The following is a 64610-nucleotide window of genomic DNA, read 5'->3' as shown; positions in this document are numbered from 1 at the left end:
AGAGACAGGGCTTGTACGGTTGCCCGGTCTGATTTGGTGTTATACCCGGGCCGTCAACCGTAGCCCGATTTGCCCGGGCTTCGCGAGGTATTCGGGTTAATTTGAATGGTAGGCATAGTTGGTATTGATAATTTGAATAAGATATGGATCATGTTTTCTAACGGGGCGACGAGGGCCAGCGACGATCTCACCAACAGTACTTAGGACCCTGGAATGGGAGCATAGGCTACAATAAATGCTATTGATAGGTACTCGAGCATTCGGTACCTGAAAGTAGTAACATTGTAATACGTGTGAATGTTAGAATGATTGGTATTGACAAAGTGAAGAAGTAACGTGTCATCATGTCCGTTGTTGATGAGTGGGCGTACTCAAGTTTTCAGTACCTGAAAGAGTACAGTAGCCATGTACAAAATCTTAATTAATCTGTTTATGTGGAAGGTGCAACAGTTGTTAATAACAAAATGTAAAAGGAATAGGCTATAACATGTGTTATTAATAAGTACTCGAGTACTCGGTACCTGAAAGTTACAGGGCTTGTACGGTTGCCCGGTGTGTTTTGGTGTTATACCCGGGCCGTCAACCGGAGCCCGATGTGCCCGGGCTTCGCGAGGTATTCGGGTTAATTTGAATGGCAGGAATAGTTGGTATTGATAAATTGAATAAGATATGGGTCATGTTTTTTGTTATTAATAAGTGTGCTGTTGAGCTTTCTGTACCCGAAATAGTTTTCGTAGGCTATTGACAAAGTGGACGATATTTAGGTTATGGTATCTGATGTTGTTTAGCGGGCCATAGGCTATTGACAAAGTGGACGAAATTTTGGTTATGCTATTTGTTGTTTTTCAGCACCTGAGAGGACGTAAGGAAATTATAATAATTTAGTAGGCTAAAATTGGCGAAGTGAAAATAAGAAACATGTTATAATGCGTGATGATAACATGTACTTTCTAGTTGACCGAATTGGTAAAACTGAAATTATACTACTTATGTTATATTGAACCTCTTCTGTCTTATCTTCCTAAATTGTACTACTTTAAACACTTTTTACCATTGGCACTTTTTGGGGAAAACGTCTATTTCACCATGGAAATCGTGTTTGAAAAACTAATACTAATGATGGGAATCTGTGTAAAACCTGTTTTGGTACAATTTCTTACATGGACTAACTTATACTAGTGTCTATAGCAACTATCAAATTTAAAATATTGTTTAATAATCGATATATTTACCAGCTAGCCTATATAAGTTATAAAATACTATAATAACCAACTTAACCAACCAAATTTGCTAATAGTGGAATCGTCGAATGAATGTTTGCTAATAATCGGTATTATCATCGCTAAGTTAAGAAACTGTAGGTAGGGACCCAAGACCCAACTTGTTTTTACTACGTGTCGATAACTTAATAGGACTAACCTACCCTAGCATAACCAGGGTTTACCCAAAATCGGTCATTTCGGTACATTGTAAACCTAAGCATGGGTTGGGTTGGGTTGGGTTGGGTTAGGTTAGGTTACGTCAGTTTAGTATATACTCAATTTGGTTTTTCCAAAAAATGTGGTAGGCTACTCTAATTTTTAATACCTACTTCAATATTTTCCACAATTTTTGAACCTGGTTTCTTAGGTAAAAACGGAATTTGTCAAGTGTGTTTAAAATGGACTAGCCTAATAATAAAAAAAATCACCCTATGCACCTATGTTATCAAGCCCCAAAACTCATTGATTTCTAGCATTTTTCTTTACTCTCGAACGTGATTTTCAGGGTGAAATAGGCGCCCCCCCCCCCCAAAAGTGCCAATGGTAAAAAGTGCTTAAAACAGCCTAATCTAGGTAGATAAGGTAAAATAAGTTCAGTATAACATAAGTAGTATAAGTTAAGATTTACCAACGAATGCTTTCCTTGTCAGGTTGTACGAGAATTCCTGAAGAGTGAACATCCTAGAAATGGCCTCGATTTTGTCGTGGTACATACTCTGTTTGTATACACTATTAGTTGTCCACACAAACTTTTTCAAAAAGTGATTAATTACTATTTGGGGTGTCCGAATGTACAGGTCGCGTGTAGACTAGGTGATCGATTATAGGGGACTCGTGTGGCCCTGTTCCTCGATAAATATGGTACTTCAGAACGAGAAAATCTTTCCGACATCGTTAAGAACATAAAATGCTGTACCGGTGAAGAACCATTGTGCTTGTGTGCGAATGGTGAAACTGGTGTAAATTCTGTATGCTGTAGAACTCGGTGGCATCCATCTTGGCATCTTGTTGGTTGAAGGTGTAGACGACCGAGATGACGGATTGGAAGATTTGGGTCGGACTGAAGTGTTGATGGTGGGGGGTGGTAAAAAAGTAAATGTAATATAACGCGGATCGTGATTTTAACATGTAACACAGAAATTCCCTTCAACAGAGTGTCGGTGGCAGCGGCATATAGTTTTAATTTTCTTGTAGTGTGTTACTATCGTTAATTTTGGATGTTTTGAGTTTGTTATTAACACTATTAAACCGATCGACTCCGATAAGTAGTTGGTTATAATCAATACTCGGAAACGTACCATCGATTATAAGTGATCGTGTATGTTAAAAATTGATTTTCGTTGTACAGGGTGATTCTGCCGTTAGTAAACAGTGTTTTTTGATAATGCCAGTTACACGTTTTAGCGAATTACTTACTAATAAGGATATTAGGAGTATTCGTGGTAAGATCTGGGCCCGGGACCGATTTAGTTTTAAATTTCTTGTGTTATTGTTATGGAGAAAGAACAACTTTATTAGTTTACTTGTTTATGGATATATTTTGATAAAATCTGGCAAATTTATTTATTTCGTCCTATGTCATTGACGTATGGTCAATCGTATTATTAATCAATTTTCAATTGTTACAGGTTGTAACAAGTGTCTACATACCCTGCGCCTCGAAGATTGCGAAACCGTCATAAACAAATTTGAAGACATTTTTGAAATCTTCAAGTTTTACCTTGCTGGAGAATTGATGCCGTACATTTAGTTAACCCCTTCGTGGGCTCTCATTCTTATGGAGAAAATAAAAACTGTACTTGTTTATGGAAAAATGTTGAAAAAAATTTGGCAAATTTATTTATTTCATTCGTACTATTGACGTATGGCCAAAAAAATACTTTTCACCTCCCCCGTAGCAGCAAATCTAAGCACTCGTTGTATCTTGTTTTGTTTAAATAGGGAATATATATGTCTTATTTAAGGAAATAACAGGGCTTATTCCCTGGTCATGTCGTAACCCGTCTTGTTAGTGGTCTTTATTGGGTCGTTCGCGCTGGGTTATGTATGATCGTCCCGGGCTACCCGGTATTTGTGAACAATTTGTGGTTTTATGGACATCCCGTGTTTCTAGGTCTGTACGTGTATGTTGGCGAAGTAGGGCCAACCGGAGGTGCGGTTGTTTCGGGCTACCCGGTAATTGTGAACAGTTCGTCATTTGTTGGACAGCCCGTGTTTATCGGTCTGTACGTGTATGTCGGTGAAGTCGGGCCAACCGGGAGTACGGTTGTTTAGGGTTACCCGGTAATCGTGAACAGTTCGTCATTTGTTGGACAGCCCATGTTTATCGGTCTGTACGTGTATGTCGGTGAAGTCAGGCCAACCGAGAGTGCGGTTGTTTCGGGCTACCAGGTAATCATGGACAATTCGTCATTACTGAAGTCGGTTATACTGGGGACCCAGCTAAAGTGGGAAACAGATCTGAAATATTTGTGACAATGTTTATGGTATACACAACCTTGCAAACCTGTTTCCAGCTATAACCGAGGCTTGATATTCGCCACTCCGATATCCAGAGCATGATCGATACGAAGAGGATTTTCTACGCTTGAAAATATCGTATGTGGTATCTTTGAATGATAACACCCGAAATATACATTATTTAACATCGAACGCGTAAAGCTCCCCCCCTTACCGTTAATTTCGATTGCTTTAGCGGGTAACGAGTGTCTACGGACATTGCGCCTCGCAACGGTAAATATAGGAACTAATTGCATTGATGCCATCCCTAGCTCATAGGGTGCACCACTGCGCAGCGTCGATGCTCGGTTTCGACGGGTACGAGTTTGTTAACCGGCTATTTTGATAATCAGTAGGACTTAGCTCCTTGAACAAGAATTTAGGGAACGAACAATTTGTTTGTAAACAGAATAATCTCGAGTAACAAAAAGGTAACAGTTCGTATATAGGCCTAGTTATTTCATTTTAACCTAGGCCTAACTCAGTTGTATTATGATTTCTTTTCAATAGCTTTGTTACAAAATACTTTTGCCACCGTGGTATTTTTGAATGATAACCCCCATACTACCAAAATTGATTACAAACGTGTAAAAACCACTCATATAGAGGAACAACAGTTATTACTATTGAGCAAAGATTGCACTAAAAAATCATTAGTGGAATATAACCTCTATATAGCCTAGATGCTTTTACCGTAACTAAACGGTCGGGAGGCATCGGCCTAGGTGGTCTAATGGATAGCGTACTGGGCTGATATACCGAAGGTCCCGGGTTCGAATCCCGCTGGTAACATTCAGCCTTTTGTCCAAGATTTTTTTTATTAACAGTAAGTTTGGTTGGTTTGGTTTTGTTTTATTAAGTTTGGTTTTATTATTGACTTTTATTTAATAGACCTATTTATATTTCCGATTAATATATTTTTGTTATATGTTCTTTATCAGCAAGTCTGGTTTTTTACATGACGCGGGTCAATGATGTGACATAGGCCTAACCTAGGACATAGGATCGCCGATTTCTTCGGTCACGAAATAGCTAGAACAAATTCTCTTTCACACACAGTTGCAGGATACGTTTAGGGTGCTTTTCACCAAAAATTAAGAAAATCAGTCCGTGGGATCGCACTTTGAGATCACATTACATGACGCGGGTCAATGATGTGACATAGGCCTAACCTAGGACATAGGATCGCCGATTTCTTTGCTCACGAAATAGCTAGAACAAATTGTCTTTCACACACAGTTGCAGGATACGTTTAGGGTGCTTTTCACCAAAAATTAAGAAAATCAGTCCGTGGGATCGCACTTTGAGATCACATTACATGACGCGGGTCAATGATGTGACATAGGCCTAACCTAGGACATAGGATCGCCGATTTCTTTGCTCACGAAATAGCTAGAACAAATTCTCTTTCACACACAGTTGCAGGATACATTTAGGGTGCTTTTCATCAAAATTTAAGAAAATCGGTCCGTGGGATCGCACTTTGAGATCACCTTACATGACGCGGGTCAATGATGTGACATAGGCCTAACCTAGGACATAGGATCGCCGATATCTTCAGAAATAAAATAGCTAGATCAAATTTTCATACACACGAAGTTGGAGGACACTGTTATGGTGTTTTCAACAAAATTTAAAAAAACCGGTACGTGGGATCGCATCTTAAGGTAAATCTTTTGATTCATCTGAGAACATATCAGCTTTTTTAGGTTATTTGCGGTTAACGCCTCAACGAATTTTCTTACATTACCCATGGACGGTGGTGGGAGCTTCGTTACCGCCAGCCGCCGTGTTCGTGCTAATTAAGAAAATTAGTCCGTGGGATCGCACTTTGAGACCGCGGGTCAATGATGTGACATAGGCCTAACCTATGACATAGGATCGCCGATTTCTTCGCTCACGAAATAGTTAGAACAAATTCTCTTTCACACACCGTTGCAGGATACATAGGGTGCTTTTCACCAAAAATTAAGAAAATCAGCCCGTGGGATCGCACTTTGAGATCACCTTACATGACGCGGGTCAATGATGTGACATAGGCCTAACCTATGACATAGGATCGCCGATTTCTTCGGTCACGAAATAGCTAGAACAAATTCTCTTTCACACACAGTTGCAGGATACATTTAGGGTGCTTTTCGCCAAAAATTAAGAAAATCGGTCCGTGGGATCGCACTTTGAGATCACCTTACATGACGCGGGTCAATGATGTGACGTAGGCCTAACCTAGGACATAAGATCGCCGATATCTTCAGAAATAAAATAGCTAGATCAAATTTTCATACACACGAAGTTGCAGGACACTGTTATGGTGTTTTCAACAAAATTTAAAAAAAACCGGTACGTGGGATCGCACCTTAAGATAAATCTTTTGATTCCTCTGAGAACATATCAGCTTTTTTAGGTTATTTGCGGTTAACGCCTCGACGAATTTTCTTACATTACCCATTGACGGTGGTGGGAGCTTCGTGACCGCCAGCAGCCGTGTTCGTGCTAATTAAGAAAATCGGTCCGTGGGATCGCACTTTGAGATCACCTTACATGACGCGGGTCGATGATGTGACATAGGCCTAACCTAGGACATAGGATCGCCGATTTCTTCTAACCATCTCGCACTTTGGCACCCATTACTTGCTGTATTATAAGCCCTTTTTGAGAAGTGCTAACTTTGCCTCCTGGAGGGTCTAGCGCCACCGTGGCATTTCTTATTTCTCCACCCGTTCTCCTTAATTACGCTCGGAAAGTGTTACAAAATTGTTAAACACTCGCCTCTTTACCTAACTAGACCGTTTTGAAGATATAACAGTGATTGTTACAGAAATTATAAAATCTTAGGTAAAAGAAAACTACAGCAGGTCGATATCAATACTTCACCTGCATTTTTCCCCCGAATTCATGAAAAAGTTTTAAAAAATGGAAAATCCTTATTGCAACCTTCCGAACTGGCATTTTTTAGTTAAACTACGACCAATAACACATATTACCACCTTCTCACACTGCGGCAAACGTAGTTGGCTCTATTTTATGTTTTTTTTTTAAATGCCACCCTGGCCTTCAGTTCGTTTATTTCGTGTCACTGTGGCATTTTCGTATTTGTGCACTCTACACACCCATTAGCCTCGAAAAGTGTTACTGGATGTTTAAAAAATGACCACTTCACTTAATTAGTCAGTCTTGAAGATTTAAAAGCGATTATTACATAAATTACCAAATTGTAGTCAAATAACTCCTACCGCAGGTCTCTCGCAATGCCTCACCTGTATTTTTTCTGCAATTTCGGTATTTTCCTTACAACACCCTATCACACTGCGGCACACGTAATTTTCAGTATTATTTTTTTTTAATAAATGCTTTTTATGTGAAATGCCACCCTGGCCCCCAGGAGGTTATAGTGTCACCATGGTATCATCTAATTTCTATAGCATGTCATCCCATTACACCAGATAATTGCACCACGATGGCCTATTGTAGAATGCCCGATCTCTGATGTTCTCGCCATGTTTTATCGTGGCCTTTCGTGGGATGCCATGGTGGCATTGCTTTTGGCATAATGGCCTTTTGTGGTAGCCCACGGTTGCTTTAGCCACATTGGCCTTTGCAATATGTCATGGTGTCTTTTCCCACGATGGCCTTTTCTTGTATATCTAATTTATTTCATATTACGGTGGCCTTTTGTGGCATGCCGTGGTGGCTAATGGCATACACTGTCTTTTTTGAAATGCCAATTGATGCCAACTAACTGACCACCTTATACGGATCCTCTAACCACCCAATTCTACAAATAATGCAAGTTGGATCAATATCAGTCGTAACCACCAGCTTAAACTTTAGTGTCGTGTCTAAGCCAATCATGGGGTTCCGTGACGTCACCACAATCTCGGCTTTTCAAATAATCAAGGTTTACATTGATTCTCTATTTTTGTACTAGTTGATATGACATCATTCGATATGTAGTCTTTATTAATGTCATCCAAGATCAGTATGAGAGCTAACGAGTCCCACGTCTCACATGCAATCATTTGTGTTCAATTTACTCAATATATTTATATCCAAATCGAAATAAATTTATTAACGGTCACCTGGTCCATGTATACGGCATATAACAATCGTATTCAACATATATACAGCTTATATTCATTCCTACACCCGGTTACAAGTGTCTGCAGGCAATGCGCCTCGCAACGGCAAATAAATGAACTAACTGCACAGATTTCACCCGTAGTTCATAGAGCGCACCACTGTAAAAGTAGAGAACCACTCAGTTAAAATCGTTCCGTGGGATCGCACTTTGAGATCACCTTACATGACGCGGGTCAATGAAGTGACATAGTCAGGTATGTACCGACTGTCAGTAAAAACTGTGGTCAATTGTCAGTAGTGGTAGTATAATTTACTATCCAGATTATTATGACGGTGCCAAACGCGAGTTACGCAAACGTAGACACCGAGGTCTAGTACTAATTGGTGTTCGTACTCATCTTTTGCCCTAGACAAGCCCAGGCTGTTAGACCCAACCCGACAAGAACGGGTTTTTTATTAACCCGACCGTACCGGGCCTCTACATAAGCCCGGGTGAATCTGGACATCCCGGATAGGCCGGGTACTAGCATAGACCCGGTCTGTTAGTTTCAAACCGACAGAGTCGGGCTAATTTAGTGGCCCGACAAACCCAGACAAATACCACCAATTCAGACATGACGGAATTAACCATGACAACGTCAATTTTCAAAAAATTTTCGATTAGACACACACGCAAATTATTCTACTATTTTTAAATTTATTAATATATGAACATGGCATCCCGTCAGCTACCGTGTGTCCACAATGACTCGCTGGATCACTCTCAAAGGTCCAGGAAGTACCATCTTAAAACAACTAACAAAGTACGAATAATGGGAATACTTCGATGTCTGGTACCAGAGAGGATATTGGAAAGCTCGAGCCAGGCCACTGTGGCACGCCAAATCATGTCAACCCTCAGGGCCTCGATGACAACTCGATCACAAGCAGAAGCTAGGGAAGGGGTGCGACGAACAGTGTCGGCATACATCGCAGAAAACATAGGACGGCCGATAGAAGGAAGCGGAGTTATCTACTTCTGTCCTAACTGCTATGACGGCCAGCTGCTGTCGGAACTGTTCATAATGTACGGCCCACCTGGAGTGGAGTCTCTTCCAAGTCAACCGAGTCCGGTGTATAATGCACCGACAACTACTTCATGGACGGCGGGGTCCCAACAACCCTCAACATCTACAGGGACATACACAGGAACACCATTACAATCGATACCCACTCCACAATGGATGGCGGGTTCGTCGTGGCAATCCCCATCCGGAGTTCCACCTAGTACTCCCCCGACATACACGGCAGCCCGGTCATCACCACCGGTACAAATTGTACCGAGACTTCCACCACCCAGCCCGACTGTGACACCAACAACCCAACGACAACCAATGTGCCCACGTAGGTTGATGGGTACAGGTACGGGGCCTGCTGCAAGAAACCAGGAACAGCTACCCAGATCAATATTACTAAGGATGAGGGCGGTGTCGCAAAGGATTGCGGCACAACGGAGATACGCCACAAGTCGACGAGGGCCGGCGACTATATCACCAACAGTACTAAGGACCCTAGAAGGGGAACTCCAAAGTATAATGGCCTCCGTCCAAAGAAGATGCCGAAGACCAAACAGGGGTAGGCCAAGGAGAGGGGAGTAGGGTATCGTATTATTATACAATAAACCAATTTTGTTTCATTTAACCACTATTACGTTTGACTATTATTCCTCTACCACGAATCTATTATTTATTATCATAAAAATCTAAATTAATATACGCACGAAAAACCGATTTACTATAATATTGCTTAAATATAATTCGATAAAAATTGACATCAAGAATTCTTTAACCACAGATCTAATATTTCTCTTACTGCAATTACTGAAACAAGTATACATAAGAACGGTCAGTTTACTATAATATGAATTGAATATTGTTTGAAACGAATCAACATTTAGATTGACGTCACCTTTTAGCTGATGTATTCTAACGAAAGTCTAAATCAGAGCACACCGTAAGTACAAATATTCCAACAGACGAATTTCACTATCTGTTAATAAACAGTTTAACACTTGCCGCACAACATTATCAAACGTGAATTTACTTATTATCATCAGTGTAAATTGAGGCACACCAGTAAACGCCGGCATGCAAAATTCCACCAGACATGTCAAGTATCTAGAGCCAACTATTTAAATTCGACCACGTCCACATTCAATAACGGTATAAATTAATCAAAAGCACACAATAACTACAAATATTGCACTAATTATCATACTCACTGTACTTCCCACGCCAATTTCCCATCTTTACACAATTTCTGAAAGTCTGTATAACGAGAAGCAAATTCTCCGTACTTAATTGATGATGTTTTGGTCCATTCGCGCTCATATTTACACAGAATACAGTACAAAATTACCTTAACTGGCCATCACCGTGTTTTATCGCCGTCGCCGACAGAAACTGGTAAAATCATCAGATCTTTAGCGGTCAACCAACTTTTATTCTCTTTCAATACATGCATATAATTTAGCATTCACAATCTATATAGCATAATGTTCAACATATTATAATGTGAAGTAGGTAACAGGCCGGCAATTAGCACTACATGCAGGCACTACTACTATTAAACAACAAATAAAAAGAATAGTTAATAAAACTGAAAAAAACGACATTTAGTATAGGAGGTGGTGATTTTAATTGTTAATGGAAAATGGCAATAGAACACGATATAAATACGACAATAGAACAATATAAGTACGAGGGGCCATTAAGGGGTTAACTAAATGTACAGTGTTGCGATCTATGGGAAATGGATGGCATCACTCCAGTTAGTTCATACATTTGCCGGTGCGAGGCGCGGTGTATGTAGACACTTGTTACAATCTGTATCAATCAAACTTATTTAATAATACGATGTAATTTAACTTTTATTGGAGGTGTATTTGGAATAAGTATCTAATTGTGGAACGTTTACATGTAGGAACACAATTTAAGCGTGTTTAAAATCGGCTACATGACAGGTGTGAAATGGAACTAGTTAACTCTCGTACTGATTTTCGGCGCCAAGAATAAAGACTACCACTTGGATGTCGAAGAACACAACAAACCAAAACGACAATTATAAGCCTTTTTTTTGAAAAGCCGAGAATCTGGTGTCGCAAAAGACGCCGATGATTGGCTTATAAACGCCAGCAACATGTGTAACGAAGTTACAGTAAAGTGGACTGTTTCAAAACGTGTTGTAACACTTTTCTGGTGTAATTGGTTTTTCGGGTTGAAGAAATTAGAAAATGCTACGACGGCACAAAGTCCATCCTGTAGGGCCAAGGTACAAAATATCTCCTAACGTAGAAAATCCCTTTTGTATTGATTTGACTCTAGGTATTGGAGTGTTGAATGTAAAACAGTTGTTATGGCCGACCGTATAAAATTTGGATAAGTAACTATATATGTAACGAGTTGAAGTAGGACTTCAAATTAACGAGTGTATATAATCTGTTAGATTACATGTGTAAAGAGACCTTGCAAACCTGTTTCCCGCTATAACCGAGGCTTGATATTCGCCACTCCAATACCCAGAGCATAATCGATACGAAGAGGATTTTCTACGCTCGAAAATATCGTATTCTCCGTATGTGGTATTTTTGAATGATAACCCCCATAGTACTCAGTATTTAACAATAAACGTGTAAAACTCCTCTTCTTACCCTTTAGTTTGATTGCTTCAGAGGGTAACAAGTGACTACGGACATTGCGCCTCGCAACGGTAATTATAGGAACTAATTGTATTGATGCCATCCGTAGCTCATAGGGCGCACCACTGCGCTGTGTCGATGTCCGGTTTCGACGGGTACGGGTTTGTTAACGGGCTATCTTGAGAATCAGTAGGACTTAAAGATAACAAGTCGATAAACTAATACAAAACATGGAAATAAATTACTGGACATGGGTGTACATGGTTATTGGTCATAGCAAAATTTGATTTGATGTACTGCAGAGCCAATGAAATACAGAGCGTCGGTTAACAAAATAATTGAGTCTGTAGACTAGATTAATTTGTGGAATTCGGTAACAAAGATAAAAACTAACATCTGTACATATGCATAAATAAGCGGAATAGGTAACACAGAAAAAAACTAACATCTGAACATATACATAAATAAGTTGGAATAGGTAACAACATCTGTACATATACATAAATAAGTGGAATAGGTAACACAAAAACTGATTTCTGTACATTGGAATAAATTATTAAACTCGGTTATACGTGGTTGTTAACCAAAACAGAATTTGACTTGTCTTAACAACGCGTGTGTCGCTGGTATAACAATTTAAATATAACGACTTGATAAACCTATGGAACAGATAACATGAAAATCGAACGTCTGTACAGAGAAATAAATTACTAAAATTTGACTACTCAATCAACGACAATACATAGCGTCGGTCGACAAAAACGGTCTAAACAAATCGCATCGTAACAGCGGTAAACAAAGCAATCCGCTCGTCAAATGTTGCGATGGTGTCTCTGAGGTCTCGACACCTCAGCTTTTGTTGGCTTCATGATGGCGTTTAACTTCGTTAGGCGTTCGCTGTAAAAACGATTTACTGAACGTGGGTTATATACATATCAACCGGGGTTTACAAGTTCACATTTAACAACGGTCTAAACAAATCGCATCGTAAAAGCGGTTAACAAAGCAAGTGTTTGCTGTTGGTTTGTTGGGTGAGTTTTACTACTTATACTTGGTATATAATAATCTAAATAAATCACGTAATAACACTATTTACATACTAGGGAATTTGGCTTAATTTGTACTGAGTTAATAACGAGTCGGTGTACATAGATAATGTAAGAACGAGTAACAACGTGGGTTATATACATATCAACATTTATTATTTGATTCAAACACCGGGGTTTGGTCGCTTAGACAAGTTCACATTTAACAACGGTCTAAACAAATCGCATCGTAGAAGCAGACTGTATACATACTGGGTGTGTTGTTTGGTGTTAGGAGGGGTGTGTGTGTTATATTAACACTGAAAACCTTATCGGGTCTTCATATTGTAGGCTCGATGTAGTGGCTATTAGAGTTAACATTGGCCCCCCACTACTAACGGGCCAAGAGGTAAAGTGTGAATTTACAGATTAATGGCTAGCATGTGCTAGCCTAGATGGTGTTCCGGTTTTGGAAAAAAAATGGGTCATAGAACACCTGGTAATTAGTTTGGGCGAACACGAGGTATGAAAACGTACTACTACAACCCAGATCGCTGTGGCGGTGCTGTTTGTTAATTTAGTGCCACAGCTCCGCGTGGTCAGTATTCTGGATTATAGTGGTACGTTTTCTGTGTATAAGGCCCCAACCATCGCCTTGTACAGTGGTAGCCAAACCATTTGAGTGCTACCTCCTTTTTATCTTTATATTAACTGGGATCGATGTTGTCCTAGGTAAATAGCCGAGGTCCTGCGTATACGAAGACGTCTAGTGAAGTGACCGAAGACTCGAGGTCCCACCTATCATCCAAATGGAGTCTTCAGCCTCTTCGCCAGTACTCTCTAGTCAAGTGACCGAAGACCCGAGTGTCCCACCTATCGTCCAATTGGAGTCTCCAGCCACTTGACCGGTAGTTGACTTAATATAATGTCGATCGTCCTACCCGACCGCGTTTCTAACCAGACTTTTGAAACAAGTAGAATAGTGTTAACAAAAAAAAGGTGTTGACTTACATAGTAGGTTATTTGGCTAAGTTATACATTGGATATACTAAGTTATTTGACATAACAACAGATACAAAAATTACTTATAAAAGTGACATGTGTTCGGAATCAGAGGTGTGCACAAACGTTAACAGACTGACTACAAAAAAGTTTATGGTAGAAGGGGTGGGCTTGGTATGGAGACTCACTACATGTTTTGGTCCTTGCTCCTGGTCTGTACTGGGGTCCTTTTTGAAGAATTCTTCTTAACTTTCTTGTTGGGTGGGGGTTCAGGTGTACTGGGAGGCTGGGAATTGCACGAGGACTGGCTGGATTGGTTGGTGGTTGGATCAGTGACTTTGAATGGTTCGGTTTCGGTGGATTGTTTGGTGGTTGGATCGGTGACTTTGAATGGTTCGGTTTCGGTGGATTGTTTGGTGGTTGGAACGGTGACTTTGAATGGTTCGGTTTCGGTGGATTGTTTGGTGGTTGGAACGGTGACTTTGAATGGTTCGGTTTCGGTGGATTGTTTGGTGGTTGGAACGGTGACTTTGCCTGGGTCGGTTTCGGTGGATTGTTTGGTGGTTGGAACGGTGACTTTGCCTGGGTCGGTTTCGGTGGATTGTTTGGTGGTTGGATCGGTGACTTTGTATGGATTGGTTTTGGTGGGTGGGTGGGTGACTGTGACTGGGTTGGTTTTGGTGGGTGGGTGGGTGACTTTGTCGGTGGGCGGGCTGGTTTTTGGGACGGTGGGCGGGCGGGTTTTTGGGTCGGTGGATGTGAGGGTGGCTGGGCGGACGGGTTTTTTTTTTTAACTTGGTGGGCGGGTGGGTGGCTGGGTCGGCTACTGCGTGGGCGGCTGGATCGGCGGATGTGTGGGTGGCTGGGCGGGCGTGTTTCTTTTTTATCTTCTTCTCCTTCTTGTTTCTGTAACAGAACAATCAAACTGTTATCTACCTTGAGTGGACGTTCGTGAAACGTTTGTTCGTGGCTAAAGTTTTCTTGGACTTCTACATGTGCACCGGAGAAACTTTGGTTTGTGTGCTCTTCCTTTTTACTTGCGTTGTGGTGGTCTCGTTACCCGTCATTACCGGGCTTTGAAGTTAACTATGTCTTGGTCTACTAATTGGGACGCTTGGTCGGTGTTTCTGAATTTTTTGGACTTCTACTTGTTCACCGGGAAGATTGAGGTTGGTTGAATTTTGTTTTTCTTATTTAGATATTTTTATATTTCTGTTTGATGGTACTGATATTAGATCGCTTTAACATGTTATTTTGGGTCCAATGTTATTCTAGTCTATAATGTAAAATACTTAGTTATCGTTATTGGGGTTCATCATTGAATTGAGTGTGTGTGTGTATTGTGTGTCCATTTTGATATTGTCATTGGTCCTGGGTTTGTATTCGGGTATGTCGTGTTGGTACCGATTTAGTCTCGTCTTCCGTTGTTGGGAACTATGTCATGCATTTACTACTATGTGTTAGACTAGCCTAGACTAGGTTATGTTTAATATGGTGGTTGAGAGTACCTACTGGAGTGCGTCGGTTATTTCCGATAGGAAACCCAGTGTCAACAAGTCTTCGTTGTCCTGGATTCTGTAAGGGAACATAGAGTTTTGAATTAGTTGTTGGCGTTTTGCATTTGTCCATGTTAAGCATATTAGTTAAGAGGAAGTGGTGGCAAAACGCCATCCGTGATTCAACTGTTTATCATGAATTTACGGTGCCCCAGATAGCTGTAAACAGAGGCTTACAGGAGAAATACTAGTTTCTCTACGGCCGGATTGTAATTTGTCCGATGCACATTGGTGTGTCCATTTTTGGTAACTGTAATGTACAATCGCAATTTTTGAACCAGTTATCCACAGGTCTGTACTGCGTTCTTGTGTCACCACTGAGGTGATGTGACCTGTACCCTGGTATCCCAGACGCCTTCGTTGTGCTTTCCGTTGGTACATTAAAACAAAGCATTTTATACATTCTGACAGCATAACATTTATTAAATGGCTGGTCTCTGTACCTATATAAACGGGTGGGGTTTTGTATTACTTACTGTGGAAACTCAAAGACCGTCGCCGTCACACTGTTTGGTGGCTCGAAGAATCTTCCTAAGTCGCCTAAGCTGTCGGTGGATTTTGGGGGGTGTGTGGTGGTTGTATTGGACTGGGCTGTGGTGGAGGTTGATTGCGGTGTGGTGGTGGTGTTGGGAGTTGTTTCGGGTAGGCGGTTGTTAGGTGGGGTGGTGGTGGGTGATGTAGGCAGGGGTGTAAAATCCAACTCATCCTCCGTGCTCTCACTGGACCTCCGGCTCCTTTCTCTGTAACAAAAGTTCGTGCGTTATAATTGATCTCTTGTCGCATGTGTTGTTAATTAGGGGGGGGGGGGGGTGTTGTTGTGTTGTCTCTGAGCCTGTTATTCATCTCCTTACCTCTCGAGTGTAGTGTAGTTGTTCTGTGTGTTCGTGTTTGATGTGTTGCGCGCGTGTGTGTGTGTGTGTGTGTGTGTGACCACGTGTTGTCTGAGTCTTCCCTATGTGTTGTCTGAGTCTTGCCTATGTGTCATTGAGTCTTCGCCACTTACAGACGACTCCTCGCCGGATCGTTGGTATCTGTAACATGGATGTTCAAAAACCTTGTGTGTGTTGGTTTTGTAATATTGGTTTCAGTCATATGTGGTAACCAATTGAGTCTCCGTTAGTCACTAGTAGTTGTGTTGTAGAGTTTGTTATGCATTGGAAATTCGGTTTATTCGATGTAAACTCGTTTCTGGAAATTTGTAATTTTTACATAATTTGGTGGTGGGTACTTACTCTGTGATCCTACGTGTCATCTCTTCCAGCTCTCGCTCGTCTTCCTCGTCCCATCTGTCCGCAGTTGTAATTTTGAAGTATTTCTCCCTCCACATGTAGTCAGGTGTTTTTTGCCCACTGAAAATGAAATACAGAATTGTTTTAATTTAGTGTTTGTTGCAGAAAATACAAGTCTCCCAGGGCCTAAAATTGTATACCCCATGTTACTGTTTGTGTGAATTGTTGAGGACTTGTAGAAAGAATATCAAGCTGTATTAATTCCTATAGCCCTTGTTATAAATCTTTGTTTTATAGGTCAATCCTGTGACAACCTGATTCAAACGATCTGGACTAGTCGATTTCAAATAGCCTGTTCAACCGGGCCGTCATGTTCACCCCGGCTGCCACATCGACTCGCCAGGTTCAACCCTGGATGCCACAGATGACCAGGCCCACCGTGTTCAGCCCTGGATGCCACAGTTGACCTGGGTAGGCGTCAGTACACTTGTGTGCTCCGTCAAAAGTTTTGTTTCGTGGTAAAAAAACAAGAATTTAGTAAAAATCTGGACGGGCTTGGATTAGTAGCCCGGGCTTATGCAGGGGCCCGTCATGGCCGGGCTTCGTAATGTGTCCTGTATAGATGGGTTAGTGTGATAGCCCGGGCTAGACGGGCTTGGACCATAAGCCCTTGCTTCCGCAGGTCACTCATAACACCGCACCCCCATTTTTTGTCAAAGTTCGAACAAAAACTTTTAAATATACAAAAATCCGTATTGTAATCTTCCCAACCGGCATTTTCGAATCAAACCGAAACCAGTATTAATATTCGTTATATCGTATTCGTTAACTACTATTTGCAGGAACATTACGCTGTAGATATACCGTATGAATAGACGGGTGAATCTTGTTTGTATAAGTGATTTTGTATTTAATTTGTGTTTCAAGTTCGTATTGCCTACCTTATATTTTCAAACACCCTCCTTGCGACTCTGACGTACTCCTGAAGGCTCTCAGCCTCGAGCTTTTCCAGTTTGGCTATTCTCTCGTCGAGTGTCGCGACGGTGTCTCTTATGTTTCGGCACCTAAGCTTTTTTGGCTTCAGGATGGCGTTTAGCTTCGTTAGGCGTTCACTTTCTTTCATTTTCCTCTTCTTGAACACCAGCCCACCTTCGTCTTTCGCCCGCTGGACTACGTGCTCCAACTGGAACAGACATTAAGACATATTGGTAAAAGAATTGATTGTGTTAAAGAATCTGGATGTAATACGTCTTCTATGGCTTCTGGTACCTTGTTTACAAGAGACGTTAAAGCCTAAGTTGTGGTTTACTGGTGATACGAGTCTGTATGTATGTCTGTGATAATGTACAATTTGATGAAATAAAAGTGGCGGATCTATAGCAGTCCCAAGGGCGTGGTGAACCAGGGAGTCTGGGGAGGGGCGGTTTAGGGATCCGCTCCAAAAAATGTGTGTAAACTAAGTGAGTGTGAACAGGTCTTCGGTGTCCGGGATCAAATTTCTGTAAGCGTCCACTTTCACTGAGCTCCCTCTTTTTAAATATCGGCCCATAATGGCAGTCTTTTACCACTACTTTGTCCAACGCTTATTGCATTTCATATTGTTATAATCTTTTTATTTATTAGTATTTCATATCGTTTATTAGTATTTCATATCATCGTATTTCGTATTGTTTATTAGTATTTCATATTATTATATTTTATATTATTAATTAGTATTTCATATTTTTATATTTCATATTATTTATTAGTATTTCATATTCGTTTAAATATTTATAAAAGGCATTATGATAGTATAAGACCTTACCATTGCCACGTCAGCGTTAACCTCTTGTAGTATTGCATCTGTCACCAACTGATTTCCATCTGTAGATCCCAGTTTCTCGAGTACTTTTTGTAGACTTGTATGGAATGTTTTGAACTTGTTGGACAGGGATGTCTTTATCCTGTCAACAGTGGTGTTGCTTCTGCTCACTTCAATTAGTTCGTGTATGAACGTCCTGTTTATCTCGATCGACTCCCTCACGTGGCCGCTCTTTTGGGCGACTGCAGCCCCAATTATAAAAGTCACGTCGATTATCTCCATCTGTAACAAACCAATATGAGATAAATGGGGAAATTGTAGTCGTTCCTTTACCATACCTCTTCGCTGGGCATCCATCTTCCGAATCGAACGGCGATGCCCGTATACTTCATAGATATATTGTTATTTGGAAACGGTTAAGCATGATATAGAAAGTAAATTGTTTTATAGGACTGGCCATAAAATATCGATATTTGACAATTGCCTGACCTATTATAAACAAGCAAACTTTTATTGTGATGGTAATTGTATTTTGGTAAAAACTAATAAACAACGATTGTATTTGTAAATTGATAAAAAGTCATAATACGACTAAGTTAGGCCTAGATTTAAATAAAATAACTAGGCCTAGATATGACCTGATGCCTTTTTGTTACTGGGTCTTATTAGTAACCCGATTAAACACTGTCTGTCAGGTGGATATACATGTACCGGTGTTCACTGATGTCCCCGAGTTATAGTCTTGATAGTAAATAATCAGTTGTTCGAAACGTTTGTGTGGAAAAATAATAAAATTCGATATATGTCAGGTGTGTGAGTCATTGGAATTGTTCATGTGTCAAGTATGTGGATTATGCCCACACTAGAAGGCCTTTCGAGTTACTAATCTTTCCCGTGGGCTGTAGACCAATTCCTAATTGCCTAACCTATTGTAAACAAGTACTGTACCTATACCTTTACTGTGTTGGTATTTGTAATTTGGAAAAAGAAACTAAAAAACAACTAGGTTAAAATTAAAAAACTAGACCTAGTACCTCGGAGGTTTGACGTGTCTGCTGGATTTATACATTTGTAAATTGATAAAAAGTCATAATACGACTAAGTTAGGCCTAGATTTAAATGAAATAACTGGGCCTAGATATGACCTGATGCCTTTTTGTTACTGGGACTTAGTAGTAACCCGATTAAACACTGTCTGTCTGGTGGATATTTCACTGATGTCCCCGAGTTATAGTCTTGATAGTAAATAATCAGTTGTTCGAAACGTTTGTGTTGGAAAACAATAAAATTCGATATGTGTAAGATGTGTGAGTCATCGGAATTGTTCATATGTCAAGTATGTGGATTATGCCCACACTAGAAGGCCTTTCGAGTTACTAATCTTTCCCGTTGGCTGAAGACCAACTCCTAATTGCCTAACCTATTGTAAACAAGTACTGTACCTATACCTTTACTGTGATGGTATTTGTAATTTGGAAAAAGAAACTAAAAACAACTAGGTTAAAATAAAAAAACTAGACCTAGTTTTTCGGTGGTTTGACATGTCTGCTGGATTTATACATTGTCGAGTTTGTGTTGATTAAAAGAGCTTTCACTCACTGATTCTCAAAATAGCCCGTCAACAGACGTATACCCGCCTAGACCGGGGAAACGATTAAACTTAAAATAGGAAGTAAATTGTTTTATAGGACTGGCCATAAAATATCGATAACTTATAATTGCCTAACCCATTGTAAACAAGCAAACTTTTACTGTGATGGTAATTGTATTTTGGTAAAAAACTAATAAACAACAATTGTATTTGTAAATTGATAAAAAGTCATAATACGACTAAGTTAGGCCTAGATTTAAATGAAATAACTAGGCCTAGATATGACCTGATGCCCTTTTGTTACTGGGTCTTATTAGTAACCCGATTAAACACTGTCTGTCTGGTGGATATTCATGTACCGGTGTTCACTCATGTCCCCGAGTTATAGTCTTGATAGTAAATAATCAGTTGTTCGAAACGTTTATGTGGAAAAACAATAAAATTCGATATGTGTCAGATGTGTGAGTCATCGGAATTGTTCATATGTCAAGTATGTGGATTATGCCCACACTAGAAGGCCTTTCGAGTTACTAATCTTTCCCGTTGGCTGAAGACCAACTCTTAATTGCCTAACCTATTGTAAACAAGTACTGTACCTATACCTTTACTGTGATGGTATTTGTAATTTGGAAAAAGAAACTAAAAACAACTAGGTTAAAATAAAAAAACTAGACCTAGTTTTTCGGTGGTTTGACATGTCTGCTGGATTTATACATTGTCGAGTTTGTGTTGATTAAAAGAGCTTTCACTCACTGATTCTCAAAATAGCCCGTCAACAGACGTATACCCGCCTAGACCGGGGAAACGATTAAACTTAAAATAGGAAGTAAATTGTTTTATAGGACTGGCCATAAAATATCGATAACTTATAATTGCCTAACCCATTGTAAACAAGCAAACTTTTACTGTGATGGTAATTGTATTTTGGTAAAAAACTAATAAACAACAATTGTATTTGTAAATTGATAAAAAGTCATAATACGACTAAGTTAGGCCTAGATTTAAATGAAATAACTAGGCCTAGGTATGACCTGATGCCCTTTTGTTACTGGGTCTTATTAGTAACCCGATTAAACACTGTCTGTCTGGTGGATATTCATGTACCGGTGTTCACTCATGTCCCCGAGTTATAGTCTTGATAGTAAATAATCAGTTGTTCGAAACGTTTGTGTGGTAAAATAATTAAATTCGATATGTGTCAGATGTGTGAGTCATCGGAATTGTTCATATGTCAAGTATGTGGACTATGCCCACACTAGAAGGCCTTTCGAGTTACTAATCTTTCCCGTGGGCTGTAGACCAATTCCTAATTGCCTAACCTATTGTAAACAAGTACTGTACCTATACCTTTACTGTGATGGTATTTGTAATTCGGAAAAAGAAACTAAAAAACAACTAGGTTAAAATAAAAAAAAACTAGACCTACTACCTCGGTGGTTTGACGTGTCTGCTGGATTTATACATTGTCGAGTTTGTGTTCATCAAAAGAGCTTCCACTCACTGGTTCTCGAAATAGCCCGTCAAAAAACATATACCCGCCTAGACTGGGCACACGCGATAAAACCGGGCAAAACCCATACCCGCCGAGACCGGGTATACGAGAATATACCGGGTTAAGCCTTCGTCCAAATGCTTGTGTTAACCCTTGGGCTGTAGACCAAGTCCTGATTGCCTAACCTATTGTAATCAAGTATAATTTTAATGTGATGGTATTTGTAATTTCGTAAAAGAAACTAAAAAACCACTAGGTTAAAATTAAATAACTAGGCCTAGTACGTCAGCGGTTTGACGTGTCTGTTGGATTTATACATTGTCGAGTTTGTGTTGTTTAAAAGAGATATCTCTCACTGATTCTCAAAATAGCCCGTCATCAGACATACACCCGCCTAGACTGGGTATGTGTGAACAAACCGGGTCAAGCCTATATCCGCCGTGACCGGGTATATGAGAATAAACCTGGTTAAACCTTAGTCCAAATGCAGGCGTTAACCCGTGGGCTGTAGACCAATTCCTAACTGCCTAACATATTGTAAACAAGTAAATCTTTACTGTGTTAGTATTTGTAATCAGGCAAAAAACTTATAAACAACTAGGTTAAAATTAACTAGGCCTAGTAGTCGGTGGTGTAACGTGTCTGTTGGATTTTTACATACCTTTGTTTGGTTATGTCCAATAATCGGTAGATGTTCTGTTAAAAAGGTTAAAAAGGTTTGTTCAAAAGGTTTGTGTCTATAAATAATAAATCGTGTATATACAAAAAGAAAACTTGTACCCGATGCGATTTGTTTAGACCGTTGTTGAATGTGACATTTTGTTTAGTTCGTTTAGATCCTGTCGGTACAGCCATTTGGATCAGATTCAATGTGAGTGGTGTATTAATATACTGATCGTTGATTAAACTTTCGACACTGAGCGGGTATTGCGAAAAAAACGAGAAAAAAAACTATAAAACGACTTGGCTAAATTGTAATAACTAGGTCTAAATACGTCTGTGATTTAACGTGTCTGTCTGTCTGGTTGACTTTCATGTACCGGTGTTCACCGATGTAATAGTCTTGATAATAAATAAACAGTTGTTCAAACCCCTAATGATTCTCAGAATATCCTGTTGGGATTTATTATTCTGACCGTTGATTAAGCATTCGATGTTAATTAGCAACACTTGTTGTGTCGGTTAAGATTCATTGGATGGTGGGATCAGTATTGAAGAGACTAGGCCGAGTCTGTAACGTGCTTAAATTGTGATAATTGGGCCTAAATTTGTCGGTGATTGAACGTGTCTGTTTGTCTGGTTGACTTACGTGTACCGGTTGTCGCCGATGTACTTCAACCTTTAGTCTTGTTAATAATTAATCATTTGTTAAAACTCATCCTAATTCACAAAATATCCCGTGGGGATTAATTATACGAACCGTTGATTAAACTTTCAACACTGAGCGGTAATGGCGAATGGACCGGGAAAGAAACTATAAAACAACTTGGTTAAATTGAAATAACTATGCCTAAATTCGTCGGTGATTTAACGTGTCTGTCTGACTGGTTGACTTTCGTGTACCGGTGTTCACCGATGTACATCAACTCATAGTCTTGATAATAAATAATCATTTGTTCAAACACCTACTAATTATCCGAATATCCCTTGGAGATTAATCCACCACTAACGCGTCTAGATGTAACACTCGGGCTATAGGGAAAACCCGGGCCTAGGCCGTAAACTCGTCGAGAGGTTACTCGCGAAAAGGCTCGTCGGTAGTAAGCACTGCAGTTCTTGTTGTCGATAACCGGTTTACGCCTGTCCGCCCACCCACCCCCCTCGTCTCAATAGCTTTTTCCTGTTACTGTTTGGTTTGTTTTCTTAGCATGTTGAAGACAGGTCTCCCGTCAATTGTTATTGGTGCGATAAGATAATCGTATATTTGTAGATTAGCCTAGTCGTGTGTAGATTTGGAATTGGCGATGGTATTAACAGGAATCGTCACCGAAGTTAGTACGTGTACATACAGCTCCGGAAAACGCGTTTGGTTCCTTTTGATATTGGATGGCTAGTGAATTTCATCCTGGGTCTTTCCTTGATAAATTATAGACTATTGTCATGTGTATCTAGTGGAACTAATACATAATTACGTTAATATACACGAACCTTGGGAAAGTAGTTGACCTATTAGAATCTAGTTGTAATCACAAGTTAGAAATAGTAAATGTTTATTAGTAAAACTAGTAAATGTGCGTTGTTATTACCTTTGGTTGTCACTCGGTTGTCTTCCAGGTGTCACACGGTGAGTAGTTGTCGCTCCGTCTGCACTTGTCCAACTGACGTGTTGATCACCCGTATCAGCTGGGGTAGTTTGGCCAGCGTTAGTGGTTGACCGAGGGGATGGTGGGGGGGGGAGAGAGCTGGGGGTTGTAGGGGTGGGTTTTTGGCACTATTGTGTATTTCCGTTGTCACTCGTTTTGGTTGATTTTAAAAATGTGATATATAAAACGCTGTTCAAACTGGTAAACGTTTTGTACAGCGTTTTATGCCTTTGTTTCTGAACACTTACATCGGGGAATCGTTAATACGTACATGGGTAGTAAACCGATTTAACTAATCGCTAAAATTACCTATCTTCAATTAACAATGATTGAAATAAAAATCTGTTGTCTTAGCTAATCTATATGAAATCTATACTTATTATTAATGTAAAAAAATTGGGTTTAGTTGGAATTAACCGCGGATTATAGTTTATTTGCACGTTGGTTGTACTTGGTTTATTGTTCGGTGTTGTCCCTAAAACTGGAGTCTATCCACTTTGTCTTCTTGTTCGGCCCCTCGGTGGATCCTTCTTCCTGGTTGGCGAATCTGACATTCCTGCGGGTTAAAATTTGAGCGCATCAGAATATATACCAGCTTATATACACCCACATATATATATATACGTCCTTGGTTGCGATAACTTAAGTATCTTAGTCTGATTTTAATGAAATTTTGTTTATAAGTGTAAAGCGCGATAACTTAAGTATCTTAGTCTGATTTTAATGAAATTTTGTTTATAAGTGTAAAGCGCGATAACTTAAGTATCTTAGTCTGATTCTAATGAAATTTTGTTTAAAAGTGTAAAGCGCGATAACTTAAGTATCTTAGTCTGATTCTAATGAAATTTTGTTTAAAAGTGTAAAGCGCGATAACTTGAGTAATATTAGTCTGATTTAGATGAAGCTTTTGTTTAAAATTGTAAAACGTGATAACTTGAGTACAGTAATTTTGGTCCGATCTAGATGGAATTTCTTTAAAAACCGTAAAACGTGATAACCTGAGTTCAGTACGTGATAACTTGAGTACAGTAATTTTGGTCCGATCTAGATGGAGTTTCGTCTAAAAGCGTAAAACGTGATAACTTGAGTACAGTAATTTTGGTCCGATGTAGATGGAGTTTCGTCTAAAAGCACAGCGAAGTTTTTTATATCACCAAAACATACTCCACCATCTATGTAAGTTGCACTATTATTGTCAAGGATTTAGTCCAATTGGCCATAACCAACTGTTTAACACTTATATACAATATTTAATCGAGTTATAGGTATTACAAAACGCGCGTAGCGGGAGCTTCGAATACAGATCATTCGCCCCAGCAATAACATCAGATTAAGTTGAGTTTCGTTTAAAAGCGTAAAACTTGATAACCTGAGTTCGGTAATTTTATTCCGATCTATATGGAGTTTAGATTAAAAGCGTGAAACTTGATAACCTGAGTTTTTAGTAATTTTAGTCCGATCTAGATGGAGTTTTGTTTAAAAGCCTAAAACGTGATAACTTGAGCGTAAACGTGAAAACTTGTATGGAGTAAAATTGGGTTTTCACACTTGGACGCAAAATCTTAAATATAATAAATTATTGTTAGTAGAATGTTGTTAGTTGACGTGTCTTTGAACAGAGGTGGTGTGGTTTTTTTCTGTGATCAGGGATGACACTCGGTTTGATATGGGTGGGTGGTCTGGAAATTGGCAAACTTACGTGTTCGTCTTCTGTGTGTGTTTCTCTGTTGTTTTTTTATTTCCTTTGTCGATCACCTCTTCCACCATCGTTGAGAATTCTTCAGTCCTGTGGTAAAACGGTAGAGGATTTGTTAGCTGTATTAGTCCGTATTATAGTGAAGTTGACTGTGAAATCTTTGAATGGTATTATTGTAAATTGATGGTCGACTTAAAGATAACGACTTGATTAATCTATGGAATACATAACATAGAAACCAATGTTTAAAAGTGATATGATAATAAATGACTGTATGTGGTTTATATAGTGCGTAGCGAGGTACATATTCTCAGTGCACGAGAGCGGAAATTTTGAATTCTGGGTTCACCAGACAAAACAGACGTCATTCAAAACACAACACGAACCCTACAGAGCCGGACAACTCCGCTTAGTCCAGACCCATACAGTGTTGGATTGTTAGTTTTCTCCCGTTGTTTGTATGCGACCGCTGTCGTATCTTGGGTATTTGTGTTCACAACCCCCCGTCACTATTTAATGTCAACGATTCATCCATCATAGGAACGAATTGTTATCGTTGTATATGGGATGTTGAATGATTATATTGTTTAGTATTGTTAGAGTCTCCGCGTGTTTTACTATTGACATTTATTTTTGGGTTGATCTCCGTGAGAGACCTAAATATACAATTAAGGGGATACGCCACTATCTGTAGGCCATATTTAAACCCTTTTTACACTTTACCAAATTATCGTTGTATATGGGATGTTGAATGATTATCTTGTTTAGTAATGTTAGATTATCCGCGCGTTTTTACTATTGACATTTATTTCCGGGTCTTGTAGTGGTTATTAGAGTTAACATTAGCCCTCGTGAACATTTAGCTAAAACTGTTTGCCAATCTGACAACTCCTTATAAAAAAAAATATAAAACGTCGCAACCAGCTATTCAACAAATTTTAAACTATTTTTTTGTTCCTGATATGTACAGTTTTAATTGTGTATCATAATTATGTATTATGAAGGTGTAAAGTAGGGTACATTTATTTAAAACAAAATAAGTACTTAGCTATTTTTATATATACTATAAAATCATAAATTAGTGTAGTTATGGTAATTTTTCTCCTGCCAACCACTTGTTACATCACCTGCGATTATCTCAATACCGTGTTTTTTTAATGTTATTATTGTACAAAAGTTTTAATAACTCCGGTAGTACTATACTTATAGTATTCAAATTTCCACCAGACCTTCTTTATCTAAAATCGCATATAAATGTAGTAAGTAAGTTACAAATTCAATATTATTGTACCTGAATCTTCTTAGTCAAGTATAGACTAAATATACTAACTAGGTTGGCAAAAATAAAATATTAAAGAAAAGTGGGAGATAGTGGCGTATCCCCTTAATAAACGTCTATCGTGTGGTTTAATTACAACTTGGATATCTATTCTAATTTACGTAAAGTTGTCACACTAGCTCATTGTCGTCTCGAAGTGTTTTGGTATTTGACCAATTGGGATGAAATTAATTACTGGCACAAACGGTTCTGATTAGCGAACAACGTTTGTGTCATTTTAATTCTAGGAGTCTCTTACCTTTCGATTGGTCGAGTCTGGTATTGTGGTAGCATGGTGTAGTCCTTGTATCAGCCTTTCTGCATGTCTGGTTCGGTATGTGTGTGTGCGTGTGTGTGTCTTTGTGTGTGGGGTGGGTCAAATTAGTTTAGGGGCCGGTTCGTAGTTGCCTCGATTTATCGGTTTCTTGGGGAGGGGGGTTATTCGCCGGTTAAATGTTATGTTATAAGTGATTGTTGCTACTTACATAGCCTCGAATGTCTTCGTGAAGAGCCATACTGCGTGTCTTGCGTCTTGTGTTTCTTCTTCTGATATTATCGCTCCCGGTGGGTGTCCTTTCAGTGTCAATCCTGGCATTGCCTTTGTTGATGGGAATATGAAAATATTCTTTCTTCTGTTGACTACATGGGGCATTTGTTTGCGCCCCGGTGGTGTCAGTTTGTAATTGAATGAAGGGTGGTACGGTGTTACATAATCTGTTGTCCATTCGGCCTCGTTCCGGAAGCGTGTTATCGTGCCTGATGCGCTTATGGCATTTGTACCATCGTGTATGACGATACAACTACCAGTCAGTTGTTTGATGTCTTCGTATAATGCTGTTAAGGGGAATGGTCTTTTTTTTCTGTGTATTAGAATAGATTCCAAAATCTTTTCCATCTTCGCCCAGTGTGGTAATTGTGTTGATGCGACGAAAACTCTGGGTTCGTGGTGCGCGACGAGGAAGACCAACGGTTTATTCACCGTTGTAAACGATTCCACATATTCATATGGGTCGGTAGGTGCTTGGTCGTGCTCTAGGTCGCACACGTATATTCTGATCTGAGTTTCTTTGTTGTATGTTTTTATTTCACTTTTGTACATGTTGAGGACCTGAAAAGTGAAAGTTCTAAAGTTAGTTCACGTCGTGTATTACTTGCTATGTTTTCTTTTTTATATGGTTTTGTGAGTTTTTGTGTGTCGGAAAAGTGAGTTTCGAGCTGTCAGGATCCGTGGTGTGTCGTGTATCGTGTGATGGTTTGTCTGAGTTTTTGTTTGTTTCGGTTGGTCAGTGCATTGGAAATATAATGTAGCTGTAGTCGTATCTATAACTGTTTTCTTTTTATGCTCCTTATACACTGTCTGTTTGGGTTGATCGTATTATCGAGTTGTGCGTTCTCACTCGTCTCTGGGACCGGATTAGTTACTGGAAATACTGTTGGGACTTGTCGGGTGTCTGGTACCGTGAAAATCGGTTGCGACGCTGTCGTCGCTTGGCTATTGTCGTGTATAGGCTGTAAGAGTAACCCCATTGGCGATATCGTGGTAATTTGTGGTAGCATTAGGTTATACGGCAAAGTAATGTATGGGGACGGCATGTACGTCTGGAGTTGGTTGGTTTGCATGTAGCGATTCGGGCCGTCCAGTTGGTTCGGTAGTCCCGTGTCTCCAAAATTGTAAAACTGTGTATGTGGTTCTCCGCGGTCCCCTGAGGACGTGGAAAGTGTGTTTAGTGGTGTGCTTGGATACTGTGTTTCTGTTATTGTCGGGTCCGATTCCGAGGGGTCGATCGTTGCAGGGGCGATGGTTGGTGCTACCAGTGTTGCTCTGTAGTACCGCTGTTCTTCATCAGACTGTTGACGGATGGTTGAGATGAATTTGGGATTGTAACCAGTTGTATCTGTGATCAATGCCGGGGGGCACGGTACTTGTCCGTTTTCACATAAATCCTGTACTGATGTTTCTACGTTGATTGCTCGGACTCTAGTCCGAAACCTGTTGTCGTTTATGAAGCCATTTGAGATTATGATTATAGGCTTTTGCCATTGAATAACCGTACTAGTCCCTTCGCATTTCCTGTCTATCGATAGTGTATTTCCGCTTAGTAGTAAGTTGAGATAGGGATTCTTCAGGTATGTATCTTCGGAGAACTCGTCGAAAACTATAAGCTGATGGAAATCTGGGTCTAGATCGCTGAGTAGAAACGTCTGTGGCCTCGGATAGAAAATTCTGCCCTGGTCCCCTTCACAAAGAATTGAGTTTGATACCGTGGTTTTGCCTGTATTAGGGGGACCCCATAGGAACGCGTGTCTTCTTTCTCTCACCGAAAGTTGTGGATTGTCCAGAAAATCTGTGATGTGGGTTTTAAGTTCGCCTATCCAATCTACGTTTGGTAGATGATCTAAAAAATAACCCCGGAACTGTTGTACTTTGCTCCTTTTGTAGTCGGTGTGGAACTGTGATAGGTACCTGTGGTACTGTTTCCTCTTGAATACGAACGGGTCGACGCATGTAAATCGCGAACATCTCTCTGCCCAGTGTATCGCTTGAGCGTAGTCGTCCAATTGGCTAACCCGGACATTATACAATACGTCCTCGTCTTCCTTCGAGCAGTATTTCATCAGTCGTTCTGGGTATCTTGCCATTTGGATGTCCAAACTTACCCAGTTCGGTAGAGTATAATGTTTGATTAGGAAATTTCTCATGTCGATATAGTGGTGTCTTTTCTGGGTTTTGATGTATGCTTGGATGTGGTGTTTGCTTGTCGCGTAGCGTGAGTTGTTTTCTTCGATTGAAATCACGTAATTCTTGAGATTGAAATTTGGATCGGTTTGGAAGTAGTCTCTAAACTCTGTTTTAATTTCTGGAGTCGGTAACAAGTCCGGTGTTAACGAAATTCTGATCGAGAATTTGCTCACGGGCTTGCGGTGTCGTTCCGCTATCATCGGTATTTCCGTGTGTAATCCGTTGATGTTTTGAGTAAAAGTGTCATCCGCGTCGTGTACATCTGTTGTTGTTTCAACAGCGCCCCCCCTCCCCCTGGCTCTCCCGCGTCTACCGCCCCTTCTCGCACCGCGTCCCCGTCCTCGCTGGTTGAAATCGTTTTCTGCGTTCGTTACGTTTCTGGGGTCGTGTATGTCATCCTGTCCGGTGGTTGTGTCGGTAACCCCTCGTCCTCGACCTCTTCTACCTCTCGGTCTTGATCGGGTGTTATTGTATCGAGCGTTCGGTGGTCGCCCCCTGCTTCTACGAGAAGTCGTGTAGTTGTATGGCGTATTAGGGTTGTTGTAGCCGTATTGTCTGTTTGGTGGTCGGTGGGTTTGCGCGGGAGTTCGTGTGCCTAATTGTCGCTGTAGTAGGGGGTGTAGTAAGCGGTATTCTCCGCCTGTTCCGTCTATGTCGTGTTCCTCCATCGTCCTGCAACACCGTCAGAACATAATTGTGATAGTCCTGGTACTCTGCCGGCGATAACCCGTGCCTAGATAGCTGAGTAGAAACGTTAATGGCCTTGGTTAGAAGGTTGCGGGTTTTATTTGGCCGATCCGCGCCCGGGAATAACATTATAGTGAAATATGACTATACGAAGAAATACAATACTTTCTATCGTAGCGAATTCATTTCGTGTTGATGTCTGTCTGCGTCGTGCGAGGTGCCCGGATCAATACTCGAGGCCTGTAGAGACAGGGTTATGCGTTATAGGTTCTATCCCGTCATCGCTGTCACTCGTCTCGTTGTTCGATTGCGTTATAGGTTATCGGCCCTCTGTTGGGAAGTCACCAGTAATAATAATATTAATACACGGTGACCGTACCCTTTTCCATACGTGGTGTTGCTGTCGTGGTGGAAGTTTCCGTGATCGTAGTAGACTCGCGAGTGACCACAGGACCACCCTCGCAAAACCACTCTAACCCGCTGTCCCGGTAGCCCCCACAGACCCGTAGCCTCCATAAACCAGGCGGCGGCGCGTCTTGGTAATTTGTTTGGGCAATCAACTAGGCTTTAGTCATAGAATAATCGTACTAGCCCCTTCGCACTTCGTGTTTATCGACAGCGTATTCCCGCATAGTAGTGAGTTGACATACTTATTCTTCTGGTACATATCATCGGAAAACTTTGTTCTTGTATCACGGTCTGCGAATGATTTAATCGGCTGAAGATTTGCCATGAGGGGGCATTCGAGTCTGTGTATTGTCCTCTATGTGTTGGGTCCCATCTTCCTTCTCTTTCGACGATTCTCTCAGTATCTGACTCGCTGGGTCGACCGAGTTCCCATAATCCTACATGAATACTGAAAACCTTAACGGGTCTTTATATTGTTGGCTTGGTGTAGTGGCTATTGGAGTTAACATTAGCCCCCCACTACTAACGGGCTAAGAGGTAAAGTGTGACTCTACTGATTATTGGCTAGCATGTGCTAGCCGAAGTGTGTTCCGGCTTTAGAAAAAAAACAAGTGGGTCATAGAACACCTGATAATTGTTTTGGGTGAACACGAGGTAAGAAACGTTATATTATAACCCGGGAAGATTCGTCTCTACCATCCCTCATCTTACTTTTGCCATATGCTGTCTTCTCGTCGCCTTTCTCACCGTGGTCCCTATCTTCGTCGCCGTCACTATCTGTCCGCTCGTCTTTTTCGTTGTTTTGTGTTTGGACGTGTTCATTTGTGTTTGGTGAACCCCGAATTCGGATTATCCCCTCTCGTCTTCCTCGCCGTCACCAGTTATCCGCTCCTTTTCGCCGTACTATCTGTCCGGTCGTCTTTTTCGTTGTTAAGCGGTAATTGGTCTTCTGATAGGACGTCGGTTTCGCTAAATTTTTCCTCGGCCTCTCTAACGCCCGTCATGTAGCTTGATTCTATTACTGGTGATTGATGCCTGTTAGGTCGTCGGTTTCGCTACATTCTGCCTCGGCTTCTTTTTCGCCCAGCTGATACCCCAAAGCTCCCCCCACCGTCTGCCATTGTTAGAGAATCTGGTCATGGGAGTTCTCGTTGTGTGTAACTAGTTTCTTTTGAAACGTCGAGGTCTAGCGAAGCTCCTTTGAGGATACAGTTTCTTCGCTATAAGGCCCCAACCAACGCCTTATAGAGTGGTAGCCAACCACGGGAGTGCTACCTCCTTCTAGTCGTGCTTGTACGTAAAATTATTCATATCTCAGTTGTTTTCTCTTATGCTGGGTAAACAATTTAAACCTATTTTTCATAAAATTAATGTAAAGGTTTTGCCAAACTCCCTGGTACCAATTGGCGTCCGTCGTGTTGAAATTTTAGTTGTTTCCTATCCCTGGTACATGACTTGGGTTGTTCTTTTTATTTTATTTTTTACTTTTTTTCGTTTCTTCTGAGCCCGGTGTGGGGTTGGTGCCCGTCCTCTTTTTTTGCTTTATCATTCTGCGGGGTGGACGGATCGGCCTAACGAACTCGAGATTCCATATTGGATATGCCACACTGTGTACCTCGCAACAGATTGGAATCGGATGCTTTACCAAAGTGATTGGGTAAAAACAGTCGGCGTCTATCCATCCCACGTAAACTTTCTTCTCGTCCATGCAATTGGGCATTATGACGATAGTGACTTCTTGTGTCAGGGTCTGTGAGTGTGTGAATCGGGTGCCCTTTTGCCATAATTCGGTGTCGTCGGTGTTTTCGATTGTTTGCCTTATCATCTCTGTCATGTGTAACGGCCACCTTCTCTTTGTGTGAATTCCGTATTTCCACTCCTCCGATCGTTTTTTTACTTCAAACTGGAACGGGGATGTCACCTTTGGGGCCACTGTCTTGTCATAAACACAGCTCTCCGCCCAAACAATTGTAGCCCCCGTCGTTCTCAGGATTTCGTCCACCCACTTCATTTCCTTTAAATCGAGTATGTAGTAGGAATCTTGAAACATGGGCCGTGTTACAACCGTTCTTGCTAGGATTGTCTTTGGGGGCAGTTTGATCAATATGGCTTTGCCGTCCATTTTCGCCATTTCGAAGTCCATGATCAACCCAGCTGGTAACTCACACGTGCCAAATCCACCACCATTACTTGTGCTAACCACCATTCTGTTGTCGGATCCCCTCGATCCTACCGCGCTTCCTGAGCTATTGTCGTCACCACCGGAACCTCTCGCGCCTACGCCGCCGTCGTACTCCCTATTCGTGTAGTTTCTTTCGCCTTCGTGGTTCTCGTGTACTCCTACATCAGCTTCGCTTTCGCTTTCTCCGTTGTTCCGTTGTGTCAGCGGTACTTGGTTCTCTGTTAGGACGTCGGGTTCGCGATACTCCTCGTTCCGCCCTATAGCTAATTCTGGGTCGTAGGTTTGTGGGTCGTGGGTTCCGGGGTCGTGGGTTTGTGTGTCGTGTGTTAGTGTGTCATGTGTTTGTGTGTCGTGGGTTTTGTAATCATGGGTTTGTGGGTCGTGGGTTTGTGGGTCGTGGGTTTCGGGGTCGTGGGTTTCGGGGTCGTGGGTTTGTGTGTCGTGTGTTAGTGTGTCATGTGTTTGTGTGTCGTGGGTTTTGTAATCATGGGTTTGTGGGTCGTGGGTTTGTGGGTCGTGGGTTTGTGGGTAGTGGGTTTGTGGGTCGTGGGTTTGAGTGTCGTGGGTTTGTGTGTCGTGGGTTTGTGGGTAGTGGGTTTGAGTGTCGTGGGTTTGTGGGTCGTGGGTTTGAGTGTCGTGGGTTTGTGTGTCGTGGGTTTGTGGGTAGTGGGTTTGAGTGTCGTGGGTTTGTGGGTCGTGGGTTTGTGTGTCGTGGGTTTGTGGGTCGTGGGTTTGTGGGTCGTGGAGTCCCACTTGCTGCCTATTTTCAACTTCGTCGACAAGTTGTGTTCCCCGGGGATGCATGGTTTCCACAGCATCCCGCCAATTGAGAGTCAGCCTATCGGAAAAAAAATGAACTAGTAACAGATTTGTGTTAATCACAAATTAGTTTTACGTGGGAAGTTATACAGGTGGTAAGTCTATATAGTTCGGTTGTATTAGAACGTTTGTATTTGGGATAGGGACATGTTCACGCTATTTTATATATCAGAAAGTATGTACGTACATTTACCAGGAAATTGTAGACTGCTTTTATTATGGTTACATTCCTCGTTCTAACCTATAGAAAAGTCTGGGTCGTGGGTTTGTGATTTATACGCTGGGGATAATCCGGGTCTAGATCGCTGAGTAGAAACGTCTGTGGCCTTGGGTATAAAATTCTGCCCTGGTCCCCTTCACAGTTAACATTAGCCGCCACTACTAACTGGCTAAGAGGTAAAATGTGACTCTGCTGATTAATAGCTAGCGCGTGCTAGTTAATATGGTGTTCCGGCTTTGGAAAATAATAATGGGGTCATAGAACACCTGGTAATTTGTTGGGCGAACGTGAGTTACGGAAACGTAGACACCGAGATCTTTTGCCCCTTTTTGGTGGCGTGGACGGGTCGGTCCATCGAATTCGAGCTTCGTTATTGGATTTGGCACATTGTGTTTTTCGCAACACAACGGAATGTGGCGGTTTACCCTAACGTGTGGGTGATAACAGTCGGCGTCTAGCCACCCCACGTAAACTTGTCGTCCATGTTCCTGGTCATTATGACGGGAATGTGGCGGTTTACCCTAACGAGTGGGTAATAACAGTCGGCGTCTAGCCACCCCACATAAACTTGTCGTCCATGTTCCTGGGCATTATGATGGCAGTCAGAGGTCTGTCTTTGGTGCCAATTTGATCAATATGGTGTCGTCGTCCGCAACCAACTGTTGGAAGTCCATGATCACCCTATCTGGTCTCTTACACGTGTCAAATCCACCACCATTACTCGTGCCGACCACCATTCTGTTGTCGGAACCCCCAGCGCCTACGCCGCTCCCGGTGCTCTTGTCGCCACCACTAGAACTCCCGCGCCTACGCTGCTGTCGCACTCCCTGTTCTTGTAGTTTCTTTCGCCTCCGTGGTACTCCTGTACTCCTATACCACCTGAAGCCCCCCCCCCGTTTCTATCGTCATCGTCCCAACCTCGCCGCACCTTACTGTTGCCGCATGCGGTCTTCTCATCGTTTTCCTCATCGTGGTCCTTGACTTCGTCACCGTCATCATCTGTCCGCTCGTCTTTTTCGTCATGTTGTGTTTTGGATGTCGTCTGTTGTGTCTGGTGAACCCAGAATTCGGAATTTCCACTCTCGTCCACTGAGAATATGTACTTCGCTATAAGGCCCCAACCAACGCCTTATACAGTGGTAGCCAACCACGGAAGTGCTACCTCCTTGTAGTCGTGTCTGTACGTAAAATCGTGTAACTCAGTTTTGTTATCACTGGGTACACATTTTAAAACGACTTTTCTTAAAACTAATGTAAAGGTTTTGTCAAACTCCCTAGCACCCATTGGTGCACATTTTGTTTAAATTTCAGTGTTTTGCTATCCCTGATACATAATTTAGATTTCTTTTATTTCGTTTAATTTTTTTAAGACTGGTGTAACAGTTTTGCCAAACTCCCTAGTACTAATTGGTGTCCATACTCATTTTTTGCCATTTCTTTTTTGGCGTGGACGGATCGGTCCAACGAATTCGAACTTCGTTATCGGATATGCCACACTGTGTTTTTCGCAACACAACGGGATGTGGCGGCTTACCCTAACGAGTGGGTAATAACAGTCGGTGTCTAGCCATCCCACGTAAACTTTGGTGACGTCCGTGTTTCTGGGCATTATGATGGCAGTCAGTTCTTGTGTCATGGTCTGCGAATGTCTGAATCGGCTGAATTTCTGCCACGCGAGGGCGCTGTCGTCGTTTTCTATTGTGGGTGTTGTCTGCATTGTGTTGTGTTCCATCCTCCTTCTCTTTCGGATATTCTCCCCGTATCTGGCTACCTGTTTCGACCGTGTTTCCACTCTGTATTGGAACGGGAAGAACACCCTTGGGGCCTTTTTCTTGTTGTAAACGCAGCTCCCCGCCGATATAACTGTACCCCCCGTCATACTCAGGATTTCGTCCGCCCACTTCAATCCCTTCAAATCGAGTTTGTAGTAGTAATCTGTACTGTTGCCACTTACTACGATAGTGTCTGATAGGTCTGTTTTTGGTGCCAATTTGATCAATATGGTGTCGTCGTCCGCAACCAACTGTTGGAAGTCCATGATCACCCCAGCTGGTCTCTCACACGTGTCAAATCCACCACCATTACTCGTGCCAACCACCATTCTGTTGTTGGAACCCCCAGCGCCTATTCCGCTCCCGGTGCTCTTGTCGCCACCACTGGAACTCCCCGCGCCTACGCTGCTGTCGCACTCCCTGTTCGTGTCGTTTCTTTCGCCTCCGTGGTACTCCTGTACTCCTATACCACCTGAAGCCCCCCCCCCGTTTCTATCGTCATCTTCCCACCCTCGCCGCACTTTACTTTTGCCGCATGAGGTCTTCTCGTCGTCCTCCTCATCGTGGTCCTTGACTTCGTCGCCGTCATCATCTGTCCGCTCGTCTTTTTCGTCATGTTGTGTTTTGGATGTAGTCTGTTGTGTTTGGTGAACCCTGATTTCGGAATTTCCGCTCTCGTCTTCCTCGCCGTCACCAGCTGTCCGCTCCTCCTCGCCGTCGCTCGTCCCGTCGTTCAGTTGTGTTAGCGGTAATTGGGCCTCTGTTAGGACGTCGGTTTCGCTACATTCTAATTCGACCTCGCTATCGCCCGTCATGTAGCTTGATTCTGTTAGAGGTAATTGGTCCTCTGTTAGGACGTCGGTTTCGCTACATTCTGATTCGACCTCGCTATCGCCCGTCATGTAGCTTGATTCTGTTAGAGGTGATTGGTCCTCTGTTAGGACATCGGTTTCGCTACATTCCTCGGTCCGCCCTATAGACAACTCTGGGTCTTGGGTTTGTGGGTCATGGGTTTCGGGGTCGTGGGTTTGTGTGTTGTGTGTTTGTGTGTCGTGTGTTTGTGGGTCGTGGGTTTGTGTGTCGTGGGTTTGTGTGTCGTGGGTTTGTGTATCGTGGATTCCCATTTTCTGCTTCTTCTCACCTCCGTCGTAATGTTGTCTTCTCCGGGGATGCGTGGTCTCCACAGCATCCCGGCAGTTGATAGTCAGGCTATCGGAAAACAAACTAGTAAAAGAATTGTGTTGGTTGAAAATTCGGTTTGCGTGGGAACCTATACAGGTGGTAGGTTTGTATTGTGTATTTAGTATTGGGATAGATTTACACCCTTTAAGTGTGTACGTGTTTGTGACACGTATCCTTTTAGCGAATTTTCCTATAGGGAAGTAGCTGTTACCGTAGGTGGCACGGTAAGACCTAGACCCGGGACCGATTTACTTTTTCATTTTGATGTACCCAGAGGCCAAAAACACAATTCGTTTAAATTTGTATATATGTATATATATATATATAGACTTACACATATATATATATACGTCCGTGAACGCGATAACTTGAGTAATTTTTGTCAGATTTTGATGAAATTTGGTTTGAAGGTGTAAAGCGGGCTAAACTTGAATGAGTTCGCGAACCAGCACAATCGGACCATGGGAACGGGGCTTTACGGGGGGTTTTATGGGGTAAATATTGGTTTTTCTCACTTTTGACCCTCAAAACACAAAACTTCCCGATTTCTCTTTAGACCTTTTTAAAGAGCTTAAAAAACAAATAATTTAGCATTAGTAAAAGAATTGTGTTGGTTGAAAATTCGGTTTGCGTGGGAACCTATACAGGTGGTAGGTTTGTATTGTGTATTTAGTATTGGGATAGATTTACACCCTTTAAGTGTGTACGTGTTTGTGACACGTATCCTTTTAGCGAATTTCCCTATAGGGAAGTAGCTGTTACCGTAGGTGGCACGGTAAGACCTAGACCCGGGACCGATTTACTTTTTCATTTTGATGTACCCAGAGGCCAAAAACACAATTCGTTTAAATTTGTATATATGTATATATATATATATAGACTTACACATATATATATATACGTCCGTGAACGCGATAACTTGAGTAATTTTTGTCAGATTTTGATGAAATTTGGTTTGAAGGTGTAAAGCGGGCTAAACTTGAATGAGTTCGCGAACCAGCACAATCGGACAATGGGAACGGGGCTTTACGGGGGGTTTTATGGGGTAAATATTGGTTTTTCTCACTTTTGACCCTCAAAACACAAAACTTCCCGATTTCTCTTTAGACCTTTTTAAAGAGCTTAAAAAACAAATAATTTAGCATATAAAAGTATTTTTGTTCAATTATTAATAACGGAGAAAATTAAAAAAAAATGTAAATTTAAAATTCCCATGTTATTTTTATGGAGAATATTGTCAAATGTTGTGGTTTGCTTGTTTATGGATATATTTTGATCAAACTTGGCTCATTTATTTATTTTGTATTAAGCTATCAATATTTTACTCAAAAACACACCGCTACAGTTTCCTTGTAGCAGCAAACCTAGGTACTGGTTAAACCTAATGATATTAAAATACAGGGTGAATTTTAAATGAGCCCCCCCCTACTTTTTTCTACATTTCTTAAGATATCATCTCCGGACCACGTCAGATCATTGTTTAGTAGTAAGTACTTCATTTTGACTGGGTATACATTTTTGGCCGCCATCTTGGATCCGCCATATTGGTTGGTAAAATGTACTTATTTCATTTTTCTAGTTGAGAATATTATAGATGTGTGATGTGTAGACTATTGTATATTTTATGTGTGTGTTTAGGTTATGTTTTCGTTGAGTTTCTTATTCTCTTGTAAAACAATATCGTGTGTATTTATCGTAAGCATATATGGTCTCTTCTTAGATGAATCGAATTTTCGAAATTGTTAGAATGTATTTATTTTAATTTATTGTTGAAAATAGTATAGATGTGTACTGTGTACACTATTTGGTATTTTACGTGTGTGTATTTAGGGTAAGTTTTCGTTATGTTTTTTATGCTTTTGTAAAACAATATTGTGTGTTTGGAAATAAATGTACATGTATATATTAGTTTAACTGTGATGAGTATATTTGTATGTATTTGGGATGTAATGACATTTGTACACTTCTGAAAAATGTATACCGAGCTAAACGAGTAAACCCGGGTAGAGCCCGTGTATTGTGAAATATTGTAAAAACAATATCGTGTGTATTTATCGTAAGCATATATGGTCTCTTCTTGGATGAATCGAATTTTCGAAATTGTTAGAATGTCTTTATTTTATGTTATTGTTGAAAATAGTATAGATGTGTAATGTGTACACTATTTTATATTTTATGCGTGTGTATTTAGGGTAAGTTTTCTTTAGGTTTTCTATGCTTTTGTAAAACAATATTGTGTGTTTGGAAATAAATGTACATGTATATATTAGTTGAACTGTGATGAGTATATTTGTATGTATTTGGGATGTAACGATATTTGTACACTTCTTGAAAAATGTACACCGAGCTAAACGAGTAAACCCGGGTAGAGCCCGTGTATTGTGAAATATTGTAAAAACCAATTTTGAAATAGAGCTTTCGACCCTGAGTTGTGTCTTATCATTAGCCTTGTAATCCATATCATCAACTCCAGCAAAATCCTAAACTACCGGAGCGTGTTAATACACGCCTCGGTCATAACCAATGGTGTGGGAAAGTCGAGACATGTCATCAGAAGTTTGATGAAGAACTTAGATAAAACACGGTGATGGCCAGTTAAGGTAATTTTGTACTGTATTCTGTGTAAATATGAGCGCGAATGGACCAAAACATCATCAATTAAGTACGGAGAATTTGCAGATGTTCGATTGGCACTCATGCTTCTCGAGCGGAAAGGATTCATAACTTCTCACTTTTCATTTGATATGTCACAAGGGCGGGTACCTTGCTATTAAAAAACAAGTTATGGGTGTAACGATATTTGTACACTTCTTGAAAAATGTACACCGAGCTAAACGAGTAAACCCGGGTAGAGCCCGTGTATTGTGAAATATTGTAAAAACCAATTTTGAAATAGAGCTTTCGACCCTGAGTTGTGTCTTATCATTAGCCTTGTAATCCATATCATCAACTCCAGCAAAATCCTAAACTACCGGAGCGTGTTAATACACGCCTCGGTCATAACCAATGGTGTGGGAAAGTCGAGACATGTCATCAGAAGTTTGATGAAGAACTTAGATAAAACACGGTGATGGCCAGTTAAGGTAATTTTGTACTGTATTCTGTGTAAATATGAGCGCGAATGGACCAAAACATCATCAATTAAGTACGGAGAATTTGCAGATGTTCGATTGGCACTCATGCTTCTCGAGCGGAAAGGATTCATAACTTCTCACTTTTCATTTGATATGTCACAAGGGCGGGTACCTTGCTATTAAAAAACAAGTTATGGGTAGGGGAAAGGGGGGGATTATCTCACAAATTCATGAGCCTTCTCTAAAATTATTTTTCACCAAAAATCACCTTCTTTTCATGCTCTTTCAGTACATATGTAACAAGGGGTACCTTGCACAAAAAATTAAGTTCCACGGAGGGGAGGGGGGCATATCTCACAAATCTGTGAACCGAAAACTAAACTCTACACACCTTTATGGCATGTTATCGAGTACTTTTCAGGTCTAATTGCAACTTGGTTTCCAAACCCAAAACTGGTCATTTTCGAGAAAACTAGAAACATTTTGATGAAATGTGATACTAAAGGATTTACTGTACACGCAATGCCTTATTACTACACAAAGAAGGTTTGATTAAAATTAAAATAGTACACTGGCCATCGCCGTGTTTTGACGGGCTTTCAAAAGTACACTGAATGTACGTTAAAACCCGCTGTACCGGGTTTGGTTGAGTTCTGTTCTTGTACTATAGTCGTAATACGTGAAATCATGTCATAGCTACACCTAATGGGCGACATAAATTGGTCATAACAAATCGAATTAATGGGCCCTGTGTCGTGTTAGGACAGGTGTATTGTACCGGTAGAATTTGCAGATGTTCGATTGGCACTCATGCTTCTCGAGCGGAAAGGATTCATAACTTCTCACTTTTCATTTGATATGTCACAAGGGCGGGTAACAAATAATTTAGCATATAAAAGTATTTTTGTTCAATTATTAATAACGGAGAAAATTAAAAAAAAATGTAAATTTAAAATTCCCATAAGTCTGTAGGACCACTGTAAATTTTGTAACGGCTCAAAGTAGGAAAACTAAACTCTACACACCATTATGGCATGTTATCGAGTACTTTTCAGGTCTAATTGCAACTTGGTTTCCAAACCCAAAACGGGTTATTTTCGGGAAAACTAGAAACATTTTGGTGTTAAGCCCTATAGACCCCTCATTCTGAAGGTCGTGATAAAAGAAAAGTGACAACGCGAGCTAGAGATCTCTGGATCCCAGCCCAGTTGACGATAGCGGCTAATTAAAATCTCCGGGAATCAGAATTTACTTGCAATTTTATACACAAATGGCTTCGTAGTAGTATCTGTTCGCAATCGCTGGCATCAGCTTAAACACCGGGGTTTTGTTTTTACACCTCGGTCTCCAAGCACAAGTAAATGTGATACTAAAGGATTTACTGTACACGCAATGTCTTATTACTACACAAAGAAGGTTCGATTAAAATTAAAATAGTAGACTGGCCATCGCCGTGTTTTGACGGGCTTTTAAAAGTACACCGAATGTACGTTAAGACCCGCTGTACCGGGTTTGGTTAAGTTCTGTTCTTGTACTGTAATCGTAATACGTGAAATCATGTCATAGCTACAACTAATGGGCGACATAAATTGGTCATAACAAATCGAATTAATGGGCCCTGTGTCGTGTTAGGACAGGTGTATTGTACCGGTAGAAAAGTTCTACGGTAGTCGTAATACGTGAAATCATGTCATAGCTACAACTAATGGGTGACATAAATTGGTAATAACAAATCGAATTATTAACTAGAATGAAAAAAATTAAACCCGTAAGTCCCGTTAGTCTACGGGTTAACTAGTTAAGTGGGAAACCCGTAGTTACGGGGCTTCACCACACCCGGAAATTTAATTTACAACTTTCTAAGTCTGTATGATCACTGTAAATCTTGTAACGGCTCAAAGTAGGAAAACTAAACTCTACACACCTTTATGGCATATCAGCTTAAACACCGGGGTTTTGTTTTTACTCCTCGGTCTCCGAGCACAAGTAAATGTGATACTAAAGGATTTACTGTACACGCAATGCCTTATTACTACACAAAGAAGGTTCGATTAAAATTAAAATAGTACACTGGCCATCGCCGTGTTTTGACGGGCTTTCAAAAGTACACTGAATGTACGTTAAGACCCGCTGTACCGGGTTTGTTTAAGTTCTGTTCTTGTACTATAGTCGTAATACGTGAAATCATGTCATAGCTACAACTAATGGGCGACATAAATTGGTCATAACAAATCGAATTAATGGGCCCTGTGTCGTGTTAGGACAGGTGTATTGTACCGGTAGAAAAGTTCTACGGTAGTCGTAATACGTGAAATCATGTCATAGCTACAACTAATGGGTGACATAAATTGGTAATAACAAATCGAATTAGTAACTAGAATGAAAAAAATTAAACCCGTAAGTCCCGTTAGTCTACGGGTTAACTAGTTAAGTGGGAAACCCGTTGTTACGGGGCTCCACCACACCCGGAAATTTAATTTACAACTTTCTAAGTCTGTATGACCACTGTAAATCTTGTAACGGCTCAAAGTAGGAAAACTAAACTCTACACACCTTTATTGCATGTTATCGAGTACTTTTCAGGTCTAATTGCAACTTGGTTTCCAAACCCAAAACTGGTCATTTTCGAGAAAACTAGAAACATTTTGATGAAATGTGATACTAAAGGATTTACTGTACACGCAATGCCTTATTACTACACAAAGAAGGTTTGATTAAAATTAAAATAGTACACTGGCCATCGCCGTGTTTTGACGGGCTTTCAAAAGTACACTGAATGTACGTTAAAACCCGCTGTACCGGGTTTGGTTAAGTTCTGTTCTTGTACTATAGTCGTAATACGTGAAATCATGTCATAGCTACACCTAATGGGCGACATAAATTGGTCATAACAAATCGAATTAATGGGCCCTGTGTCGTGTTAGGACAGGTGTATTGTACCGGTAGAAAAGTTCTACGGTAGTCGTAATACGTGAAATCATGTTATAGCTACAACTCATGGGTGACATAAATTGGTAATAACAAATCGAATTAGTAACTAGAATGAAAAAAATTAAACCCGTAAGTCCCGTTAGTCTACAAGTTAACTAGTTAAGTGGGAAACCCGTTGTTGCGGGGCTCCACCACACCCGGACACGTCGCGCTTGTGTACAATTGACACAATGAGCAACAACGTGTAATTCCTGCAACTAATGGGTGACATAAATTGATCATGATAAATCGAAGTAGTAACAAGAAACGTCAAGGCCTATTGGTCCAGGGGTTAGAGATTTAACATGGGCCCCGTGTCGTGTTGGGACAGGTGTATTGTACCGGTAAAAAGTTCTGTTCTTGTACGATAGTCGTAATACGTGAAATAATGTCATAGCTACATCTAATTGGTGACATAAATTGGTCACAACAAATCGAATTAGTAACAAAAAATAAAAAAAATGTTAAACCCGTAGGGACCTTTGGTCTACGGGTTAATTTAAAAATTATTTATGTTCATGAAATAAAATTATAAATGCCTCAAATCCTATTTTATAATTTTTTTATTAAAAAAATTAGACTATCATAACCTAACCAAAATAACCAGACTTGCTAACAAAGTTCATAAAATAACACTATAAATGAGTGAAATTCAATTTCATAATGTTTTAATTATAAAATTAAACCGTCGTAACCTAACCAAACCAACCACACTTGTTGATATTGACAATAATAAAAAAAAATGCTCCGAGTGGGATTTGAACCCGAGTCCATCGGATCATCAGCCCAGCACTCTATCGACTACACCACCGAGGCCGTTGGCGTCAACCGTATCGTTGCGGTAATGACGTCCCCTCAGTCAATCAGCCTCAAAATAATACTGTAGGCAACACTAATCCTGTAGTAAAAATTCAGCGTGTCGCGTTGGGATTGACAGCTATAATTACTGCCAATTTGATAAATAAAACTCTATAGGCCTTAGGTGAATCCATAGTCAATGGTAGGTGGGCATGGACGAGTAGCGTTACACTACAAAAAATAAAATATGCGAACTATACATATATATGTTCATACATAACTGTGTTTTGAGGTATATATCAGAAAATTTTGTTGATTATAAGTACAGTAATAACGTACCGTTGATTACAAAACTCTGTAGGCCTTGGGTGAATCCATAGTAAATGCTAGGTGGGTATGGACAAGCAGCGTTACATTATTACGATAATCAACGGCTAGAATATACGTCGATTTGATATATAAACCTCTGTAGGCCTTGGGCGAATCCCAAAAAAAAGGGCATGTACGAGTAGCGTTACATTACAACAAATTAAATATGCAAAATATTAACACATATATGTTCATACATAACTGTGTTTTGAAGTATATATCAGAAAATTTAGATGATTATCCCCGTGGATTATAAATACAGTGATGTACTAACAGTCCAAATTCGCCTTTTTCTTATATAACTGTGTTAGAATAAATACTGTAACCAAAATAAACTATAATTTGCAAGAGTGTAATCGTATTCCTACTTTGTCCTAGCTCATTCCTGTATACTATTATATACTAATGTTGTTATAAAAACCCCGTCCATTTTAAATCCGTAAAAACAAAACTTCTTTGTGGTTATGTGTCAATGTGAGGGCGGTGTTACATTTGTCGTGGAAATGTCAAATAGTCTAAATATACATTGCTTAACTCGTGGTATATTATAATGGGGGCGTGTATACATACAATATTAATAAGAATAAAAGCAAAAATAGTGGTATAGTATAATGGGGGCGTGTATACATACAATATAAAAAAAAATGACAGTAAAAATAGTGGTATAGTATAATTGGGGCGTGTATACATACAATATCAATAAAAATAACAGTAAAAATAGTGGTATAGTATAAAGGGTGGCGTGTATACATACAATATTAATAAAAATAACAGTAAAAATAGTGGTATAGTATAATGGGGGCGTGTATACGTATCATGATAATAATAATAATGGTAATACACGGTGACCGTACCTTTGGTTTTCCATCCGTAGGGTTGCTGTCGTGGTGGGTGTTTCCGTGATCGTAGTAGAATCGCGAATGACCGCAAGACCGCCCCCGCAAAATCACTCCAACCCGCGGGCCCTGTAGCCGCCACAAACCCGGCGGCGGCGGCGCGTAAGCGCCGCCCACTCTGCGGAGCGAAGCTCCGCCCCCTGCTTTTGTCGCCCTTAGATTACCTATGGGCGACAAAACATAATCCTATAATTAGCATATCCCTGGGACCAACCCGGTTTAGCCGGGTTAAAAAAATCACATGGGTTAAGTTAATTTTGTACTGTATTCAGTGTAAATATGAGCGCGATCGGATTATTAGATTTCGTGTAATTAATTCGTAAAGTGGCAAAGATTATGGAACGGCATATAACATAATCTTTTGACGTCGTCCCATTGGCCGGCTCGTCAAACTGGGTGAATGTGATTCGTTGTCGCTACCGTCTGGTTTACCCGTCAGATACGGGTGTGTTGTATTGTGGGCGGAGTTAAGGATTCTTTTTGGTCCGTTGTAGTCTCGTAATCTGTCTAATGCGGGTTTCGCTCCTTATTGGGGTATAGGGGCGGGGTTTTTGTGTCGGTACATCGGGATCGGGTTTATTCCCTGGTCGTGTCGTAACCCGCCTCGTTCGTGTTTGTTTTTGGTCGTTCCTGCTGGGTTATGTATGATCGTCTCGGGCTGCCCGGTGATTGCGAATAATTCGTCAATTGTTGGACTGCCCGCGTTTAGAGGTCTGTACATGTATGTCGGTGAAGTCGGGCCAACCCCGTTTCAGTGTCGGTACATCGGGATCGGGCTTATTTCCTGGTCGTGTCGTAACCCGTCCCGTTCGGGTCTGTTTTTGGTCGTTCCTGTTGGGTTATGTATGATCGACTCGGTCTACCCGGTGATTGTGAATAATTCATGATTTGTTGGATAGCCCGCGTTCATAGGTCTGTCGGTGAAGTCGGTCCAACACGGAGTGTGGTTGTTTCGGGCTACCCGGTATTTGCGCAGTTCTCGATTTCGTGGGCTCCCCGGTAATCGTGTGTTGTTTTTCATATCTTGGGCAGCCCGATTCTGTTGGTGTTTACGTGTCGGTCGGACAACCCGGCCATATAAGGAAGCGTGTGTGAGGAGTATTTGTTGCCTAACCTATTGTAAACAAGTACTGTACCTATACCTTTACTGTGATGGTATTTGTAATTTGGAAAAAGAAACTAAAAAACAACTAGGTTAAAATTAAAAAACTAGACCTAGTTTTTCGGTGGTTTGACGTGTCTGTTGGATTTATACATTGTCGAGACGACAATTATGGCATAACCGGAAATAAAGCGTAATTCGAGTATATTGAGTAATATGGTATTTTGTAACGTATCAGACCCTTTCGTTCGGATTTGGTTCTGCGTATTGGAGGGACAAAGGTGATCTCGAATTATTTGGGATTTGTTGTACAGCCGTGTTCATAGGTCTGTACGTGTATGTCGGGCCAGTTCGGAGTGTGTTTGTTTATTGCTACCCGGTATTTGCGGGGTTCTTCATTTCGTGGGCTCCCCGGTAATCGTGTGTTGTTTTTTATTTATCTGTTTGCCCGTGTGTACTGGTGTTTACGTGTCGGTCGGGCAACCCGGCTATACAAGGGACCAGGAAAAGTTGGACAAACCCTTGATTTCTTGGGCAGCCCGTGTCTACTGGTGTATCCGTGTCGGTCGGGCAACCCGGCTATACAAGGGACCATGTAAAGCTGGACAGACCATTGATTTCTTGGGCAGCCCGTGTCTACTGGTGTATCCGTGTCGGTCGGGGAACCCGGCCATACGGGGGAACTGGTTATAAGGAAACTAAATAACAACTAGGTTAAAATTAAAAAACTAGACCTAGTACCTCGGTGGTTTGACGTGTCTGTTGGATTTATACATTGTCGAGACGACGATTATGGCATAACCGGAAATAAAGCGTAATTCGAGTATATTGAGTAATATGGTATGTGTAACGTATCAGACCATTTCGTTCGGATTTGGCTCTGCGTATTGGAGGGACAAAGGTGATCTCGAATTATTTGGGATTTGTTGGACAGCCGTGTTCATAGGTCTGTACGTGTATGTCGGGCCAGGAAAAACCCTTGATTTCTTGGGCAGCCCGTGTCTACTGGTGTATCCGTGTCGGTCGGGTAACCCGGCTATACAAGGGACCGGGTAAAGTTGGACAAACCCTTGATTTCTTGGGCAGCCCGTGTCTACTGGTGTATCCGTGTCAGTCGGGGAACCCGGCCATACGGGGGAACTGGTTTTTGCGTCGGTACATCGGGACCGGGCTTATTCCCTGGTCATGTTGTAACCCGTCTCGTTTGTGTTTGTTTTTGGTTGTTCCTGCTGGGTTATGTATGATCGTCTCGGGCTACCCGGTGATTGCGAATAATTCGTGTTTATAGGTCTTTACATGTAAGTCGGTGAAGATGGGCCAACCAGGAGCGTGGTTGTTTCGGGTTACCCGGTATTTGCGTAGTTCTCGAATTCGTGGGCTACCCGGTAATCGTGTATTGTTTTGTGTGTATTTTATTTCTTGGGCAGCCCGTTTCTATTGGTGTTTAGCAACCCGCCTTACAGAGGAACAGGTAAGGAGTATTTGTGACGACGATTATGGCATAACCGGGAATAATTGATAAACATTTTACACGTAATTAAACCATACGATAGGCGTTGATTAATTGTATATTTAGGTCCCTCGAGGATATTAACCCAGAAATAAATGTCAATATTAAAACGCGCTTATATGCATTAATAGTGAAAAGCCACAGTGTCCCTTTCGGAGTAAACTTCGTGCCACCGTGGCATTTTCGATATACTGAACCCAGTAACAGCCATAAATCGACTATTCATTCAGGACTCGCGTTACCAAGAGTATGATCTAGTATAAGGTTTTCAGTTTTTAACTTGTTTAAAAAGTGTGTGTAGACAACTAATAATGTTCACAAACAGAAATTTCGATTATTTATTCAGGGCTCGTGTTACCAAGAGTATGATCTAGTCTTCCGTCGATTTGCAGAGGTTCGCGCTCGTGAGTACGTGATTGGCGATCATGCGGTATCATAGTTGGGTCTCGTCTACAACATATGTAATGTGGCCATGATGTAAGTTCCGTTGCTCGATTCATATACGTTCGTCAGAATAAATCGAGTAGGAGGGAATGTCAATCGGAATGTTAGTTCGTATTAAATTCTTCACGTATTGTTCGTGGCTGGTCTATAGTAGTCACTACTGGACTGCACTGAATACGCCCAACTGAAAATCCAGTGTGAACAGGTCCTCGGTGTCCGGGATCAAATATCTGTAAGCAATAGCCACTACAACAAGCCAACAACATGAAAGCCCCTTAAGGTTTTCAGTTTTGAACTTGTTTAAAAAGTTTGTGTAGACAACTATAAATGTTCACAAACAGAAATTTCGATTATTTATTCAGGACTCGCGTTAGCAAGAGTATGATCTAGTCTTCCGTCGATTTGCCGAGGCTCGCGCTTATGAGTACATGATTGGCGATCATGCGGTACCATAGCTGGGTCATGCCTCTCTTCAGTGGCAACACTTTCTGGTCACTCGTACTCATCTATAACACATGTGATGTGGCCATGATGTAAGTTCGATTTCCTGATTTAGATACGTTCGTCAGAATACATCGGGTAGGAGGGGATGTCATTGTGGATGTTAGTTCGTATCAAATTCTTCACACACTGCCCGTAAACAGAAATTTCGATCATTTATTCAGGGCTCGTGTTACCAAGAGTATGATCTAGTCTTCCGTCGATTTGCAGAGGTTCGCGCTCGTGAGTACGTGATTGGCGATCATGCGGTACCATAGTTGGGTCATGCCTCTCTTCAGTGGCAACACTTTCTGGTCACTCGTAATCATCTATAACATATGTAATGTGGCCATGATGTAAGTTCGGTTTCCTGATTTAGATACGTTCGTCAGAATACAACGGGTAGGAGGGGATGTCAATCCGAATGTTAGTTCGTATTAAATTCTTCACACACTGTTCGTGGCGGATCTATAGTAGTCAGTACTGGACTGCACTGAAGTCACTACTGGACTGCACTGAATACACCCAACTGAAAATCCAGTGTGAACAGGTCCTCGGTGTCCGGGATCAAATCTCTGTAAGCAATAGCCACTACAACAAGCCAACAACATGAAAGCCCCTTAAGGTTTTCAGTTTTGAACTTGTTTAAAAAGTTTGTGTAGACAACTAATAATGTTCACAAACAGAAATTTCGATTATTTATTCAGGACTCGCGTTACCAAGAGTATGATCTAGTCTTCCGTCGATTTGCCGAGGCTCGCGCTTATGAGTACATGATTGGCGATCATGCGGTACCATAGCTGGGTCATGTCTCTCTTCAGTGGCAACACTTTCTGGTCACTCGTACTCATCTATAACACATGTGATGTGGCCATGATGTAAGTTCGGTTTCCTGATTTAGATACGTTCGTCAGAATACATCGGGTAGGAGGGGATGTCAATGTGGATGTTAGTTCGTATCAAATTCTTCACACACTGCCCGTGGCGGATCTATAGTAGTCACAAGGGCGTGGTGAACCAGTGAGTCTGGGGGTGTTAGGGAACCGCTCCAAAAAAATGCGTGTAAACTAAGTGTAAGAGTACCTACTGGAGTGCACTGGAAATACCCAACAGAAAATCCAGTGTGAACAGGTCTTCGGTGTCCGGGATATAATTTCTATAAGCAATAGTCACTACAACAAGCCAACAACATGAAAACCCCGTAAGGTTTTTCATTGTTTCTATTGTTTAAAAAGTTTGTGTAGACAACTGATAATGTTGACAAACAGAAATTTGATTATATCCTGGTCATGTCATAGCCCGTCTCGTCCGCATTCGTTCTGGGGTCGTTCGCGCTGGGTTATGTGTGATCGTTTCGCGACAAATATCTTCTTTTATACTTATAGTTGTTGATCTAGTCTTCTGTCGATTAACTGTTTGTATTGGCCTATTTCACCCGATATTTGACGGGTATAGTGCAACCTACATAGATGTAGATGGGCTATAATAAGTGTTATCGATACTGTAGGTATTCGAGCTCTCTGTACCTGTAAGAAGTCGTAGTGACAACACACGAAAGTATGATAATTGGTAATAACGAATTTGAAAAGGGACTAGACTATAATATATGCTGTTGATCTGTATGCGGTTATTCGGTTATACAAGCATTCGGTACCTGAAAGTAGTTACAGTGAAATACGTGTGAATGTTAGAATAGAACTGTCAAGTTGATAAATAAAACTCTGTAGGCCTTGGGTGAATTCGTAGTCAATGCTAGGTGGGTGTGGACAATTGGCGTTGCGTTATTACAATAATCAACGGCTAGAATATATGTCGATTTGTTATATCCTGGTCATGTCATAGCCTGTCTCGTCCGTATTCGTTTTTTGGTCGTTCGCGCTGGGTTATGTGTGATCGTTTTGGGCTACCCGGTGGTAGTGATTAATTCATGATTTGTTGGACAGCCCGTGTTTGTAGGTCTGTACGTGTATGTCTGTGTCGGGCCAATCCGGAGTCTGGTTGTTCCGGGTTAGTGTGTTTCTTGGTTTTGTTGACTATCCGGTAGTCGCGTGTAATCTCTGATTTCTCCGGTAGCCCGTGTCTATTGGTCTGTACGTGTATGTCTGTGAAGTCGGGCCAACCCGGAATCTGGTTGTTCCGGGTTAGTATGTTTCTTGGTTTTGTTGACTATCCGGTAATCGCGCGTAATCTCTGATTTCTCCGGTAGCCCGTGTCTATTGGTCTATAACGAGGTGAATGAGAATTTGCTAAAACTATTAAGAATATACTTGGATCATTAGGCAAACAATACTTTCTCCATATACTATGGTATATGGGGAGAAAGTAAAAATTTGAACGAAATGTGTCTTTTGGCCTCTGGAGACATCAAAATGAAAAAGGTAATCGGTCCCGGGCCTAGGTCTTACCGCGCCACTTACGGTAATAGCTACTTCTTTATAGGGAAATTCGCAAAAAAATTAAATTATAGTTTATATAACTAAACATTGTTACAATTGTATATGCTTAAGCCAGTAAGCGTAATAGTAAATGTACTAAACATAGCCATGATAACTGATAAACCTTTTTTTGTCTCCTTCACTAGAATGCTAGCCTGCCTACCCCTAGCTCAAAAATCTTTAAGACTATACTAGCGCTTGCTAGTAATAACTGGCGTTTATTCACCTACAAAGGTTAGAATATTCTAGGCATTTGGTGATTTTAGAATTTACTGTGGGTAGTATATATACTTGTGATCAGCTTAGGTAATAGATACTTCTTTTAGGGAAATTCGTAAGAAAATTAAATTATAGTTTATATAAGTAAACACTGTTACGATTGCATATGCTTAAGCCAGCAAGCGTGATAGTAAATGTACTAAACATAGCCATGATGACTGATAAACCTTTTGTTTTGCCTCCGTCACTAGAATGCTAGCCTGCCTACCCCTAGTTCAAAAATCTTTAGGACTATACTAGCGCTTGCTAGTAATAACTGGCATTTATTCACCTACAAAGGTTCTAGTCATTTGGTAATTTTAGAATTTACTATGGGTAGTATATATACTTGAGATCAGCTCAGTTTAAGCAAATTCTAGTTTTTATTCACGCCGCCCAATATATGCATATCTCCTTTAGAGTAATCGGTAGTAAAGTTTCCCTTTGTTACCCTTTTCCTTTTCTGTTGACTTGCATTTGTTACCTGGAGTAATCATGTTTTGTCTACTCTTGTTTGATTCTTGCTTAGGTGTGAGATATGTATTCAGTTCGGGTACATGCAATCATAACTCGTTTTGTGACACAGTTTCGTTTATTGTCATGAAATAATACATAGATATCGAATGGTAGTACGTCGTAACTATTAATATAAACATGGCAGCCTCCTGGAGTATGTTCGAGTAGCAAGGAGGGTGTTCGAGAACATAATGTAGGCAATATGAACTTGAAACACATATTAAATACAAAATCATTCATACAAACAAGATCCACACTACCCGGTGTGCACAACGACTCGTTGGAGCACTCTTAAAGGTGCGTTTAAAAAATGTCATTGATCGGTGTTTAGTTATTAATTAGTGTTAATTGGTTGTTTGGCAGAACATGTGGCCTGAAACTATTTGTACAATATTTGTGTGGTTAGATACAAGATGGGATTTAAATATTGTAAAGTTATTAAAATTTAAGTTGGTTAAACGGTGGATGGGTTTGAGGAGTCGTGCGTTGTCAGTGCTAGTCTTCTTTTGTGCCCCTTTCGACGTTTGCTGTCTCTGCTGTTTCTTCGGCTCCTTCTCTCGTTTTCTGTAACATAACATTCAAGCTGTTATACACACCTAGTTGTCGCGGTACTAGAGTAATATCAGTTTGTATGCGTGAAACGGCACTTATTGTGACATCCGTTTTCCAGTTATTTAGTGAGTATCGTGAAACATGACAACTTGGAACTGAGGTAAACACGAAACAGTTCGGGCTTTGTCACTGGCCCCGGCAGTACCGGGCACCATCTACAACCTTGTCCCATTGGTCATCTGAAGGTGACGGGAAAGTTAATATAAAACGTTTTAGAATAATTGGTATTAACTGTGTGGAGAGTAAATAGCTCGTGGTTTGTGTTTGGGATGCAACCTAATGAGATAACTCCTAAGGAAGGAGATCGGTAAGAGTTACAACCTCGCGGGTAAAGGGAAGAAGTCTTATGAGAGTACTAAATGCTATATCCTGGACACAGGTTGGTATTGTACCGGATGCATATGTCAGATATTTATTTTCTCTAGTCTTGTAGTTTAAGTGTTTCGCTTGTACCCTGAGAGTACGTTTTGGTAAATTTGCATTGCAACCCAGACAGTTGGGTTAACCCTAGATCTGGCGGTCATTTTAGTCCTCAGTGGCGGGTGTATTTTGGGGTCATGCCTCTCTTCAGTGGCAACACTTTCTGGTCACTCGTACTCATCTATAACATATAAATACTCCTAAACAAAAAACCGCTGTTTTCGTTGCCATGCGACTAATACTTTCCACCGCCAAAATAAATTTTGAACGCTCTAGTTTTTCTAACTATGTTTCTTCGCTACATAATTCTCGTTCAATGATGTTTTATACATACAAATTAATCCTCAGAATCTCTTCTTTCTAATGGTATAAGATTGATTTCGGTTTTAAACTGTTTCAGTATTATAGAAATAGAAAGTTCCAAACTATGTCTTTCTGGTCCCTAGCGGACCACCGCCACTGAGAACTCAACAATTTCTAGTCCCCTAGGGACCAACGCCAGGTCAAGGGTTAACCGATCTCTAACACAAATAATTCTATTACCATTGTTTTCGCGTCTGTTCCAGATATCACAACTAGTAGAGAGAGCGATATAAGAGGATGGGCTGATCTTCGAGAAGAGAAAGGCATGGGAGAGCGAGAGGCGGGTTCACACTGGGTTTTCTGTTGGGTATAACCAGTGCACTGCAGTATGTACTCTCGCCCACGCCATATTCAATAAACTTGAACGCCTGACGAAGTTAAACGCCATCATGAAGTCAACAAAGCTGATGTGTCGAAACCTCAGAGACACCATCGTAATAGCGTGTGTCTGTGCTTTTCTTGATCTTGGTGTCTGCTGCTTTCCTTGTTGGTGTCTGTCGTTTTTCGGCTTTTTCTCCCGTCTTCTGTAACATAACATTCAAGCTGTTGTTATCTTGAGTGGACACTGGAGCAATTTGCGCGGAACTAGTGTATATAGCAAACAGTCAATGCTATGTCCCAGTTACCTTAGTACCGGGTAACATTCATAACCCCGTCCCACCGGGTACCTGGTATTGACCCGGGTAACTTGTGAAACCCGGGCTAGTCCAGGCAACTCGTTAAACCCCGTTTTTTTAGCAAATGGCATAAAATGTGACTACGTGGAACTGAAGTACTGTATGCATGAAACAGTCCGGGTTGTGCCACGGGCCCGTCAGTGCCGGGTAACAGTCATGACCCTGTCCCCTCGGGCCTTGGGTATTGGCCAGGGCAACTCGTGAAACCCGGGTTATTTAGTAAGTGCTATTAAATATGACTACACGGAACTGAAGTGTGTGTGAAAGGTCTGGACTATTTCAACGGCCCTTCAGTGCTGGTTACCATTTGTAGTCCTGTGTCACAGGGTCGACTAAGCGAATTTCCATTCGTTTGAATTGATTTTCGATTAGGTCTATTTAAATTATATTAGGTTTAGTGAGTATCTAGGTTTGTTGCTACAATGAATCTAGTAAGGTGTACCCGGTGCAATAGCGATGGCCTGGTGAAGTTGGGCAAGTAAGAAATGTGATGGATGGAAGTTACTATCGGACCTGTTCTAAATGTACGGCCCACTTGGAGTGGAGTCTCTTCTGGGATAACCGAGTCCGGTGTATAATCCACCGACAACTTCTTCATGGACGGCGGGTCCCAACAACCTTCGTCAACAACTGGAACATACACAGGACCACCAATACAATCGATACCCACACCACAATGGATGGCGAGATCGTCGTGGCAGTCCCCATCCGGAGAAGTATTTTGGTACCTGAAAGAGTACAGTAGGCATATACGAAAGTTATAATAATCTGGTTATGTGTGAGGTGTAATAGATGTTAATAACAAAATGTAAAATGAATAGGCTGTAATATGTGTTATTAATAAGTACTAGAGCATTCTGTACCTGAAAGTGGCATCGCCAATCACGTACTCATAAGCGTGAGCCTGTGCAAATCGACGGAAGACTAGATCATACGTTGGCCTGGCTGTTGTAGTGTACCCGTCTTTGACGGGCTTTGGTGTTATATCCGTGTCAACACCCGAAAAATTTACAACGAGGCGACGAGGGCCAGCGACGATCTCACCAACAGTACTTAGGACCCTAGAATGGGAGCATAAGCTATAATATACGCTATTGATAGGTACTCGAGCATTCGGTACCTGAAAGTAGTAAAATTGTAATACGTGTGAATGTTAGAATGATTGGTATTGACAAAGCGAAGAAGTAACATGTCATCGTGTCTGTTGTTGATGAGTGGGCGTACTCAAGTTTACGGTACCTGAAAGAGTACAGTAGCCATATACAATATTTTAATTAATCTGTTTATGTGGAAGGTGCAACAGTTGTTAATAACAAATGTAAAAGGAATAGGCTATAACATGTGTTATTAATAAGTAGTACTCTCGAGTACTCAGTACCTGAAAGAGACAGGGCTTGTACGGTTGCCCGGTCTGATTTGGTGTTATACCCGGGCCGTCAACCGTAGCCCGATTTGCCCGGGCTTCGCGAGGTATTCGGGTTAATTTGAATGGTAGGCATAGTTGGTATTGATAATTTGAATAAGATATGGATCATGTTTTCTAACGGGGCGACGAGGGCCAGCGACGATCTCACCAACAGTACTTAGGACCCTGGAATGGGAGCATAGGCTACAATAAATGCTATTGATAGGTACTCGAGCATTCGGTACCTGAAAGTAGTAACATTGTAATACGTGTGAATGTTAGAATGATTGGTATTGACAAAGTGAAGAAGTAACGTGTCATCATGTCCGTTGTTGATGAGTGGGCGTACTCAAGTTTTCAGTACCTGAAAGAGTACAGTAGCCATGTACAAAATCTTAATTAATCTGTTTATGTGGAAGGTGCAACAGTTGTTAATAACAAAATGTAAAAGGAATAGGCTATAACATGTGTTATTAATAAGTACTCGAGTACTCGGTACCTGAAAGTTACAGGGCTTGTACGGTTGCCCGGTGTGTTTTGGTGTTATACCCGGGCCGTCAACCGGAGCCCGATGTGCCCGGGCTTCGCGAGGTATTCGGGTTAATTTGAATGGCAGGAATAGTTGGTATTGATAAATTGAATAAGATATGGGTCATGTTTTTTGTTATTAATAAGTGTGCTGTTGAGCTTTCTGTACCCGAAATAGTTTTCGTAGGCTATTGACAAAGTGGACGATATTTAGGTTATGGTATCTGATGTTGTTTAGCGGGCCATAGGCTATTGACAAAGTGGACGAAATTTTGGTTATGCTATTTGTTGTTTTTCAGCACCTGAGAGGACGTAAGGAAATTATAATAATTTAGTAGGCTAAAATTGGCGAAGTGAAAATAAGAAACATGTTATAATGCGTGATGATAACATGTACTTTCTAGTTGACCGAATTGGTAAAACTGAAATTATACTACTTATGTTATATTGAACCTCTTCTGTCTTATCTTCCTAAATTGTACTACTTTAAACACTTTTTACCATTGGCACTTTTTGGGGAAAACGTCTATTTCACCATGGAAATCGTGTTTGAAAAACTAATACTAATGATGGGAATCTGTGTAAAACCTGTTTTGGTACAATTTCTTACATGGACTAACTTATACTAGTGTCTATAGCAACTATCAAATTTAAAATATTGTTTAATAATCGATATATTTACCAGCTAGCCTATATAAGTTATAAAATACTATAATAACCAACTTAACCAACCAAATTTGCTAATAGTGGAATCGTCGAATGAATGTTTGCTAATAATCGGTATTATCATCGCTAAGTTAAGAAACTGTAGGTAGGGACCCAAGACCCAACTTGTTTTTACTACGTGTCGATAACTTAATAGGACTAACCTACCCTAGCATAACCAGGTTAGGTTAGGTTAGGTTAGGTTAGGTTAGGTTAGGTTAGGTTAGGTTAGGTTAGGTTAGGTTAGGTTAGGTTAGGTTAGGTTAGGTTAGGTTAGGTTAGGTTAGGTTAGGTTAGGTTAGGTTAGGTTAGGTTAGGTTAGGTTAGGTTAGGTTAGGTTAGGTTAGGTTAGGTTAGGTTAGGTTAGGTTAGGTTAGGTTAGGTTAGGTTAGGTTAGGTTAGGTTAGGTTAGGTTAGGTTAGGTTAGGTTAGGTTAGGTTAGGTTAGGTTAGGTTAGGTTAGGTTAGGTTAGGTTAGGTTAGGTTAGGTTAGGTTAGGTTAGGTTAGGTTAGGTTAGGTTAGGTTAGGTTAGGTTAGGTTAGGTTAGGTTAGGTTAGGTTAGGTTAGGTTAGGTTAGGTTAGGTTAGGTTAGGTTAGGTTAGGTTAGGTTAGGTTAGGTTAGGTTAGGTTAGGTTAGGTTAGGTTAGGTTAGGTTAGGTTAGGTTAGGTTAGGTTAGGTTAGGTTAGGTTAGGTTAGGTTAGGTTAGGTTAGGTTAGGTTAGGTTAGGTTAGGTTAGGTTAGGTTAGGTTAGGTTAGGTTAGGTTAGGTTAGGTTAGGTTAGGTTAGGTTAGGTTAGGTTAGGTTAGGTTAGGTTAGGTTAGGTTAGGTTAGGTTAGGTTAGGTTAGGTTAGGTTAGGTTAGGTTAGGTTAGGTTAGGTTAGGTTAGGTTAGGTTAGGTTAGGTTAGGTTAGGTTAGGTTAGGTTAGGTTAGGTTAGGTTAGGTTAGGTTAGGTTAGGTTAGGTTAGGTTAGGTTAGGTTAGGTTAGGTTAGGTTAGGTTAGGTTAGGTTAGGTTAGGTTAGGTTAGGTTAGGTTAGGTTAGGTTAGGTTAGGTTAGGTTAGGTTAGGTTAGGTTAGGTTAGGTTAGGTTAGGTTAGGTTAGGTTAGGTTAGGTTAGGTTAGGTTAGGTTAGGTTAGGTTAGGTTAGGTTAGGTTAGGTTAGGTTAGGTTAGGTTAGGTTAGGTTAGGTTAGGTTAGGTTAGGTTAGGTTAGGTTAGGTTAGGTTAGGTTAGGTTAGGTTAGGTTAGGTTAGGTTAGGTTAGGTTAGGTTAGGTTAGGTTAGGTTAGGTTAGGTTAGGTTAGGTTAGGTTAGGTTAGGTTAGGTTAGGTTAGGTTAGGTTAGGTTAGGTTAGGTTAGGTTAGGTTAGGTTAGGTTAGGTTAGGTTAGGTTAGGTTAGGTTAGGTTAGGTTAGGTTAGGTTAGGTTAGGTTAGGTTAGGTTAGGTTAGGTTAGGTTAGGTTAGGTTAGGTTAGGTTAGGTTAGGTTAGGTTAGGTTAGGTTAGGTTAGGTTAGGTTAGGTTAGGTTAGGTTAGGTTAGGTTAGGTTAGGTTAGGTTAGGTTAGGTTAGGTTAGGTTAGGTTAGGTTAGGTTAGGTTAGGTTAGGTTAGGTTAGGTTAGGTTAGGTTAGGTTAGGTTAGGTTAGGTTAGGTTAGGTTAGGTTAGGTTAGGTTAGGTTAGGTTAGGTTAGGTTAGGTTAGGTTAGGTTAGGTTAGGTTAGGTTAGGTTAGGTTAGGTTAGGTTAGGTTAGGTTAGGTTAGGTTAGGTTAGGTTAGGTTAGGTTAGGTTAGGTTAGGTTAGGTTAGGTTAGGTTAGGTTAGGTTAGGTTAGGTTAGGTTAGGTTAGGTTAGGTTAGGTTAGGTTAGGTTAGGTTAGGTTAGGTTAGGTTAGGTTAGGTTAGGTTAGGTTAGGTTAGGTTAGGTTAGGTTAGGTTAGGTTAGGTTAGGTTAGGTTAGGTTAGGTTAGGTTAGGTTAGGTTAGGTTAGGTTAGGTTAGGTTAGGTTAGGTTAGGTTAGGTTAGGTTAGGTTAGGTTAGGTTAGGTTAGGTTAGGTTAGGTTAGGTTAGGTTAGGTTAGGTTAGGTTAGGTTAGGTTAGGTTAGGTTAGGTTAGGTTAGGTTAGGTTAGGTTAGGTTAGGTTAGGTTAGGTTAGGTTAGGTTAGGTTAGGTTAGGTTAGGTTAGGTTAGGTTAGGTTAGGTTAGGTTAGGTTAGGTTAGGTTAGGTTAGGTTAGGTTAGGTTAGGTTAGGTTAGGTTAGGTTAGGTTAGGTTAGGTTAGGTTAGGTTAGGTTAGGTTAGGTTAGGTTAGGTTAGGTTAGGTTAGGTTAGGTTAGGTTAGGTTAGGTTAGGTTAGGTTAGGTTAGGTTAGGTTAGGTTAGGTTAGGTTAGGTTAGGTTAGGTTAGGTTAGGTTAGGTTAGGTTAGGTTAGGTTAGGTTAGGTTAGGTTAGGTTAGGTTAGGTTAGGTTAGGTTAGGTTAGGTTAGGTTAGGTTAGGTTAGGTTAGGTTAGGTTAGGTTAGGTTAGGTTAGGTTAGGTTAGGTTAGGTTAGGTTAGGTTAGGTTAGGTTAGGTTAGGTTAGGTTAGGTTAGGTTAGGTTAGGTTAGGTTAGGTTAGGTTAGGTTAGGTTAGGTTAGGTTAGGTTAGGTTAGGTTAGGTTAGGTTAGGTTAGGTTAGGTTAGGTTAGGTTAGGTTAGGTTAGGTTAGGTTAGGTTAGGTTAGGTTAGGTTAGGTTAGGTTAGGTTAGGTTAGGTTAGGTTAGGTTAGGTTAGGTTAGGTTAGGTTAGGTTAGGTTAGGTTAGGTTAGGTTAGGTTAGGTTAGGTTAGGTAGTAGGTTAGGTTAGGTTAGGTTAGGTTAGGTTAGGTTAGGTTAGGTTAGGTTAGGTTAGGTTAGGTTAGGTTAGGTTAGGTTAGGTTAGGTTAGGTTAGGTTAGGTTAGGTTAGGTTAGGTTAGGTTAGGTTAGGTTAGGTTATAGGTTAGGTTAGGTTAGGTTAGGTTAGGTTAGGTTAGGTTAGGTTAGGTTAGGTTAGGTTAGGTTAGGTTAGGTTAGGTTAGGTTAGGTTAGGTTAGGTTAGGTTAGGTTAGGTTAGGTTAGGTTAGGTTAGGTTAGGTTAGGTTAGGTTAGGTTAGGTTAGGTTAGGTTAGGTTAGGTTAGGTTAGGTTAGGTTAGGTTAGGTTAGGTTAGGTTAGGTTAGGTTAGGTTAGGTTAGGTTAGGTTAGGTTAGGTTAGGTTAGGTTAGGTTAGGTTAGGTTAGGTTAGGTTAGGTTAGGTTAGGTTAGGTTAGGTTAGGTAGGTTAGGTTAGGTTAGGTTAGGTTAGGTTAGGTTAGGTTAGGTTAGGTTAGGTTAGGTTAGGTTAGGTTAGGTTAGGTTAGGTTAGGTTAGGTTAGGTTAGGTTAGGTTAGGTTAGGTTAGGTTAGGTTAGGTTAGGTTAGGTTAGGTTAGGTTAGGTTAGTTAGGTTAGGTTAGGTTAGGTTAGGTTAGGTTAGGTTAGGTTAGGTTAGGTTAGGTTAGGTTAGGTTAGGTTAGGTTAGGTTAGGTTAGGTTAGGTTAGGTTAGGTTAGGTTAGGTTAGGTTAGGTTAGGTTAGGTTAGGTTAGGTTAGGTTAGGTTAGGTAGGTTAGGTTAGGTTAGGTTAGGTTAGGTTAGGTTAGGTTAGGTTAGGTTAGGTTAGGTTAGGTTAGGTTAGGTTAGTTAGGTTAGGTTAGGTTAGGTTAGGTTAGGTTAGGTTAGGTTAGGTTAGGTTAGGTTAGGTTAGGTTAGGTTAGGTTAGGTTAGGTTAGGTTAGGTTAGGTTAGGTTAGGTTAGGTTAGGTTAGGTTAGGTTAGGTTAGGTTAGGTTAGGTTAGGTTAGGTTAGGTTAGGTTAGGTTAGGTTAGGTTAGGTTAGGTTAGGTTAGGTTAGGTTAGGTTAGGTTAGGTTAGGTTAGGTTAGGTTAGGTTAGGTTAGGTTAGGTTAGGTTAGGTTAGGTTAGGTTAGGTTAGGTTAGGTTAGGTTAGGTTAGGTTAGGTTAGGTTAGGTTAGGTTAGGTTAGGTTAGGTTAGGTTAGTTAGGTTAGGTTAGGTTAGGTTAGGTTAGGTTAGGTTAGTAGTTAGGTTAGGTTAGGTTAGGTTAGGTTAGGTTAGGTTAGGTTAGGTTAGGTTAGGTTAGGTTAGGTTAGGTTAGGTTAGGTTAGGTTAGGTTAGGTTAGGTTAGGTTAGGTTAGGTTAGGTTAGGTTAGGTTAGGTTAGGTTAGGTTAGGTTAGGTTAGGTTAGGTTAGGTTAGGTAGGTTAGGTTAGGTTAGGTTAGGTTAGGTTAGGTTAGGTTAGGTTAGGTTAGGTTAGGTTAGGTTAGGTTAGGTTAGGTTAGGTTAGGTTAGGTTAGGTTAGGTTAGGTTAGGTTAGTTAGGTTAGGTTAGGTTAGGTTAGGTTAGGTTAGGTTAGGTTAGGTTAGGTTAGGTTAGGTTAGGTTAGGTTAGGTTAGTTAGGTTAGGTTAGGTTAGGTTAGGTTAGGTTAGGTTAGGTTAGTTAGGTTAGGTTAGGTTAGGTTAGGTTAGGTTAGGTTAGGTTAGGTTAGGTTAGGTTAGGTTAGGTTAGGTTAGGTTAGGTTAGGTTAGGTTAGGTTAGGTTAGGTTAGGTTAGGTTAGGTTAGGTTAGGTTAGGTTAGGTTAGGTTAGGTTAGGTTAGGTTAGGTTAGGTTAGGTTAGGTTAGGTTAGGTTAGGTTAGGTTAGGTTAGGTTAGGTTAGGTTAGGTTAGGTTAGGTTAGTTAGGTTAGGTTAGGTTAGGTTAGGTTAGGTTAGGTTAGGTTAGGTTAGGTTAGGTTAGGTTAGGTTAGGTTAGGTTAGGTTAGGTTAGGTTAGGTTAGGTTAGGTTAGGTTAGGTTAGGTTAGGTTAGGTTAGGTTAGGTTAGGTTAGGTTAGGTTAGGTTAGGTTAGGTTAGGTTAGGTTAGGTTAGGTTAGGTTAGGTTAGGTTAGTTAGGTTAGGTAGGTTAGGTTAGGTTAGGTTAGGTTAGGTTAGGTTAGGTTAGGTTAGGTTAGGTTAGGTTAGGTTAGGTTAGGTTAGGTTAGGTTAGGTTAGGTTAGGTTAGGTTAGGTTAGGTTAGGTTAGTTAGGTTAGGTTAGGTTAGGTTAGGTTAGGTTAGGTTAGGTTAGGTTAGGTTAGGTTAGGTTAGGTTAGGTTAGGTTAGGTTAGGTTAGGTTAGGTTAGGTTAGGTTAGGTTAGGTTAGGTTAGGTTAGGTTAGGTTAGGTTAGGTTAGGTAGGTTAGGTTAGGTTAGGTTAGGGTAGGTTAGGTTAGGTTAGGTTAGGTTAGGTTAGGTTAGGTTAGGTTAGGTTAGGTTAGGTTAGGTTAGGTTAGGTTAGGTTAGGTTAGGTTAGGTTAGGTTAGGTTAGGTTAGGTTAGGTTAGGTTAGGTTAGGTTAGGTTAGGTTAGGTTAGGTTAGGTTAGGTTAGGTTAGGTTAGGTTAGGTTAGGTTAGGTTAGGTTAGGTTAGGTTAGGTTAGGTTAGGTTAGGTTAGGTTAGGTTAGGTTAGGTTAGGTTAGGTTAGGTTAGGTTAGGTTAGGTTAGGTTAGGTAGGTTAGGTTAGTTAGGTTAGGTTAGGTTAGGTTAGGTTAGGTTAGGTTAGGTTAGGTTAGGTTAGGTTAGGTTAGGTTAGGTTAGGTTAGGTTAGGTTAGGTTAGGTTAGGTTAGGTTAGGTTAGGTTAGGTTAGGTTAGGTTAGGTTAGGTTAGGTTAGGTTAGGTTAGGTTAGGTTAGGTTAGGTTAGGTTAGGTTAGGTTAGGTTAGGTTAGGTTAGGTTAGGTTAGGTTAGGTTAGGTTAGGTTAGGTTAGGTTAGGTTAGGTTAGGTTAGGTTAGGTTAGGTTAGGTTAGGTTAGGTAGGTTAGGTTAGGTTAGGTTAGGTTAGGTTAGGTTAGGTTAGGTTAGGTTAGGTTAGGTTAGTAGGTTAGGTTAGGTTAGGTTAGGTTAGTTAGGTTAGGTTAGGTTAGGTTAGGTTAGGTTAGGTTAGGTTAGGTTAGGTTAGGTTAGGTTAGGTTAGGTTAGGTTAGGTTAGGTTAGGTTAGGTTAGGTTAGGTTAGGTTAGGTTAGGTTAGGTTAGGTTAGGTTAGGTAGGTTAGGTTAGGTTAGGTTAGGTTAGGTTAGGTTAGGTTAGGTTAGGTTAGGTTAGGTTAGGTTAGGTTAGGTTAGGTTAGGTTAGTTAGGTTAGGTTAGGTTAGGTTAGGTTAGGTTAGGTTAGGTTAGGTTAGGTTAGGTTAGGTTAGGTTAGGTTAGGTTAGGTTAGGTTAGGTTAGGTTAGTTAGGTTAGGTTAGGGTTAGGTTAGGTTAGGTTAGGTTAGGTTAGGTAGTAGGTTAGGTTAGGTTAGGTTAGGTTAGTTAGGTTAGGTTAGGTTAGGTTAGGTTAGGTTAGTTAGGTTAGGTTAGGTTAGGTTAGGTTAGGTTAGGTTAGGTTAGGTTAGGTTAGGTAGGTTAGGTTAGGTTAGGTTAGGTTAGGTTAGGTTAGGTTAGGTTAGGTTAGGTTAGGTTAGGTTAGGTAGTTAGGTTAGGTTAGGTTAGGTTAGGTTAGGTTAGGTTAGGTTAGGTTAGGTTAGGTTAGGTTAGGTTAGGTAGGTTAGGTTAGGTTAGGTTAGGTTAGGTTAGGTTAGGTTAGGTTAGGTTAGGTTAGGTTAGGTTAGGTTGGTTAGGTTAGGTTAGGTTAGGTTAGGTTAGGTTAGGTTAGGTTAGGTTAGGTTAGGTTAGGTTAGGTTAGGTAGTTAGTTAGTTAGGTTAGGTTAGGTTAGTTAGGTTAGGTTAGGTTAGGTTAGGTTAGGTTAGGTTAGGTTAGGTTAGGTTAGTTAGGTTAGGTTAGGTTAGGTTAGGTTAGGTTAGGTTAGTTAAGGTTAGGTTAGGTTAGGTTAGGTTAGGTTAGTGGTTAGGTTAGGTTAGTTAGGTTAGGTTAGGTTAGGTTAGGTTAGGTTAGTTAGTTGTTAGGTTAGGTTAGGTTAGGTTAGGTTAGTTAGGTTAGGTTAGGTTAGGTTAGGTTAGGTTAGGTTAGGTTAGGTTAGTTAGGTTAGGTTAGGTTAGGTAGGTTAGGTTAGGTTAGGTTAGGTTAGGTTAGGTTAGGTTAGGTTAGGTTAGGTTAGGTTAGGTTAGGTTAGGTAGGTTAGGTTAGGTTAGGTTAGGTTAGGTTAGTTAGGTTAGGTTAGGTTAGGTTAGGTTAGGTTAGGTTAGGTTAGGTTAGGTTAGGTTAGGTAGTAGGTTAGGTTAGGTTAGTTAGGTTAGGTTAGGTTAGGTTAGGTTAGGTTAGGTTAGGTTAGGTTAGGTTAGGTTAGGTTAGGTTAGGTTAGGTTAGGTTAGGTTAGGTTAGGTTAGGTTAGGTTAGGTTAGGTTAGGTTAGGTTAGGTTAGGTTAGGTTAGGTTAGGTTAGGTTAGGTTAGGTTAGGTTAGGTTAGGTTAGGTTAGGTAGGTTAGGTTAGGTTAGGTTAGGTAGGTTAGGTTAGGTTAGGTTAGGTTAGTTAGGTTAGGTTAGGTTAGGTTAGGTTAGGTTAGGTTAGGTTAGGTTAGGTTAGGTTAGGTTAGGTTAGGTTAGGTTAGTGTTAGGTTAGGTTAGGTTAGGTTAGGTTAGGTTAGGTAGGTTAGGTTAGTTAGGTTAGGTTAGGGTAGGTTAGGTTAGGTTAGGTTAGGTTAGGTTAGGTTAGGTTAGGGGTTAGGTAGTTAGGTTAGGTTAGGTTAGTAAGTTAGGTTAGGTTAGGTTAGGTTAGGTTAGGTTAGGTTAGGTTAGGTTAGGTTAGGTTAGGTTAGTTAGGTTAGGTTAGGTTAGGTTAGGTTAGGTAGGTTAGGTTAGGTTAGGTTAGGTTAGGTTAGGTTAGGTTAGGTTAGGTTAGGTTAGGTTAGGTTAGGTTAGGTTAGGTTAGGTTAGGTTAGGTTAGGTTAGGTTAGGTTAGGTTAGGTTAGGTTAGGTTAGGTTAGGTTAGGTTAGGTTAGGTTAGGTTAGGTTAGGTTAGGTTAGGTTAGGTTAGGTTAGGTTAGGTTAGGTTAGGTTAGGTTAGGTTAGGTTAGGTTAGGTTAGGTTAGGTTAGGTTAGGTTAGGTTAGGTTAGGTTAGGTTAGGTTAGGTTAGGTTAGGTTAGGTTAGGTTAGGTTAGGTTAGGTTAGGTTAGGTTAGGTTAGGTTAGGTTAGGTTAGGTTAGGTTAGGTTAGGTTAGGTTAGGTTAGGTTAGGTTAGGTTAGGTTAGGTTAGGTTAGGTTAGGTTAGGTTAGGTTAGGTTAGGTTAGGTTAGGTTAGGTTAGGTTAGGTTAGGTTAGGTTAGGTTAGGTTAGGTTAGGTTAGGTTAGGTTAGGTTAGGTTAGGTTAGGTTAGGTTAGGTTAGGTTAGGTTAGGTTAGGTTAGGTTAGGTTAGGTTAGGTTAGGTAGTTAGGTTAGGTTAGGTTAGTTAGGTTAGGTTAGGTTAGGTTAGGTTAGGTTAGGTTAGGTTAGGTTAGGTTAGGTTAGGTTAGGTTAGGTTAGGTTAGGTTAGGTTAGGTTAGGTTAGGTTAGGTTAGGTTAGGTTAGGTTAGGTTAGGTTAGG

The 64610-nt window shown here is 40.8% G+C and overlaps 1 protein-coding gene across 1 annotated transcript; it reads right to left on the bottom strand.

Moving 5' to 3' along the window:
• Window positions 1-51463: 51463 nt before the first annotated feature.
• LOC128982528 (uncharacterized) lies at window positions 51464-54525 on the bottom strand (the record flags this gene model as incomplete). The annotated part of the gene is made up of 3 exons (XM_054401485.1): window positions 51464-51956; window positions 52968-53311; window positions 54328-54525. Coding segments are annotated over 2 exons (436 nt in total), but the record flags the coding sequence as incomplete, so codon positions are not given.
• Window positions 54526-64610: the final 10085 nt, after the last annotated feature.

Source organism: Macrosteles quadrilineatus, unplaced genomic scaffold (assembly GCF_028750875.1).
Source record: "Macrosteles quadrilineatus isolate MER2022 unplaced genomic scaffold, UCM_ALF_1.0 Scaffold_453__1_contigs__length_64609, whole genome shotgun sequence".
Classification (NCBI taxonomy): domain Eukaryota; kingdom Metazoa; phylum Arthropoda; class Insecta; order Hemiptera; family Cicadellidae; genus Macrosteles; species Macrosteles quadrilineatus.
The sequence above is the reverse complement of the archived record's forward strand: the minus strand, read 5'-3'. Positions and strand labels throughout refer to the sequence as shown.